Source organism: Prionailurus bengalensis, chromosome A1 (assembly GCF_016509475.1).
Source record: "Prionailurus bengalensis isolate Pbe53 chromosome A1, Fcat_Pben_1.1_paternal_pri, whole genome shotgun sequence".
NCBI lineage: Eukaryota > Metazoa > Chordata > Mammalia > Carnivora > Felidae > Prionailurus > Prionailurus bengalensis.
The window spans coordinates 112973562-113041190 of NC_057343.1; the positions used below are offsets into that span (position 1 = coordinate 112973562).

General features: G+C 50.2%; 2 protein-coding genes and 1 long non-coding RNA gene across 9 annotated transcripts; 2 read left to right on the forward strand and 1 right to left on the reverse strand.

The window, feature by feature from the left end:
* Positions 1–3192: 3192 nt before the first annotated feature.
* LOC122487616 lies at positions 3193–3995 on the reverse strand. The gene is made up of 2 exons (XR_006298422.1): positions 3794–3995; positions 3193–3603 (listed from the first exon to the last, which is right to left on the reverse strand). It is a non-coding gene; the product is annotated as an uncharacterized LOC122487616 (long non-coding RNA).
* A 77-nt stretch (positions 3996–4072) lies between these two features.
* On the forward strand, positions 4073–8514 carry LOC122487608. The gene is made up of 3 exons (XM_043588312.1): positions 4073–4387; positions 6530–6985; positions 7617–8514. Exons 1-3 carry the CDS (start codon positions 4346–4348, stop codon positions 7896–7898), a joined length of 780 nt encoding a protein of 259 aa, XP_043444247.1. The 5' UTR covers positions 4073–4345; the 3' UTR covers positions 7899–8514.
* Positions 8515–17057: 8543 nt separating this feature from the next.
* SLC25A48 (solute carrier family 25 member 48) lies at positions 17058–59784 on the forward strand. Of its 7 annotated transcripts, none has more exons than XM_043588350.1 (8): positions 17058–17375; positions 23131–23174; positions 27729–27800; positions 30472–30730; positions 46105–46362; positions 48770–48903; positions 56126–56255; positions 57179–59784. In XM_043588350.1, the coding sequence occupies exons 1-7, from the start codon at positions 17330–17332 to the stop codon at positions 56246–56248; spliced, it is 936 nt and encodes a 311-aa protein (XP_043444285.1). In that variant the 5' UTR covers positions 17058–17329; the 3' UTR covers positions 56249–56255; positions 57179–59784. The 7 variants fall into 7 exon arrangements, 4 of the variants coding, with proteins under 4 accessions (XP_043444285.1, XP_043444295.1, XP_043444276.1 ...); XM_043588360.1 differs by having other exon boundaries at positions 57183–59784; XM_043588341.1 differs by having other exon boundaries at positions 59347–59784.
* The last annotated feature ends 7845 nt before the right edge of the window (positions 59785–67629 follow it).

A 67629-nucleotide genomic window follows, 5' to 3' on the forward strand; every position in this document is an offset into this window, starting at 1 on the left:
TGCCAATGCCAAGGTGGCCCATGCATTGTAATATCAAACCAAGAGTTCAAAGAAGCTATTATAACTGTGCTCCATTAGGTCAAGAAAAACACATTTGGAATGAATAAAAGGATAGAAGTTCTCAGCGTAGACACAGGACCTATAAAAAGGAACCAGATGGAAATGTTAGGACTGAAAAATACAAAATCGGAATTTAAAAATTTACTGATTTCAATAGCAGCTTGGTGATAATGAGAGGGCGAAAAAAACCTATAAACTTCAAGATAGATGAATAGAAATTATGCAATCTGAAGAACAGAGAGAAAAGAAAATTAGAAAAAAATGAGCAGAGCACCAGGGACCTGTGGGAAAATATATTTAAATTTTTAAAGTTTAATTTGATAGAGAAGACATCAAGGATGTGTCACGGAGAAGAAAGGGGCAATGCTGAGGGACTGGGCACAGACAGGTCAGGAAGGGTAGGCAGATCTAGGTCTGAATCCACAATGGGAGGTCCTGGAGCCACTCCAGGGAGGGGAGAGCCCAAAGATCTTATACCCAGTCTGCCCTGTGACTTAAGGTGGGACACTGGCTTGGAGAGGGGCAGATGGTTCTTAGGGTCACAAACATCAGGAAGAGGCAAGAGCCATAAAAGGAATAGTTAGAAGGCCCAGGAAGAACTCCCAGCTCAAGAGATTCTCCAACAACCCCCACTGCCATTGCAGCTTGGTTCCTGTGCCCAGCCCCCACCCCATCCAAACAACAAGGTTCTAGACCAGCCCCCACATGAGTCCATGTTCCTCAGGGTGGAAGCCCAGAAACAGGGGCTAGGTGGTCCCTCAGAGGTGTCACTGGAGTCCCAGCAGGACAGGAAAAATCAACTGCAAAAAAATATTGGAAGAAATAAGCCTTCCAAGATTTGGTGAAAGATGTAAACTGATATATTCTGGAGGCTCTGCAAACCCCCAAAGGATAAGGTCATTGGAAACCATGCCTAGACACATTATAAATGGCTGAAAATGAAAGCTAAATACCATCAAAATAGCTGGAAAAACATGACACGCTACATATTGTGGAATAAGGATTGTGATACATCCATACAATGAAACAGCACTCTGTAAGAAAAAAGGAACAAACTATTGGTACATGCAAAAACATAAAGGAATCTCGCAAATATTATGCTGTGTAAGACAAGTCAAAGTAGGGGCATCTGGGTGGTTCATTCATTCGAGCGTCCAGCTCTCAGTTTTGGCTCAGGTGATGATCCCAGGATCGTGGATCGAGCCCCACATCAGGTTCTGTGCTGAGTGTGGAGCCTGCTTAAAATTCTCTCTCTCTCCTCCCCTGTCCCCCTCTCCCCCATGTCCTCTCTCTCTTTCTCTCAAATTAAGAAAAAAGTTAAAGTAGCTGGTGTATGATTCCATTTATGTAAATTTCTAGAAAATACAGAATAATCTATAGTGACAGAGAGCAGATCAAATGGTTGCCTGGACATGGGAGGGACAGATTACAAAAGTGCATCAGGAAATTTGGGGGACTGATAAAAATACTTGGTATCCTGATTGTGGTGATGGTTTCCCAGGTGCGTACAAATGTGAAAACTGGGCAAATTGCATACTTTGCATATATGTGGGTTGTTGTACTTTATAACAATAAAGTTGTTAAAATATGCAAAAGATTCAAACACTTAACAGATGAAGGTATATGAACTGACGATATGCACATGAAAAGATGCTCAACATCACGAGTCGTTATCGTAAACTAAAACCATAGTGCTGTCCTCGTACATACCCACCAGAATGGCAGAACTTTTAAAGTGATGGAGAGAAACTCCATCTTTCACACACTGCCCCTGGGAATGTAAAAGGGCGCAACCTGGCTTGGGAATCAGTGCGTCAGCTTCGTAAACACGTGCTTACCGTGTGATCAAGCTATTCACATCGTGAGTGCTTACCGAAGAGAAACGAAAACTTTGCCCCCACCGTCTCGTACACTACCATGCCCAGCAGCCTAATTGCTAATGGAAACAACCCAACGGTCCACCAACGAATCGACAAACACACTGTGGTATAGAAAGGTGCAAACAGAATGCCGCCAACGTGGGTGAATCTTAAAAACAAAATGCTGAAAACTAGGAAGCTGCACACAAAACTACGTACTGTGTGATTCCATTTATTCTAGAACACACAAAATGAATCTCTGGCATCAAAACGCAAATCAGTTGTTGCTTGGGGCTGGAAGACCGGGGAGGGGGATACTACGTGAAGAGAGGCATTTCTGTATATTAATTTTGGGGTTGCTACATGGATTTTTAGGTTGGGAATGATATGCTTTATAATGTATATAAACTAGACCTCAATAAAGCTGATTTTTTAAAATATGGCTGTATAAGGGGGTGCCTAAGCAGCTCAGTGGGTAGAGCATGTGACTCTTGATCTCAGAGTCATGAGTTCAAGCCCCGCATCGGGCACAGAGCCTACTTTTTTTTTTTTTTTAATGTTTATTTTTGAGAGAGGCAGAGACAGAGAGACAGAGACAGAGCGTGAACAGGGGAGGGGCAGAGAGACAGGGAGACACAGAATCAGAAGCAGGCTCCAGGCTCCAAGCACAGAGCCTGACGTGGGGCTCGAACTCACAACCTGCAAGATAGAGACCTGGGCTGAAGTCGGATGCTCAACCGACTGAGCCACCCAGGCACCCCGGAGCCTACTTATTAATAAATAAGTAAATAGGGGTGCCTGGGTGGCTCAGTCGGTTAAGCATCTGACTTCAGCTTAGGTCACGATCTTGCAGTTCATGGGTTTGAGCCCTGCATTGGGCTCTGTGCTGACAGCTCAGAGCCTGGAGCCTGCTTCAGATTCTGTGTCTCCCTCTCCTGTGTCTGCCCCTCCCCCGGTTACACTCTGTCTCTCTCTCTCTCTCAAAAACAAACAAACAAACAAACAAACATAAATAAATAAATAAATGTATAATGTATGGAATTGGTACCAAAAGAGACAAAGAGGGACAGAGCAATAAACAAATTAGAGAAACTGACTGGAGTTTAAAATAGTTATGAATTTCAAATGTGGTTACTCTGGCTTTTCAAATCAGGTTGGTGGAGAGATCCATTATTCATCAATGGTATTGAATCAACACATATAACTCATAAAATAAAATTAGAGCCTTATCTGTTACCACTTACAAAACATACATTCCACGTGGATTAAAGAGTTAATTCCATAAAACAAGAAAAGCAAGCTTTAATGGCCCTGGGGTAGGGGTGGGGGGTCCAGGGCCTGGCCACGAGGAGCCCTGCTGGGTCACACTGTGCTTGGAATCCAGCAATGGAGAAGCTTGAGGTCCTGGAGATACCAGGGCCTTGTGGCCCTCGCTGGGGTTCTCCAGCCTCCAGCCCTAAGGCTAAAGACTACCTCTGAAGGCCGTCCTAGCAGAGGCTCAGCTCCCCAGTCTCTAACACGGCACAACAGTGGTACTATTTCCAACTTGAAGGTCTGTAGAGAGGGCTGCATGTGGGGAAACGCCCAGTGCAGCAGCTGATTCTTGGGAGGTGTGACAACAAAGGCTGGTCTCTTCCCTCTGTGCGGGACCATCAGGCCTGGGACAGAGCTGGGAAGGGTGGCTCTGTGGGGGAAAGTGGGCATTAGGCTTTGTGTCTCACTCTGTGCTCTCAAGTGACTGGGAAAGGCCCACAGAGGAGAGGGGGCTAAAATCAAGTGGCAAGAGTAGAAACCCAAGGGGACTGAAGCACTCAGGTACGGAGCGGTCTAGACAGCCTGAGACAACAGCATGAATCCTTGGGGTGCCCCCTCACCTTCCTGGGGAGGCTGCTGAGGCGCTGAGGCACTGAATCTCTGGGCACAAGTCCTTGAGTGAGCTCACTGGATCTGTCATGGAGAGCTGTTCTGATTCCAGAAGATGCCTGCCCTCCCTTTGTATCCTGCAAGTCCCAGGGGGGAGATCTGGATTAAGCTGAATTAAGAGGCAGGTGATGATCACAGGTGTTGGGTGCTTGGGCAGGGGTCTCCATGGTAACGGTGCCATCTGGCTTTCTTGCCTGGCAGCAGGCCTTGTGACTTCATGGTGGAACCTTCTCTGACAGGCAGAGGGGGATTTGCCAGGGGGAAGAGCAGGTCAGGAGGAGGGGATCTGCCAAGGGCAGCTTTGTCTTTTCCATCAGAGTCTGAAGATTAACCTTGATCATGGCACAATGTGGGGCTACCACTGACTCCAGAACGGATGCCGAGACAGTGGCTGAGGGACAGCATAAGCCCCTCTGGAGAGTAGGTGGGGACATACCTGGCCTCCTTGAATCCAGAACCCACTGGTGAAGTGGAGCCAGGGCCCAGGCGGGCAAGACTCGGACATGGGAGAGCCTCTGGGCCAACACCTCTGGATGGCAGGAAGGGTAAGGTCTAGGGAGACCCAGCCCCTGCAGGGAGACTCTCCCCATAAACTGCTCATGAGGCTCTGCAAGCCTTCATTCTTGTGTCGACTCCCTTCACTCACACAATCAGCCATCCAACCCACCTGTATGTGTGAGTGTCCTGGGGCTGCTGAAACAAGTCACCATAAACTGGGTGGCTTAACACAACACCAGTGTATTCTGTCACAGTTCTGAAGGCAGGCTCCTTCTTGGGGGCTCAAGGAGAAGGTGCTCCTTGCCTCTCCTAGTTCCTGGTGGCTCCTGGCGATCCGTGGCATCTCTTGGCTTGGGCAGCATCCCTCCCGTCTCTGCCACCACTGTTGTATGATGCTCCCCTTGTGTCTGTGTCCAAATTTCCCTCATAAGGGACACCAGTCATTGGATATAGGGCCATCCTGATCCAGTATGACCTCATTTTACCTTGACTGCATCTACAAAGACTCTCTTTCCAAATAAGATCCCTTTCCCAGGTACCAGGAGTTAGGACCTCAACATATCTTATGGGGGACACAGTTGAGACCACAATACCATGTAGGTCATTGTGAAAAGAGCACAGGCTTCAGAGCAGGGTAGGCTTGGCCTCCAACCCTGACAGGGCCTCCACACCATCTTGTTCCCTAGGCCCAGCAAAGTTGGGAGGGGGCTCCCGTGGTCTACCTGCAGAGGGGCCGTGGTGTGTCTGGGGAGGAGGAGGAGGTCTGGTCCCTGCTTTTCAGGAGCTCACTGTCTGTGGGGCCATGGACCGTCACCAAGGGTTAGGACTCTCAAAAGGGACAGTGGTGGTCAAGCTGCACACAAGGAGTTAGGACAGGCATGACCACACATGTGGCTGGGGTGGGGAACTCAAGGCCCAGAGACCCCAGCAAGGATCAAGAAGGCCAGGGCCAGACCATAAGTCCTTCCTATGGGACTCAGAATCCACGGGGTACCCCTGCATGCCACATGTACCCATGGGCTCTGGGTCTGACCCTGATGGGCAAAGGTGGAGAATGGGTTGTTTTTTCACTGACGGGTGCTCTGGGCTTCTGTGTCCCACTCTGGGCCTGGGAAGTAATTCCTTATTTCCCTTCCCAGCCTCCCCACAAGACCTGCCTTCCCCTTCCTATTGACACGGAGTCTGGCAAGGACTTTGCTCCCGGACAAGCCCAGTTTAATATTCTCTTTCTTCCTCCTTCTCTCCCACCTTTCTTTCCTTTATTGCAATATCTGTTATCTGCCATATGCCAAGGCTGTTCTAGGCCTTGAGGATACAGAAGACAGATGGGCCTAGCCTCAGTGGAATTTATAACTGGTGAGATGAGAGATATTAATCAAGTCACCATGCAGATGAATGTTTCACAGCAGAGGTGTGGGTGCTCCGAATGAGGGGCATCAGGGTGGTGGAAGTCAGCAACAGAGTGAAGCAGCTAAACCGGGGAAGGATGGCAGCCTGGAGCCACAAGCTGAAGTTGTCAACCAGGAAAAAGGAGAAGGAAGAGATTCCAGGCAGAAGCATTAGCATGAGCGAAGGGCCTGTGGCAGGAGGCTGCTTGGCGAGTTGAGAAGGACTGAGAGGTCTGTGTGGATGGACTGGACAGTGCAGGGAATATGAGATGGCCTGAGAGTCAGCAAATTAGCCCCGTCATTTGTTGGAAAAGTATCAATATTGCATGCCCACAATGAGACGAGACCACCACACCCCAGAATAGGCAGGCTCAGACCAAGAACGTTCCAGCGTGGGAGATGTGAGGCTGGAGTGATTGGGAGTCAGTGCAGGGATTGGGGGAGGCAGGGGCTGGGAAAGCTCCTTTGAACTGAGAGGGGAAGGGCAGATCTGGGCATAGGTTCTAAAGCAGGGCCAAGCTTTGTGTGACCAAGGAAGGGCAAGGAGGCCTGTGTATACAGAGTGGAACCAGCTGTGCGTGGGGGAAGGATGCAGGTGCTGGCAGGGCCAGGCCCTCCAAGGCTCTTGGGTAACCTGACTGTGGCTGGCAGCTGCCGCTGGGTTCTCCTGGAGGGGAGCACACTCAGGTTTATGCTTTGGAAAGACCCTTCTGGCCTCCAGTGTCAGCAGGAATGGGAGAGCGGGCTAGGGGGCGGGGACTTTGGGCTGCGGTAACAGGTGGAACACCATTCTCTTTCCAGTCATCCCAGAAGAGCTGTGAGCCTGAGCCCAGCGTCTCGGCTTCCCAGAGCCTCCTGGAGGCAGCTGGCCCAGAGCCCGTGTCCCAGCACCCACAGGCCAGCTGTTCAAGGGGCAGTGAGCCCCTCAGCAGCCTTGACCTCTCCCATGGGTCTCCGGTGGCCTTAGAGTACCTGCCCTTCTTTCGCACCTATGGGACTCTCCTGGCTGTGGGGGAGCTGGTCCCACAGCCTGAGGCTTGCAGGGACCAAGAAGGAGACCAGACTGTCAGAGATCCAGCATTCCATGAGGACTCAGAACCGCCCAGCGGCTTCTTCCCTTTCTACCGCTCCAAGGAGGAGTGTTTTCCCAGGCTGGCCCTTCCTGGCAGGTCGTGCTGGGGCTCCCGAGACCCATGCACCAGGAAGGAGGGGCTGGCCGGCTGCGTCTGCAGGATGACCGTCAGCTGCGCGTGCTCTGTGAGTGGGCGTGGCCCCGGGGAATGTGTTTAAGCCCCTTGAGCTTCAAAGTCCTTACAAAGGGAGGCAATAGTGGAGCTACTGGGGGAGCCATTGTGAGAATTACGTACAGTAACGTGGTCATTACACCAGGCTTAGCCGGTGTTCCCCGACAGAAGCACCTGTGTAGTCCTTATGACTCGCTCGGCACCCCAGCCAATGCTCCAAGTACATCATCTCACCTGTCCTATTAATAATCCGATGAGAGACGGCTGATTGCTGCTCCCACATGACAGAAGGGAGAAAAATGAGTCTCAGGGCAGTTAAGCGACTTGGTAGCAAGAGCAAACCTGGGCTCCGACCCCAAGCCGGTGCCCTGTCACGTCACTACCAGTCACAGAGCTGGGGGCCGTGCCGTGACCACAGAGACGGAGCAGGCGGGATGAGTGGATTGTGATCCCAGATGCACTCCTTCCGGCCGGGAGGCCCCGGGGGGCTGAATGATATTGCTCACTGTTCTCCAGTCTGCAGAGTAGTCATGCACCCTGCCTCCTTCCCTACCGCTCCTGGGGTGTTGCAGGCACAAGGCCAGCGCTGGATTTCTAGCCAAACTTGGGAGCCTGGCTGACCGTCTTGTCTCCTTCCCACACAGGCTGCCTCGGCAAGCCCAGACCACCTCCCTGGGTCCTCTCGTTCGCCACCCTGCTGCCCCATCCTGCTGGTCCCAGAGGGGCACTGCCATGACAGCGGGCTGACTGCCCCTTCCTCCAGTGATGCTGCCTTCAGGGACGATGCCCTTGGTGCCTCGGGATTCGTGCCTTACTACAGAACCCTCGAGGAGGAGCTGCACGCCAGCCCTGGGCCTCTAGTCTCTCCGCTGGGGAGCCAGGAGCCCACAGGGATGCTGCCCAGGCCTGGTGCAGCGACTTTGTGAAGGAGTGTGAGTTATTAGCAGCTGGAGCCGCTGAAGATTGGGCCCCAGCACCTGCTCATCCGCAAGAGGTGAACGTGGCTGGGGGTGAGGGTTCCAGAACTGGCCTGGGACCACAACTCTGCCTTACCTCCCCCTCTGCCTGGGTGCCTAGGAACCACGGAGCTGGCAGGAGGAGCCCAAACACTGGCAGGCCCGTCCATCCCCTCTCAGTCTACTTGGGTGGGCCAACAAGAAGATCCTGTGCCCTGCCAGGGTGCACCTTCACACCAGTGTCCGACTGAGCATGCCTGAGGCAGGAGCAGTCCTTCTCCTCGAGGACTGGAGGGGAGATGCTCAGCCTGTGCCCCCCCAGCCACAGCCTCAGGAAGTGACCCCACAGCCCTGGGTGCTCCCTTGGCCCTCCTAGCTGGAAAAACTGCCCGAGGCCAAGGGGACAGCAGCAGCCCCCAAAGGCGCTCCACCAAGGAGATGTCTGCCCGGCCTAGCACTCAGACTGTCCCACGGTCCTCCTCTGCGGTAGCCTGTTCCAAGCTCAGAGGAAGGGAGCAGGACCAGGGTCCTCTGAACAACTGAGGGATGCAGACCAGAGACTAAATAAATCACTTCACTACAAGGATTGGAGCTGGTGTGCTAACGTGGTGCTTTGGAGTAATGCGTGCAGCTTACATTAAGTGAGCATCTGCTATGTGCTAGGCACCTTACAGAGACCGTCTCTGTATCCTCATGGGGGTAGACCCTTGCATCAGCTCCATTCTCCAGATGAAGAAACAGGCTCAGAGAGGTAAGTTGCCTGCCTGGGCTCACACAGCTCACAGACAGCAGAGCTGGGGTTCATAGCCAGGGCTGTGTGGGCTCAGGGCCTGAGTACTTAAAACCCTTCCCCACACACCCCTCCTCAGTGGGTCTTGATGCAGCAAGGAAAGAGCCAGCTGCCAGCCATCGAGCACCGTGGAGGCCACCCCACATCGCCTTTCCTCCTTCCCCCTTTCCTTCCCTGGCTCCCCATGCTTTGCAGCCGCAGGTAGGGGAGAGCAGCATATGACACATCTGCTGAGGCCCTGCCCTCCCTGGCCTCTCTGGATACCATTTCCTGGTGCCCCAGCCTGACCCCAGACTCCAGGCTCACCCCACACCATGGCAGATGGCTCTGAGGCTGCAGCACGTGGTTATGACGACAGCATGCGCTCACCCACCCCACCCGCTCCTGGGACTGTGCACCGTGGTACCCACGTTCACAGCCACTCTGTCCCGGTGCACTGGTTCCATGGCCCCCCTCCTCCCTCCCCTCCCCGGTGACCTGATGGCTGCCCCTCACCTGCTCCCTAGTCCTCCTGAGGACGGTGAAGTTGAAAGGCCATGGGAGAGGAATCATTGGTCATGTTTCAGTTATGTCCAAGAATTTCTTTTTTAAAATGCACTTTTAAGTATTTCTTGAGGCATTCCTATGACTTCCCTTTGGGCTGGGTTGGCAATATGGTGAAGAAATATATGTGCCCTTGCTGCAGGACTCCTTGGCTTTGTTCTTGGAGGGGGTGACTGGTCTTTCCCCTCTTAGATTCCCCATGGCTGGGTCCAACCAGCTGGCATCCCTGGGCTGTCACCGCCCTCAGGGATAGAGATTGGGTGGGGAAGCGTCTGGCTGCGTGTTAGAAACTGGGGCCACTCTCTCCCCGAACAGCCCAAGCTGGGTCGGCCACATGGCTCCCTCTTCCCATACAAGTGGCCTCCCAAGCATCAGCAGGGCCCAGAGCCCTGCAGGTTCTAATCGCAACCGTCCTGAGGGGAGATGCACAAACCTGACTGGCTAGCAGGCTGAAGAGAACCTCCAGTGTTTAAGACTGAGAGTTTTCTTGAGGGAGCTATTTGCAGGAAGGATCTGGGGCAGGAGAGATCCTGAGTGAGGGAATGAGCTTATCTGGAAGATCAGTCTGCTTCTGGTCGGTCCAGCTGGTGTCAGCTGCGAGTTGTTCTGTGCTGACACAGACCAGGCATGAGTACACGTCAGGATGCAGAGGCCTAACAACGGTAAGAGCTAACTTTCATTGTTGGCCCTGTGCTGGCCATGGGGCTGAGCACTTCACGTGCATTGATTTTCAGTTAAGAATGATTTCATGTAGGGAGGCCTGGGTGGCTCGGTCAGTTAAGCATCTCTTGATGGCGACTCAGGTCATGATCTCACGGTTCCTGAGTTCGAGGCTCCCAATGGGCTCTACACTGACAGTTCGGAGTAGGCTTGGGATTCTCTCTCTCTCTGCCCCTCCTCCACTTGCACTCTCTCTCTCTCTCAAAATAAATACACTTAAAAAAAAAAAAAGAATGATTTCATTTAGGTACAAGTAGCACCCCCATTTCACAAATGAGAATGTCTAGGCACAGGTTGCTTAAACGGCTGACTGAAGACTACAGAGCCAGAAAGCAGTAGAGGCAGGCTTTGAACGTATCTAATGTAGACCCCATGGTCTTGACCATTATGCTTAGATATAATACACGTTAATAAATGGTGGGCTTACATTAGCTTATAGTAGACCTCTAGTTCTGTATAATAATAAGTCATCTCAAAATGTAGTGGTTTAAAATAACAACATACGTGCATTTTCTGACTGTTGTGAGGGTCAGGAATCGGGGAGCAGCTTGACTGGGCCGTTGTGGCCTGCGATTTCTCGTGAAGTTGTGGTCAGGGTCTTGGGCAGGGCTTGGTCATCTGAGGGCTTGATGGGCTGAAGGCTCTGCCTGCTCACTGCCTCAGCTGCCAGGTTGGTGCTGGTTGTTTGGGGAGAGCCTCACAGCATGGTGACTGGCTTCCCCAGTGACCCTAGAGACTGAGACAAAAGCTGTCATGACAGTTACAACTTAGCCTCAAGAGTCACTCTTCTCACCGTTGTCATACTCTGTTGGTCACGCAGATTAGCTGCAATTCAGTGTGGAAAGAGACCTCACGATGGTAAGTCTGGGGGGCCCTGTTGGAGACTGGCTGCCATAATGGTCTAAAACAAGATAGCCAAATTCTGGTGATTCACGGGGAGAGAGAGCTCATTCACCGCGGCTGGTGCACAGGAGGAGAAGGGGCGGCTTGGCAGGCAGGAGCCCTGCGGTGGAGAGGTAGCCGGCTGACGTCACAGGACGCCGGCTACAGCAGAACCACGCAGGCTTGGGGGCAGTGGGTGACTTCCCTTCTGCCCCCGCCCCAAGTGGGCTTGTACCTCGTTTAAGTACGGTTCTCCTGAGCCTTCTCCCTGGCCAGAGCTTTTGTCACTTTCCAAATCTCTATTTTGGAGAAAATCTAATCCATATGGTTTGGGGGGATTTTGCTCTTTTAAATTTTTCCTTTGTACTTTGTACAAAGTTGAGAGTTCTTTGGAGTCCTTTAAAATCTCTCCTCCCTCAACAACAGGAAGTGTGCTCTTTGCCATGTACACAGGGACCCTGGAGCACAGAACAGTGGGATTTGGGTGGGTTCAGAGCTGGGGGGTTTGTCATACCCTGTGTCTTTCCTGAAGGTGACTCACAGCAAGTGGGAAGACCTGTACTGTCCCTGGAGGTGGAAAGTAGCTCTAATTCCTGCCTGCCCCTCCCCCCAGTCCCCGGTCCTGGCCCCCGTTCTCACACAGAGGGTGTTCAGGTCACACGTGCTGGGGTAACAGTGAACTGCCCAGGCAGCTGCGGGGAAGGAGACCACAGCTCGAGCTGGTTTGCAAGGAGCTAAAGCCTGCCTCGGCGTGGGCCCGGGGAGTTTGTCTCAGTGAGATGCAGGCAGATGGCTGCAGGACGGGTCCTATGTCCACTTGCGGGGCAGCATGAAGACTGAGGACTGCCCACAGTCACTTTGCTGGCCAAGGTCCTCTGCCATCAGGCTCCGAGCCTCAGCCTCCCCTCCCACAGCAAGGAGCATCTTCCAGGCATCCTGCTTTCCCCACTTGACATTGTCCAGCCTCTTCCTTCTGGCCACCTGTCCTTCTCTACTACCTTCATGGGTCAAAACCCAGCTCATCTCTTTAGGACCGGCCCAAATGTCACCTCCTTCCCGAGGCTTCTGAGTCTGCCCTCAAGACTTTCCCCTGTCCCTACTGGCCTGTTTTCTTTTCAGGTGAGGCAGGGTATGGGGTTTTCTGGCCGCCCCTCAGGGTCCTGCAGCTGATGCTTGAAGAACACATTATGGGGGAGACCTGCCCATGGCAGAGCAGGTAGACATCTTCAACACAAACTTGTCTCTGCTATCAGCGTCTCGCGCCCTCTGCACCCCCAGCAGGCTGGCCCACGGTAGGTGCTCCACAGGGGCTTTGGGATGTGATCTCAACTGCTGTACTGGATCCTCCCCCCCCCTCCCATGTCCCTTTCCTCCTACAGAAACTCCTCCAGTCTAGATCTACTGGTCCCTTGACCTGCCTGGCCTCCACTTCTCCTCAGCACCAGCCCACGTGCGTCCATCAGTTGAGAAGAAAAGGTCAAGGAGAGCCAAGCTTTCCTTCCTCTCAGATGAGCACAGAGCCAGCAAGGCCCATGGGAGTCTGTCAGGAAGGAATGGATGGAGGGTACCCCAGGGTACTCCCCTTGATGACCATGGCATCTGCTCCAGAAGCCCTGAGAATATGAGTGTCATTGGCAAATGTTAATACCAGCTTATTGATGGTGGGGAAAGTGAAGCACAGAGGTTAGGACATTTATACAGAGGGGCCAGGGCAGGGATGAGAGCAAGGGCTTTGGGGAAAGTCACCTCCACTTTCTGAGTCTTGGCCAAGAGGCAGCACCTTGGTTAAGAGCTGGTCCTGGAGTCCTACAGCAAGTGCATAATCCTCCATTCACTGCCTGTGTGGCTTTGGGGAAATTGCTTAACCTCTCTGAGCCGTACTCTTCTCACCTATAAAATGGGGAATTTCTTCCCAGAATACAGTGAGATGGTATAGGTGGAGCATATAGTACTGGGCCAGCTTAGAGCCCTGGTTTAAAAAAAAAAAAAAGACCGTGGTATATTTGAGGTCTTGATGAATCAAGGCAGGTGAAGAGATTGGGGCTGTCACCTGTCTTTCCTGAGGCATTCTCCCTCCAAGTACAGTCAACTCCAAAAATCCTCTGCTGGGTCCTCACCAGTCCCCTCTGACACCCTCAGACTCCTCTGAGTCTCCCAGGTCTGCACCTTTTTCAGTGCCCAAGTGCATACTCCGCCAGCCCAGGGCAGAGGAAACCTGACCAGAAAACTCTCCCCACTGGGGCAGCCAAGCGGTTTTTCCCCTCCCTCCTGGGAGTCCCAAGTGCTGTACAGCAGCGCCCTCTGCTGGCACATCTTGACAAGACACGCATAGCTGGTGGTGCTGTGGCCCAGAAATTTCAGACCTTTTGGACACCACCTAAGAGGGAACTCATCTGCACTCTCTCTCCAAAAGACAGAGGGGGAAATTGAGGCCTGGACTTGCCCAAGGGCAGCGGCAGCCCCAGAAGCAGAGCCCAGGCCGCCCAGCCTCCCAGTGGCTGCTTGGCCCCACTTCACAGCCCTACACCTCTTTTCTTGACTGGGAGTCACATTGAATAGACGCTGGGCCAAATACAGTCTGAACATGCTCTGAATAGACTTTCTCAAAGAACTGTCAATGAGAAGCTCAAATAGCAGCTAGAAAATCACCGTATGCTCCTTCCCTTCCCGTCAGAATCAGGAAGGGACCCGAGAGCTCCCATTATCTGAGGCCAATGCAGGACTGCTGCAGCAGGTGCAGCTGGAGGGTAGACGGGACGGGGCAGAGGGCCTCTGTCACCATGATCCAGGCAGAGATGTCAGAAAGGGCTGCACGTCAGAGCCATGGAGGAGATGGCTGTTGGGATGGGGCCCAGGGAGAGAAAGGAATCGCAGACGGCATCCAGGATCCGGCCTGGGTGACTGGCTGGGTGGGGAAACGGAGTAAGGCATGCTTGGGGAGTTAAAGAGGTCATCAGGGACGTGTCACATGGGAAATGCTGTGGGGTCACCCAAGTGGAGGTGTTGAGTAAAGATAGGGAGGCTCAGAAGTGAGGTCTGAGTGGGAGATGAGTGTGGGTTTCCTGGCCTCCCCCCTCTCCCCTCCCCCCCTCATGGAAGCACCGGGGAGGAAGCACCAAGGAGTGAGAGCAGGGCAGCAGAGAAGGGGAGAACAGCTGAGGGGTGGGGGGATGGGCTTCCAGGAGGCGAGAGAGCAGGAGACAGGGGCACGGCCACAGGTCATCAGACTGACTGGAGCAGCCGGCTCAGGACTGTGCTTCTCCGCTGGGCTCGGCTCAGCAGGTGGGGAGCGAGGGCTTGGCTGAGGGAGAGTTGAGGAGCTGGAGCCGTGGGGCTGGATGGACTTAAGGGCAGCTGGGAGACTCGAGGCCTGGGGGCCTTCCCTGAGCCCTGCCTGCCACACAGGTCCCTCCCCCGTGCTCCCACAGCCACCTCCGTGTGGCAGCTCAGACAAAGTGTCTCCTCTCTGACAGCTCCCAAGAACAGAGGCTGGCACACAGTGGGTCCTCAGGCAAGTCCTTACCTGAAAGGGCAGATGAGAGGTGGGAAGTGGTGGCTGTCAATCGTTAGCAGCCCATCCCGTGTGCACCCCCCCCCACCCCCGCACTGCAGCGGGAAATACTCCTGGGGGCTACCTTCCAGGAAGGAGTTGAGGGAGCAAGGAAGTGAGGGGTGTTTTTCTTGCCCTGGCAACCCCGGAAGCTGATCTGTCTGTGCCTTAGTTTCTGTACCTGCTCTCTCCCGAGGGCAGAAGACACGTGTGCGTGGCGACATGGCAAATGCTCCAAAGCAGGGAAGCCAGGTGTAAGTGGCAGGCCGGATCCCACAGCCTGGTGGTCTGGGATTCTCCAGGCCTGGCCCTTGACTGCCGCTGGACCTGGGTCCTCCCCCTGCCTGGCGGTCGGTGTGCCTCATGGCCAGACCTGTGACATACATTTGGGAATGGAACATGGACTGTGGTTCCTTCTGGAAAGGAGTCTACTCCTTCCCTCCTGCCGCATTCATGAACGGTGCAAAGCAGCGGATTTCGGGACTCAGGCGGCTGTCCCAGAGCTGCCGGAGCCACTGCCTGCCAGTTCGTGCTGACACGGGACTGAGGAATGACAGTCCGCTCTAGCACCCCGTAGGTGGTCCTCCAAGAGAGTGGGTCTTTCGACCTGTTGACTTGCTCAATAGTGATGGTAAAAAAAGGGCCATTCTTTGGAGACCTTTCATTTATTCTACTGTCCCGGCACACATCCCAGGCCCGGTAGGTAGGCCAGTGCTGATGGTGAGCCCCGACTCCTCAGCAGCCTCTTGGCCCTTAGGATCAAGCCTCAGTGGTCAGACTTTGTCTTGCTTGGGAAGAAGGAGGCCTGGGTGACATGATGTGGATGTGCTGGTGGGAGAAGAGCAGGCCCAGCAGAGCCCCCTTCTTCTAGACCATCCCCTCACCATTTTGGGTGCCAAGGTTGGGTTCCTGCCGGGCATTAGCATCGAATCATCTTCCTTCTTGGAAGGGGATCAGGAACTCCCAGTGCACCAAAAGAGGCCTCTCCACACAGCCAGGCCAAGCTGGGTCCCTGCTGGGTTCAGGGCCTCGCTGCAGAGAGGATACCTGAGGAAGAGAGGACTACCCCTCTGCCTTCCTGGGAGCCCAGGGTGGAAAGTGTAGGCTGAACCCGGGGCTGGAGGGAGCTGGGCCCCTGGAGAGCTGGAAATTAGACATGACCCTGAATCCCCAGGTCTTGCTTGGGCCCAGGATGCTGAGTGGGACCAGGCTGCGTGACAATAAGCATCACCCCCTGGGGCTGGGAGGGGGAAGAGAAAGCCCCCTGGGGCTGGGAGGGGGAAGAGAAAGCCCGCAGCTGATTGGAATCTGTACTGTCAAGATTGTGTCAGGTGAACAGAGGGGTCTACCAGAGAAACAATCAGCAGGAGACATATATATTAGGTAAGCGTGGGGTCTAGCTGGGAAAATCTGAAATCTGGAGCACAGGCCGGAAGGCTGGGAATGCTTAGGAGCCGACATTGCATTCTACAGGTGAAATTTCCTTTTCCTCACGGATGCCTCCATTTTGTTCTTTAAAAACAAAACGAAACAAAACAAAAAGCAAACAAAAACATTGGGGGCACCTGGGTGGCTCAGTTGGTTAAAAGTCTGACTCTGGCTCTGGTCAGGATCTCATGGTTCGTCAGTTCGAGCCCTGCATCAGGCTTTCTATCCCCTCTCTATCCCTCCCCCACCAGGATTCTCTCTCTCTCAAAAATAAATAAACATTTTTTTAAAAAGATTGTATTTGTAAGTAATCTCTACACCCAACTCACAACCCTGAGATCAAGAGTTGTATGCTGTTCCAACTGAGCCAGCCAGGCACCCCTCCATTTGGCTTGTAAGGCTTTTCAACAGTTTGGGTGGATGCCACCCAGATGATCAAGGATAAACTCCCTGACTTAAAATCAGCTGGTTTTAGGTATTAACCATACCTACAAAAACACCTTCGCGGTCCATTAATGTTTGACTGAATCACAGGGTGCTGTTGCCCACCCAGCCAAGTTGATACAAAGCTGACCCTCACTGGGGGGGATAGTAATGCCTGGTCACAGCTGCTATGAGGGGGAAGCAGGACCACGCATAAAGCACCCCCCTCCTTCCACGCACAGACCCTGGCCTGAAGACATCCTCATAGCTAATGTTTATTTAGAGCTGACTTGGAGCCTAGCCTGGGGCTAAGTGCTTTCCACACACTATTTGTTACTCATGGATAGATAGGGTTCTGCAACCTGGGGCTAGCCAGAGAGGTGTGGAGGGTGTGTCGAGAAAGAGTCCCTAACCTCTAAAACAGGCAAAATCGTGTGTCCTGTGTCTAGTGAAACTGTCTCTGGCTTCCAATCAGATCATCACAACTAAGAACTTGTGGCCGAGCTGAAAGCTGCTCATTCCGTTAGAATTCTTTCGGTGCTCTTTTGGAAAGAGGATGTGTCCTCACAGGTAAACAATCCTATCACAGGTCTTGGTGTTTGTAATCAAATACTTCCCGACCTTGGATAAGGCCTTTCTACCTCTTGTAAGGAGTCCGGCCAAACTGTCCTGGACACCACTTGCAGTGTCTCGGAGGAGGAGTGAGCGAGGCGGGGGCGGGCATCTGGGCCTCGAGGCGCCGAGGATCTGTGGTGGCAAGGAGTGGGCGCGGGAGAAGGGCGGGCTAAGGGAACGCCCCGCGCGGGCCCCAGCGTCCCGGACGGGCGAGGTGCGGCGCCTTTAAGGTCCGCTGGGGGCGTGCTAGCAGCGGCCACGGGCCCTTGGAGAGGTGAGCGCTGGCGCCCCGCGGGTCCTGTGCTCGGAGACGGGACTCGAAGTAGGACCTACGGCGCGCCCGAGTCTCCCACCTCCTCCCCCGAGCGCGGGCCGGCGGGTGGTACGCCCCGCGGACTCTCACTGGGCACCCACCCGGCTGCGGGAGCGCGAGGCGCCGCTACTGTGGCCATGGGCAGCTTCCAGCTGGAGGACTTCGCGGCGGGCTGGATCGGAGGTGAGCCCGGCCCTGGATGGGAGGGAGCCCCCCCACCCCCACCCCCACCCCCACCCCCACCCCGGAGGTGAGTGTGCTTGTGGGAGACGCCCGGGCCAGGGAGAAGGAGAGAGAGCCGGCCGAGCTCACACACGGTGCTGGGGTCTGGGGGCTCCGCACCGGTGCGCCTCCGCTTGGCGCGCAGTGTGCGCGCCGCCGGCTGCCCGAGCGCCTCTCCGCCGCTGGCCTCGCTGTGCTCGCGGTGCCTCGCCTGTTGCCGGGGCTGACCCCCGCCAGCCTCGCAGCTACTCTCCGAGCTGCGGCTTTGCCTCGAAGTGGGGACCCGCCCAAGCGGCTCCGGTAACGATTAAACCGGCCGTCGAAGCCGACAGCCAATGGAGAGTCCGGGCGCGCACACACCCTTCGGAGACTCGGTGTGTGCCTGAGGTTGGGGTCCTGACTGCAAGAGCTTGTGGGCGAGGGTGGCGATTGCTCCCGGCGCGGGAGGGCGCCTGGCTTCGCGATCCGGCGGCTCCCAGGAGGAGCGCTGGCTGAAGCGTGCCGGCGGTCTGGGAGCCCAGCCCCTGGCGGCAGGTGCCCGTTGCCAGATAGGAGGAACCCTTCCCGTTTTCAGCCTTTGTCGGCTGTCCGGTCTCTCCTCCCAGCACTCTTGGACGAGGTCGTCCCTTTGAGCGGCTGCTGGAGCCGCTGTTTGCTGGACCTGGGATGGGCTTGCGTGGGCGAGAGTTGCATTGATTTCCTTACTTCTCTGATCTTCTCTTTCCAGTAGATTTAGTTCTCCTCTTTTCTCAGCTACTGACCAGGTTTGGGGAGGGTTTGAGAAGGACTTCCCTTTTTGTTAAGTATTAGCTTTCTTCTGGCCCCATCTAAGAGGATCATCAGAAAAGGGGTGCTGGCAAATGCAGCCGCTGCCCAAAGACAGAATCCAAAACAAAACTAAAAACCTGAGGGACTGAGGCAGAGGCTATAATTAGCATGTTTGTGCCCCACCAAGAGTTTTGGAAATGGAGAAGACCAGGAGATTTGTAGGAAAATGAAAATGAAACGAGAGCCACAGACCAGATAGTATTCCCGCCCCCCCCCTTCTGTCCCTTTCTGGTGGCCCCTCCCACCTCTGTCCACCCACAGGTGGCTGCAGGGCCCCTGCTTCTTTCTCCCTGTCATGAGCAGAGATCTTTCCTTCTACCAAAAGCAGGTTTTTTTGTACAGGCTGTCTTGAGTCAGACTGAGACCACCGTGTCCTAACTTTACCATGGGGGGGTGAGGGGGGGTCGGGAGGCTGTACCCAGAGGCTCATTGGCCATATCCAGGCCCTCTTCTTCTTCTTTTTTTTTTTTTAATGTTTTTAATGTTTATTTCAAAAGAGACAGAGCGAGTGAGGGGCAGAGTGAGAGGGAGACAGAATCCCAAGCAGGCTCTGCAAGCCAGATGCCCAGCTAGAACTCCTGAACCTCTGAGACTATGAGCCAAAACTGAGTCAGATGCTTAACCTACAGCTTAACCAACTGATGGTTGGCCACCCCTTTGGCCAACCATCACCCACCCTGAGGGAGAGTCTTCCCTGCTTAAGGCTGTCCACTGAAGTAGCCAGACCAACTTCAGGAGGGCTGCCCCTGGGCTGGGTTTGAGAAATGCCCTAGAGGGTGAAGCTGTCAGAGTAGCTCCAGGTCTGTGATGACTCAGGGGCCTTCCCCAAGTCACGCAGTAAGCAGTGGATGGTCCTTTATTCTGCGATGATCCTTACTTTCTTGATGTCAACATTTTTTGTGTTTTGCTCTCGGGGCTTTCTCGCTTCTGTGAAGTGAGGAGAGTGTAATAACTGAATACTTAGTAGGTAGCAGAGGCTGTTTAAGTGCCACATGTATTTTTTAATATTTATTTATTTTGAGAGAGAGTGTGTGTGTGTGAGCTGGGGAGGGGCGGAGAGAGAAGGAGAGGGAGAATCCAACCACACTCCATACCCAGTGTGGAGCCCAACGTCGGGCTCAGTCTCATGATTGCAAGATCACGTCCTGACTGAGCTAAAGTCAAGAGTCGGTTGCTCAGTGCAGGGGCCCTCACATGTGTTTTTTAAAGTTGTTATTTATTTATTTATTTATTTATTTATTTATTTATTTATTTATTTAGGGGGAGAGAGAGCAATTGCTAGTGGGGGAGGGGCAGAAAGAGGCAAGAGAGAGAATCCCAAGCAGGCTCTGCACTGTCAGCTCTGAGCCGCATGAGGGGCTCGAACTCACAAACTGTGAGATCATGACCGAAGTGAAATCAAGAGTCGCTCAACCGACTGAGCCACCCAGGTACTCCCCACATACATGTATTTTTAAAACAACTTCACTGTGGGGCACCTGGGTGACTCAGTCAGTTAAGTGACTCTTGATTTCGGCTCAGGTCACGATCCCAGGGTCATGGGGTTGAGCCCCTCATGGAGCCCATGTCGAGCCCCACATTCAGCTCCATGCTGAGTATGGAGCCTGTTTGAGATATTCTTTGTTTCTCCCTCTCTCCCCCTCTCCCCCTCTCCCCATCTCTCCCTCTTTCCCTCCCCCTCCCCCTCCCTCCCCCTCTCCTCTGCCCTTCACCCACATGCATGCTATCAACATAAATAAATAAATAGTAAACAAATATTAAAACAACTTTCTTGAGGTTATTTTACATATCCTAATATATACTCATTTCAAGTATGTAATTCAGTAATTTTTAGCGACTTTACCAGTGGTGCAGCCATTTACCATAAATTTGTTTTAGCCCATTTTCTTCCCTGTGAGATCCTTCATGCCCGTTTACAGTTAAATTCCATCCCCTCCCTCTGGGCAGCTGTGAATTTCCTTTCTGGCTGCATAAGTTAGCCTTTTCTTGGCATTTTATATAAATTGAATCATACAATGTGCGGTCTTCTGGCTATTTATATATTTCTTTATAACCCCAGTGACGTTTTACATCCTCATTGTACAGATCCTCATTTCACAGACGAGGAAATGGGAACAAAGGGGCATCCAGTGACTTGTCCAAGGCCATGTGTCTGGCATGAGCAGAGAGTCTGATGCCAGGCCGTCTTAACCCCTGTACTCATCTGTACCTATTTTCTTTCTTAATGAACTTGCATAATAAAATCTCACCATCGTATCCTTTACATTTTGTTTGAAGTTTCACTGGTCTGTGAGGTCCTCGGGTCTGGAAACCACTGGCCTGATTGTGTTGTTTCTTATCTTGCATTTCCTGCTTTCAGGTGGGTGGGCTAATGAATGAGCAGGGAGACACAGGTCCAAGATGGGCTCTGGGTCTGCTTCCCTGGGCCAAGAGACACCTGTAGTGAAGGCTGCACTCACTAGGGAGGAAACAACTGGAGTCTGGGACCAGAGGTCCTTTCTTCCCCTGCTGGGAGGGGTTCCTGTAGAGTGAACTTCCTGCTGTCACCTTTCTGCCTCTGCCCACTTCTATGGGAAGGAGGGGCTGAGAGGGATCTGGAGGTTCTAGACCAAGGGTACACCTGTTCTGGTGTTAGCTGCTTCCTCTGCCCCTCTACCCATCTAGTATTCCAGCACTGTTTTACCTGATGAAATCACGGCTGCTAGTAGAGAAACTTCCTCATCTTGGTGACAGGGAATTTGTCATAGAGGATTGGTTCCCATTTCAACCTCGCAGTCACCAGCTTCTATAAGGGCGTCTTCATCTGTGTGGCCTCGGAGCAGCCTTGCTTCCCTCTGAAACTGCAAGCCTTGTGATTATGTGTGTCAATTGGCATTTTTCTGTGAGAAGAGAAATCCAGAGTATCCTTTAAAGGAGAGGCCTTCTTTAAAACAAAACAAAACTGGATAGTGGCAGCATCTCTCTCTCTCTTTTTTTTAATTTTTTAATGTTTATTTTTGAGAAAGAGACAGACAGAGCATGAGCGGGGGGAGGGGCAGAGAGAGAAGGAGACACAGGATCTGAAGCAGGCTCCAGGCTCCAAGCTGTCAGCACAGAGCCCAACGCGGGGCTCGAACTTAAGAACTGTGAGATCATGACCTGGGCCAAAATCAGACGTTTAACCGATTGAGCCACCCAGGTGCCCCCGCATCTCTCTTTCAACAGCCTATAAGAGCCAGGACTCTGCTGGTACTTTACAATCATTACCTCTCTTCATTCTTACAATGGAACTGTGAGGCACGTGCTGATGGCTACTCCCACCTACATGTGCTAAAAGTGAGGCATCGAAAAGATGAAGTAACCTTTCAGGTAACCGAAAAGTTTCTGGGTTTTCTCCTCACACCCTCCCCTTTTTATTTGAGGTGACATTCACATAACGTAGAATTAACCATTTAAAGGTGCCCGATTCAGTGGCATTTCGTATGGTCACAGTGTTGTACAACAGCCCCCTCTGGTCTAGTTCCAGATGTTCCTCACGCCCAAGGAAGTCACTGGACCCAACAAGTCATTCCTATTTCCCCTCTCTCCAGGCCCTGACAACCACTTGTCCGCTTTCTGTCTCTCTGGATTTGCCTATTCGGGATAATTCACGTAAACGGAGTCAGATGATACGTGACCTTCTGTGTCTGGCCTCCTGCACTCAGCATCACATCTTCAGCATTCACCCACGTGATGGCGAGCACTGGCCCTACATTCCTATTTATGTCTAACAACATTCATTTTATGGATTTACCGCATTTTATTGGCCCACTCACCCCCTGATGGGCATTTGGGCTGTTTCCGCCATTTGGTCATCATGAATAGTGCTGCTATGCTCACATATGTTCATGGACATGTCTCAGTGCCTGTTGTAGTTCTTTTAGGTATCTATTTAGGAGTGGAATTGCTGGGCCATGTGATAATTCTTTAAGTTCTTGAGGAAACGACACGCTGTTTCCACAGTGGCTGCACCATTTTGCATCTCCACCAGCAACGTACAAGAATTCCAGTCCTCCATATCCTCACCAACCCTTCTTATTTTCCTTAAAAAAAGAAAAAAATTAGGGCCATCCTAGCAGGTGACAAGGGGGACTGCCTCTCACTGTGATGTTGATTTGCGTTTCCCTAATGACTCGTGATGTTAGGCATCTTTTCATTTACATGTTGGCCGTTTGTATATTTTGTATTTTCTTTGGAGAAATGCCTATTCAAATCCTTTGCCCTTAAAAAAAAATCCTTTCTTTTTTTTTTTTTTTTTTTTTTAGTTGTAAGTAGTCTTTATAAATTCTGGATACTAGAGCCTTATCACATATATGATTTGCAGATATTTCTTCCCAGTCCGTAGGTTGTCTTCACTTTCTTGATAGTGTCCTTTGCTGCACAAAAGTTTTTAATTCTTATGATACCCACCTCATTTTTTCTTTTGTTATTTGTGTTTTTAGTGTCCTGTCTGAGAATCTGTTGCCCATCTAAGGTCGTGAAGATTTCCTCCTGCATTTTGTAAATGATTTTTATAGTTTTAGTACTTCCATTTAGGTCTTTGGTCTATTTTGAATTCATTTTTTGTGTATGGTATGAGGTAGGGGTCTAACTTCATTTTTTGGCATGCGGGTATCCAGTTTTCCCAGCACCCTCACTGCCCTTTTTTGGGATGCTCGTTTCTCAAGGCAGAGCCCAGGTTTCACTTCCTTTTCTCTGCCTTCCTCAGTGCCTTTGCCAGTGCCCGGCACATTCCGGGTGGGGGAGGCAACTGGGCATTGAGTGAATGAGTGAATGTGAGTGCCTGAGCCCCTGTCTTATCCCAAGAGGCAGCCCGCGCACGTGAGAAGCCCAGGGGCTGAGTGACCAGGTCCTTTTCTTTGATCTACAGGTGCAGCCAGCGTCATTGTCGGTCACCCTCTGGACACGGTCAAGGTACTTCAACCACGTTTGCCATTACCTCTTGGAAGGGGGCCTGGAGTGAGTCTGCCTCCAGGAGTGCATCTGCTGTTTCTGATCCCAAGACAGTCTCCAGCCCAGGGCAGATTGTGTGTGCCAGCCCAGGGGGGGTGGGGCGCCAGGAAGACTGGTTTGGATCATCCTTCTCCTCTCATTACTTGGCAGTGATTTTGTTTTTGTGAATGTTCCATTTCTGCCTTGAGGTTCTCATGGGCTGTGGGGGAGGGGGCCAAGGCAATGGTGAGTATCCCCTTAGTCTCTGTGGAACTAAGAAACTGGGAAACGCTTCAGATGTGAAGCGGCCTCGGAGTCCAAAATTTAAGGTTGGGTTTTAGGTGATTAGAAAAGATGTTCTAGGCATGGAAAGCAGTGCGGGCAGAGGTGGAGATGGGGACACTGCCTGGGGGCCATGCTTGGGAAAAGCGTGGCCAGTGTTGCTGATGCATCAGGTTTCTGAAAAGCACCTATAGGATCAGAGTCCAGGAAAGGTGGGCCAGCGCTTAATCTTTGGAAGCCTTCAGTATCAGGTTAGGACTGTGGATCTGGGCTGGGGTTGGCAGCTGTTGTAAGGTGATGTAGTGCATGGAGTGTGAGGACTCAGTGGGGCCATCTGACATTGGGATCGTCCATGTTCCTTGTTCTACAGATATGGAAACTAGCCTGAAAGGGGAGGGGGCTTGCCTTAGGTCAGACAACAGCTTAAAGCATTGAAGAGTGAGGTGAGTGCCCCCCGTCCTTGCCACCTGTCCCCAGGACTCAGAGCCTTACCCTAAGAGCATGGTCACGAATAGTGCCTTCTCACCCCTGGCTTGAACATTCACATCTAAAGCTCTGGCTGGATCGTGCACAAAGAGGAGCTGTTCAGGCCCTTCCCAGCCGGCTGCTGCAGTCCCTTTTCTCCCCGTCTTCCTCCTTTTGGGACAGTGCGCCCCTCTTAGGTCAGAGCCCCGGACTGCTCTCTTCTTGACGGGGCGTCAGCCCATTTGTCTTGAATAATTGAAGCTATTTCCTAGCTCCTTGTCTCCCCCTATGGCCCTGTCTTTTGCTCATACATCAAACACCTACTAGACACTTGTTTTTGCAGGCAGTATGGGGATAGCAAGGCATCAGTAGGAGACAAAACATGTCCAATCCCTGCCCCGGTAGGCCTTCCGGCTACATTCCTGGCACAGGCAACCATTGTGTCTCCCGGGGAGAGTGTCCTTCCCTTACCCTCAGTGTGACCAGGGGCTGGTGGAGCTTTTGGAGGCATGCCCTCCCCACACAGGCAAGTCTGGCCACCTGAAAAGGTGGAACTGTCCTCCTCTCCACTTTGCCCCCTTCCTGATACATCAAATCCAGTCTCTGCCCAGCCTGAGAACCTCTTCACTCAGCACACCAGCCTGGTGATGCCAGCTTGCATGGCTGGTCTTGCATCCCATCCGGGGATGTGGCCCGGGGCCCTCGTAACTGCTCAGAACAAGGAGCCTTCCTTCCTTTCTTCTGGCTGATGTTTTCTCTGAAGTTTCTGAGAAAGGTCCAGGCAAGAGGCTCAGAGTCTGAATCACCTGGAGGACAGTCTCTGCCTCCCCACCTATTCTCCCGTGCCCAGGGTGCAGCTCTTACCCTCCCCACGCCTTGCTTTTCTCATCTGAAAAATGGGCAAAGAGCATCTCCCGGCAGGGCTGTCGTGAAGATTGTCGCTGTGGCACCGAGGCTAGAGTAATGAGTGAGACTTTCGCATCCTGATGAACACCCCTGCTGGGATGTTGGGAGTGCGTTGTGACTTGTCTGAGGTCCCAGGGCTTGCCCTTGGAAGATCCCAGCTAAAAGGACCTGGTCAGGCTCCTTCCCCTGCCCTTGGCTACCTCACCCAAGTATGAGAGTCAGCCCGTGGCTGCTTGCTGGCCGTGGAGCTGGGATCCGGATTCTCACCTGGCTCTCGGCACAGCTGGGGCATTTGGGGTGTATGCCTGATGCAGTGTGACTTACCAGGGTTTGCTAATCAGGGCTCAGCTGCCTTTAGACCAGCTAGTGAACTATGGGAGAGCAAGTAGGCATTGTTGCAAGCCGCTACGTTTGTCATAATTCGTTACAGCGGCAACAGGAAGCGAATAGAGGAAGACAGCTTTGTCCATCTGTGAAAGGGGATAGTATCCATGCTGCCTAGTGTTTGTGGGGTTCCGCGAGAGAAGTTCTGTAGGATGCCCCATGTTTCCCCAGGAGTGCAGTTGTCCTACACTGAATACAGGCACCTGTTATGACGGTGCACTGTGCTGCTGGCCACAGGGGCGGCCTCCTCAGGCACTCAGCGTGGCGGGGAGACCATCGCTCCATGGTTTTGAAACTATTCTGTGATCTGGGTTTGACTCTTGAGTTGAGTTTCCTCATGTACGGTTTGCTTGAGTGATTCGAGCCCGTGAGTTTTTCAGTGGAACTTGATTCTTCTTGGGGACTCAACCTTTTTGTGGATTCGGTACCCAGAGGCATCCCTGTCAGCGCTGGGGCCAGTGGGAGAGGGCATTCGGCCTCTTTATGCCAGTCTTAAATGGGGACGAGAAAGAGGCCCGTGCCCACCTCCCCTTGCCTACGTTCTCATCCTGGTTGGGGATACCCCACCCCCAGGTAGACCTCTGTGGGTCTGCTTAATGGGAAGACCATGAATGCCCTGTTCTCATCTTGCTACACCTTCCGGGGTGTCTTCACCTCCACCTGACTTAATATTGCATTTCCTTCAACCAGCCCACACTCTTGACCCTGGGTCTCTTTTTCTCCATGGCACCTGTCATCATCTGGCATATATATTTGATTGGGAATTACCTTTTATTGGCTGTTTTTTTCCATCCCCACTTGGGTATAAGTTCCAGGAGGCCAGTAAGTTTGTTTTCTCTACCGCTGAATTTCCTGAGAGTAAATCAGTGACTGTTATAAAACAGGCGTTCAATAGTACTGGTTGAGTGAGTCAATCAGTACATTTCTCTGATTATGAAAGCAATCTTTATGAAACATAGGATACCATTTACGTATCATACCTGTAAGAGCGCTACAGATTGCCTGTGGCCAGCTGGGTTTCTAACACTGTTGTGATGAATGTCGAGCTCTTAGCCGTGCTGTTAGCCATGGTTATTAGCTCAGAGAGGGGGTGCGGAGGGAGAATGTTGGAATTTTTTTATTAAGAAAATGTATTCCCACATGAGCTGTGTACTGAAAATCGTTTTTAAATTATGTAAGCTAAAAATAATGAAAGTAACTCCTGTCTATCGTAGGAAAGTTGGAAAATGAAATGCAGTTCAGTGCAGAAAAACATCACCCATGATTTTCCCCTCAGAGGCTGTCACTTTTATGATGTGTGTTCTGCCTAAGTTTCTGCTACTTGTCTACAGACTGAGCTCAGGCTGTTAGTGTAGACTGTTAGTCTGCCTGTGGACCCTGTGGATTCTAGGGGGCAGGGTCCAGATCATTCCTTCTGTGGTTCTCAGGGCTCCTTCTTACCAGTTTCAAGGGGGGTGCCCTGGCCCTTTTGTGGGCTTCCTCAGACCTTCTGTGGCTCTCAACTCATGCCCCTGATCACCAGAGCCAGCCTCCATCATAGGACACCACATCTTCCCCTCCAGCCCCTCCTTCATCCAGTGCAAAGGGGACACGTGCTAGGGCCATGCTCAGCTTGGGGACAGGAGGGAAATACGAGACGACCCTGCCATAGAGAGGGAGCCCAAATAAGCCATAATTAAACAGAGAAAGGACACCATTGCAACATTTAAGTTCAGACCGAAAAGATGAGCAGGAGCTGGAGGAAGAGCCTTCTGGGGGGAAGGAAGGGCTGATAGAAATTTCAGGCAGGGAGGGGAAGGGGGAAAGTGACATTCTAAGGACTTGCGGATGTGCCACGTGGTGAGCACAGACGGCAGGAGCATGGAGAAAATGACATGCAGGGGTGAGAGGCAGGCAGTCCCAGGCCTCCTGGACGCTGGCAGAGAGGGTGGGGTTTACTCTAGGTTTGCTGGGAAGCCACCGGTGAACTTTGAATGGCAGTGGTGCGATTCACTGTGGTTGGAAGGGAACAGCGTGACTGCTGTGCAGATGCAGGCGAAGGGGTGAGAGGGAAGACCAGCCCATCCTCCAGCGGGGAGATGCGGGGGTTCCGGGGGGGTGAGAAGGACAAGTCGCTCTGCTAATACTGAGGACGGCAGAGTGTGGACAGCAGACGGAGCAGGGCCACGGATTAGTTTTTGTAGTCAAGAGACAGGGATCACATGTTGATCATTCAGGCATCACTTTGGAACAACAAACGGGCCTTTGTTCTTCTCTCAGACCAGGAAGACTTCTGCTATGTTCAGCAAGGTCTGAATGGGACATTGAGGGAGGCGGTGCAGGTAGAGGACAGAGCACAGGCCTGGTGGTGACAGAAACCCAGCCCTCCTCACTGGCCAGGTCACTTGGGGCAGGGTCTTCCCCTCTCCGGGCCCTGGCGCCACAAGGTCAGCGTCTCTGGGGCAGCGGGGATGTGAATGATCCCGGCCTGGGCCCTCACGTCACTGCATCTCTCCGCAGACTCGCCTGCAGGCCGGCGTCAACTACGGGGACACCATCAGCTGCATCCGCACGGTGTACAGGAGGGAGAGTGTAAGTGCCCCCCGCCCCGGGGCAGGGCCTGGAGCCGCACCCGCCAGGGACTCCCACGAATGAACGGCTCGAAGCCTGCCCAGGCCCGGGCACCGTGGCCGTGGTCCTGACGCCAGCCCATCGGGTGGGAGGCCTGATCATCGCTTTTGGCTCAGCATTGCCTCCTCCCTCCTCATCTCACACCACCACACCTCAAGTGTCGTGCGTCACCTAAACTTAACCCTGACACCTTGTGCAGTGTTACTGGAGAGAGACCCGATTTTGTGCAACCTCTCTGGAGAAATTCTAAGGAATTTGGAGTCACAGGAAGGAGAAGTCCTGTGAAAACAGGGTGACCCGTGCATTTTCAAAGCCAAACGAGAGGTCACTAAGCCATGCACTCACTGGCTTCCCTTCCTGTGGTGGGAGCCAGGCCCTTCTGATTCCAGATGTCCAGCGCTGACTTGTACCTCAGGTTTCTTGAGACCAGGAGGCCCAAGATTTTCCCTTTCCAAGGGGAAAACTGAATAATATTTTTTTAAGTTTGTTTATTTTTGAGAGAGAGAGAGGACACGCATGCATATGAGCGGGGGAGGGCCAGAGAGAGACAGAGAGAGATAGAGAGAGAGAATCCCAAGCAGCTCCCACCCTGTCAGCGCAGAGCCTGACTCAGGGCTCGAACGCACAAACCCTGAGATCATGACGTGAGCTGAAATCCAAAGTCGCACACCTAATTGACTGAGCCACCCAGGTGCCCCAGTTTTGAATAATATTTTATAGAGGGTATCAGGTACCCTTCTTGAGAATTAGCGTGTGCTTTCCGAAGACTTTCTCAGGCCCCTCTTTGGGGAGTTTAAAATACATTTTCTGATTTGTGATGAAATGACTATTTATTTATTTATTTATTTATTTTAACGTTCATTTATTTTTGAGACAGAGAGAGACAGAGTATGAACGGGGGAGGGTCAGAGAGAGGGAGATACAGAATCTGAAACAGGCTCCAGGCTCTGAGCTGTCAGCATAGAGCCCGACGTGGGGCTCGAACTCATGAACTGTGAGATCGTGACCTGAGCCAAAGTCGGATGCTTAACCGACTGAGCCACCCAGGCACTCCTGAAATGACAATTTAAAGAACCGGTCAGTTACAAGCCCCGTGGCAGCCCTGGGCTTTCCCTTGAGTCCCTGGAAACCTGGCCCCATTGCTGACCACCACCTTTTCCATGGCCTCCATCATAGGAGGTGCCCTGGGGCTCAGGAGCCTCCCATCTGCACTCAGAGATTTTCCTCAGAGGTGTGTTTTTGTTTGGGTGTTCTAACTCTCTTGATAGGCTGCTTGACAATGGACTACAAACCTCACTCTAGCTGTTCCCGGCCATGTGCAATTCGTCACTCCCCTGAAAGGTGGCCATCAATTCTCCTTTTTGGCACACATGGTCCCCATTGCCTGCCAGCCAATGTCCCAGCGCCGGGGCTTTTGTGGGAACTGTGGGCGTTCCTTGGAGACACAGCACTTTGGGGCTAAGTGATGTCCCACATTATCTGGAGGAGCTTGTTTTGGAGGGAGGATCTGATGCAGGCTGTGTGTGAACGTGTGCGTGGGAGGCGTCCTGCCTCTGACAGATAGGGTGCAAACACCTAGGTCAGGATTAGCAGGTTTGTGTTGGCCCTGGAGTTTGTACAACAGCTTCCTGGTGCTTTTTCGCTTTTGGCACGGAGCTAAAAGTATGTGCTGGCCTAACTCCTCCAAGGGCCTCTGGAATTTTCCAGATTTCATAGGAGTGTTTGTGATGTTCCTCAAGAGTGCAGGGTGGAGGGGAGCCTGGGTGGCTCAGTCGGTTAGGCGTCCGACTTAGGCTCAGGTCATGACCTCACAGTTTGTGGGTTCAAGCCCTGCACTGGGCTCTGGGCTGACAGCTCAAGTTCTGTGTCTCCCTCTCTCTCTGCCCCTCCCCAGCTCGTTCTCTGTCTCTCCCTCCCTCTCTCCCTCCTCCACTCTCTCCCTCTCTCAAAAATAAATAAACATAAAAAAAAATTTTTTTTAAAAAGAGTGCAGTGTGGAAAGGACCCTCTCCTCAGCCTGCAGCCCCCTCTCCTGTGGTTTCCGCGTATGTGCAGAAGCCTTCTGAGGACTCTGCTCCCCTTAGACCCTCCCCATAGACTTGGCACATTGAATTTTAGTCACCTGTCAGTTTGTCTGGCCCTGTCCCCCTCCCCTTTCCTGCACCCAGAGCGTAGGCTCAGTGAGGGCAGCGAGGATTTCTTATGGTGTCCCCATGTCTCCCTGGCACCTGGCAGATGTTTCAGAGAATGGTGCTTGGCAAGTCTGTGCTACCCTCTAGGGCTCCTCGCAGCCTGATATCCGTCCAGCCCAAGAACACGGCCACCCTGGTGGCAAATACGGATTCCAGGCCCAGGACACCTAGACTCGGGAAACAAAACTGCATACACGCGCTGATTTCTCCACCCAGGGCAAGAATGCCCTGGAGAGCACCCCCTCACCTGCCATGGCTCTCCTATCTCTCAGCATCCTCTTGTATTCTTGTCGATGTCATAATGATTTATTTTTCCTGTAGTCACCTCACCAGCCTGCAGGCTCCGCAGGGACTGTGCGGAGGGCAGCGTGGGGAGCTCGGCGCCTTGGCCTGCAGACGTCCCCGGGCCCTCATGCTCCACCGCCCTCGTTTTCCCACAGGTCTTCGGCTTCTTCAAGGGCATGTCCTTTCCCCTTGCCAGCATCGCGGTCTACAACTCTGCGGTGTTTGGGGTCTTCAGTAACACGCAGAGGTTCCTCAGCCAGCACCACTGCAGGGATCCCGGGGCCAGCCCGTCCGGCACCCTGTCTGACCTTCTCCTGGCCAGCATGGTGGCTGGCGTGGTCTCTGTGGGGCTGGGCACGCCCGTAGACCTCATCAAGATCCGGCTGCAGATGCAAACACAGCCATTTCAGGAAGGTAAGAGTAGGGGAGGGGTCCTGATGCCTGGGTACCTGCGACCCTTAGCTGGTTTGCCGGTCTGGGATGCAGTTGTTAATATCCTTTTCATTGAGCAGAGCATCTGCATTGTCACGTGATAGTCTATAATTATTCTTCTTATCTGTAGTATCTGTCATTCATTAGATGATTAATCGATTGTTCTGTGCCAGGCGCCTACCTAGAGCCCTGTGTATGTTCACTTAATTGGTCTTCATAACAATTGTGTAAGGCAGGTGCTATTACTGCGTCCATTTTGCAGAGGAGAAAACCAAGTCTCTCAGAGGTTGAGACACTTATACAAGGCCACACAGCTAATGATTGGTGGGTGAGGAGCAGCTACATAATTTGCAGTGTCCAGTGTGGGAGGAAAATGTGGGATTCCTTATCGAAAAATTATTAAGAATTTTCAAAGAGCATCCCAGAGCATTAAATCAGGCATGGGGACCTGAGGAACTCACAGACAGATCTCAAACCCACATGCTTGTCCACAACACCAGGGTGTGCAGCCAGGACGTCTCATACCTAGACCACCAGCTGTAGGGGGTGAGGGGTCACTCCTCTCCCCCTCCTTGACTTTGTACTTAGAGCTTCATTTCTTGGTGTGGTACACAGCAACCCTGTACCACATGCTGAGTCTGTTACTTCCTCTCTGCTGAGAAAGGAGTTTCTGTGTCTTTTCCTGGGAGTGGTTTTGATAAAGGAGGATGGAAAGAACGGGAAGGCACTTGGTGTGCAGAGTAGAAAGTGCCAGCTTGCACGGAAGGACAAGCTGGAGGCCTTAGGTTTCAATCCCTCCACGTACGGTTCTTGACTCTGACTGCACTCTGTCTCGTCAGGTTAAGATACGCCCCTGCCTGGGCCACCGTCTCCTTTCTGTATAATGGAAGGGCTGGATCTGTGGTGCTTCCTGACACCTCAGATGTCTGGTCTGGGCTGACAGCTCTCATGGATAAGACTCCTCTCCCTGGCAGCCTTTTGAATGACCTGTATGTGACGTCTCTGACCTCAGAGGCTGGGGCTCAGCTGGGCTCCACAGTCAAAGCCCTGTAATATACTGGGGAGCATTCCAGCCAGCCCAGCAGCTCTTCTGCCTTGATTCAGCCCACACATCTTGTCCAGCCCAGGATGTATTCGGGACAAGGCTGTACATTCCCTGAGCACGATGCTGGTATCCCCACTGGGGCGTGTGGAGGGCCTGGGACCAGCGGCCCTAGCCAGTTGCATCATGCCTCAAGGATGCTCAGTACCCCCCAGGCCCATGGTCACTGTCATCATGTGGGTGACACAGGGCAACAAACAGATTGGCTCATCCGGAGGGTTACAGCACACCCCTGTTGGGACCTCTAAGAGACCCGCGGGGCAAGGGGATCCCACCTCCACCTGTTTGACATACTGAGTCATGTCTTGGTACAACTTAGTTGAGTCGAAGGGTTGCACCTCACAGAAATGTCTGAAGCTTGCTGATCTGGTCCTGTCCCAGAGGCAAAAGCAAAGATGTAGAGGAATGAACATCATGAACAGACTGAGAACAGGGAGTCCTGGCCCACAGCCTGGTGTTTTCTCTGTCCTATTTCAGGAAAGCTTTATGTCCATCTCAGGCAGAGAGGAACTCTCTCCTTAAGTCTTAAAACTCTTTGGGTCCGGATGTTGGAAGATTTACCATTGATGAGTCTTCCACTCCTGGGGGCAGACCTGTGTCCTTCACAACCTGGGCACTTTGACCCCGGAAAGGGAGGAAAAAGGGCTAGGCGTGCGTGTGCCTACTGGGGGAGGCGAGGCACAGCCAGCCCAGACACCGGGGGAGGTGTTTCTCAAGAAATGCCTTCCTTAGGAAAGCCTGGGACATTTGGAGGCAAATTAAGTGATTCCATCCTCTGTCCTGCCCTCTCCCACCCCCAACCTGCCCCACAGAGGGTGCTAGAATGGTGGCTATAACCTGGCAGGCCAAGGCCTGAACCACAGGGGATCTTGAGGCCAGGCTAAAAGCCTCTGGCACTTGGAGGAAGGATGGGAGACAGTCCAGGAAGGGCCAGACCCAAGGAGGGTCCCAAAGCTGGGTGCAACCAGCCAGTTTTAGGGAGCTGGGCAGCTGCAACAGCTCACTGGATGCCTGACTGTGTGTGTGCCATTCAACTCACACCCCAGCTCGACACTGTAAGGTCTGTATAGCTGTTAGCCCTGTTCATTTACCCAGCACACTAGGTACGCACGTGCTCTGGGCCAGCACAGCACTGAGGGTCACCTGTGCTTGTTCACCAGCAACGAAGAGAGCCTGACGTATAGCCCTCCCAGGCTATAGCCCTCCCAGGCTATAGCCCTCTCTTTAGCCAATCCCTCGAGGCAGCAACAGAAAATGAACGTGTGTTTATTCTGTCCTTTTCAATGTGCCACGAAACTGGCCTTTTGTGGACTCAGGGGAGGCTCTTAATAAGAGGACAGGGGAATTTCCTGCAGGCAAATATTTCTCAGCTCTGCAGTTCTAAGTCTTAGCACTTGGGCCCCCCGGGGCTTAGCTGGCAGGTGTGAGGACAAAGGCGGTTTACCTGAGCAAGTGCAGGGAGGGTGGAAACGAGGACTGCAGCATCTGCCTGAGCTGTGCTCCCCAAGCCTCTCGTCTGGGCTCAGCCAGATCACAGCAGTGGGGGCTGAGTAGCTAGTATTTACTGAACCTGTATCCTGTGCCAGGCACCATGTGAAGAGCTCAGTGTGAGTCTCATCTTCCTAGCAACCCCGTTCCTAGACCTTTACAAAGCGGAGCCCGAGGCATGTCCTGAGGTTCCTCCCCTGGGGGGAAGTGGAGTGACTCAGGGCCCACTGGTGCTGTTTCTTTGTCTGCCCGGATGTAGAAGCAGCTTTGATAACACTCCTCCGGCCTGGGCACAAAGTTACCACAAATCTAGCATCGGTCTTGAGGGAGAAAGTGGGCTGGGAGCATGTCTCCAAAAGGACATTGTTTAAAGTAATAGGCCCCGCTCCTGGAATCCAAGGGATGGGTGTGAATTCTGTGTCTGCCTGGTCTGTTGTTCGCCCCCAGTCCAGCTGCCTGGGGCGGGAGAGCGGGGGTGGGGGCTGGGGGGAGGTCTTTGGTAGCTATCATGCTGCGGGGTATGGAGCAGGAGAGGCTGGCACTGGGCCACCAGGCCATACTTTGCGCCAGGAGCCTCTCAAGGAAAGCGGAAGGACGCGGCTTTCTTTTCCTTGTCCCTCAGAAACCCTCTAGGCCAGAGATGGAAGGCTCAAAGACTCACTGAGACCTGGGAGGTACCATAAGTGAGCAGAGGTGCCTGGAAAATGTACCCACTTCCGTTTTACTTGACACCCACAGCCCTCCTAACCCACATCTCATTTTTCCTCTTTTGACTGAAACGTGGACACAGAACACGTTTCACTTTCGCTATCACTCTGCCGTTGCAAAAACAGCAGCTCAGGCACGAGTCAGCTTTGGTGCCAGGGAAGGCAGCAGGGAGTGGCGGGGACTGTGGCAAGGGTGGCTCACATCCTGTCTGAGGGGTCAGCTATGACCCCATCCCAGGTCCCAGTTGCCGCATGGCCTGGATTGGAAATTGTCAGACAAACTAATTAAGAACAAAACCAGACACAGACACAACGCCGTGAAGCCCGAAGCACTGTGTGGACTGGATCAGCGTGTGGCTCGTCCTGACTTACCGGCTTGTGGTCTCGGTTCTGGGTCAGGCCCGCTCCGTGTGGTGACTGTGCTGAGCTGGGCGTTTGCAGGCAGCCTTGGGCAGGGCTTGTGGGATTGTCCACGGTTTGTGGCTTTACCCCAGAATTGTCCAAACCACTTCCTGGGTAGAGATGATGGGCCATGAGAGACTGTGCCCATATACTGAAGCTGGGTGCCGGGGGTCTCTGGCATCTTTGCTTTGGGACATGTGACAGGTAGAATGGAGGCCACGTCAAGGTCAGAGTTCAGCTCAGCTGAAGGCTTGCAAATATAGCACCAGGGAGCTCATCCTGATTATCTACCAGTGGTGACCCGTGGTTGAAAAGGTACAAAAGACATGAAGCTCCTGGGTGGCTCAGTCAGTTAAGTGTCTGTCTCTTGTCTTGGGCTCAGGTCCTGATCTCACAGTTTGTGGGTTCGAGCCCCACATCAGGCTCTGTGTTGACAGTGCAGAGCCTGCTTGGGATTCTCTCTCAATCTGTCTCTCTCCCTCCCTCCCTCCCTCCCTCCCCTTTTCCCTCTCTCCCTCTCCCTCCCTCCTTCCCTCCCTCCCCTCCCCTCTCTGGCTCTCCCTGACTTGTAGTTTCTCTTTCAAAATAAATGAATAAACTTTTTAAAAAAAGTGTAAATAAGACAGAACATTAAATGTAGAGGGAGAATGTCCAAATATAATCACTGTTACTACAGTAATGTGTTTCTTTTTCTAAATAAAGTATGTATTTTAATTAAATATTTAAAGTATTTTAATTAAAATATTTTAAGAGGTTGTCCTTATATAAGTTTCATATTCTGTTTTAAGTCAATATTATAACAAATATTCTCCATGTTATGAAAATGGCATATAAAATTACTTAAAATAGAGGACTAATATTTAAAATCAATGTGCATCTCTGTGCACACAAGGCCCACAGACACACATGTATCGAGAGGGATGATACAGTGTGGCAAAAATGCAGTTTCTGGAGTTAGACTGCCTGCTTCTAATCCTACCTCCGTGAGAACCCAGGACCTCTGGGTAGCTCCCCTAACGTCACCCAGCCTCAGTTTCCTCATCGGCAAAGCAGGCATAACCATACTAGCTACTTCATAACTGGAGTAGAACGGAATGATCTATCACACGTGACTATTTTAGCACAATGCCTAGCTCGTTGAAAACATGAAATAAGTGTTAGCTGTACTATTAAACTTCTGTAACCACGTTTCCTGTGATGGACGTTTAGGTTTTTGACCGTTTGTTCTCTTTTGAAGATAGTAATGTGCTCAGGCAACGTGTCCCTAAGGAGTTGCTTTCAGTTAGGGTTGTTTCCCTAAATGTGTGGGCTCTTTGATTCATGAATGAGTCAAAAGTTCTGGTCATTTTTAAGATTCTTGGCACATACTGTGAAATTGTTGTACAGAAGCGTTTTACCAAATTACATCAGCAGTTGCCGAAGTTGAGAGGGAAGTTCTGTCTGGCTCTGACTGCCACTGCATACTAAACAGCAGTTACCCGGCACGAAAACTCTTGTAACTTAGCAGAGGTTTTCTGTTGGTGCCCCTGCCGCTTGGCCGGCAAGGAAAGGCTGGCCTGAGTTCAGCTGGATGTGGCCTGAACTGTAAGACACCTGTGAAGAAACCCTCCCTTTTAAGTCATCCTTACCCTGTGTGTGGGCATGAGCCTCCCTGGGTGCCCTACCGGGCCTGAACTGGAATTCAGGGCTGTGGTCCCAGAGGCCAGCAATCCCTCTGCCGCCTGGGCCAAGTCATATCCTGGAGGTCTATGGCCATTCACACTCACTTCTCCATCTTCGAGCTTTCAGGTCTGTGTTTTAACTCAGAGCCTGGTTAATGTGCTTATCACAAAGACCTCAACCCCCCAGGAGGGCAGAGTTTGGGGCCTGGAGGAGGAGGGCTCACCATTAACTCTGTGCTGACCAGCCTCTAATTTCACCAGGCCCGGTTGAAGGCAGAGAGCTGAGTGTTCTACCTGTTGGAACACAGTCTCTGGTTCTTTCATTCACAAGCCTTTCCTGAGCTCTTGCTGTGAGCCACGCAGAGTAGATAAATCAGAGGTATCAGATGCACAGCCCCTGCCTCCAGGGAGCACACAGTCTGGGGTGTAGCAAAATGAGGAGGGCCTATGGAAGGCTCTGGCACCTCGGAGTCTGGCTCTGCAGGTCAGGAAGACTCCAGAGAGCAAGTGGCCATTGATGGGGTGTTTGAATATCGGCTAGGCTTTGGAGAGGAAAATGTGGTGATGGAGAGGGGTTTCAAACAGAGGAAACCTGTAGGGACAGGGTCAGAGGCGGGAAAAAGCAGGCATGTGACAGAACGAGTGAACCGTTCTTGGTTAGGGCAGGGAGGGGAAGGTGCAGGGTGAGTTGTGAACATCTTGGATTTCTTTTTTTTTTTTTTTTTAATTTTTTAATGTTTATTTTTGAGAGAGACAGAGTGTGAGTGGGGGAGGGCCAGAGAGAGAGGGGGACACAGAATCCGAAGCGGGCTCCAGGTTCTGAGCCGTCAGCACAGAGCCTGATGTAGGGCTCGAACTCATGAACTGTGAGATCATGACCTGAGCTGAATTTGGACACTTAACCAACTGAGCCACCCAGGCGCCCCTGAACAGCTTGGATTTCTTAGCCGAGGGTGGGCTAAGGTGCCCTTCAGCAGGCAGCGAGGCGTATTGGACACCAGAATGACCACTCAGAGCTGTGTGGTAGGAAGGTGGATCCAGCCTTCAGAAGAAGGAGAGGTGAATGGGTTGTTTTGGGGGCTCTAGCCTTAGACCAGGGAACAGGGGGCCCAGGGCTTTGGGGACGGAGGGGAGTGGTCCATGGGAGGCATCTGTGATGGAGAATCAGTGGGCCAAGCAGGAGAGAGGGAAGGGTCCAAAATGACCCAGGACTTGCCATTTGGGTGACTGTCAGGGAGGAAGCCTCCCACACGGGGAATTAAGCGGCACGTGAAGTATGTTGAGGCCGCGCTTGGCGTGGAGCAGGTGACCCGTATACGCTTCTTGTCCCTGCTGCAGTTTTGGAGACTGGCAGGAGGGCAGGCTTGAGTGAGAACATGCTGAGTTTGGCTGGGTTCCTGTGTGAGGTACTGCAGCTGGAATATCAGGGTGGGAGCAATAGTCAGGGGTGTGACAGCGAAGTGACAGATGAGGTGAGCCGCGGAAAGGAAGAGGGTGGAGATGAATGGGAAAATGCCAGGAAGGAGCTCCCGCAACACCAGCAGCTGTACAGTCAGCAGTTACTGAGCCCCTACCACGTGCACCCCGCCTTTAAATCATCATACCATTCTCTGTGTCTTACAGATAGGGAAACTGAGGCTCAGGTTGTGTGACGTGTCTGTGCTCCCTCAGCTGTTACATGGTGTCTCGGGGCATTGCTCCCGGCTGTCCACCTCCATGGTCCCTGGAGGCAGAGTCCTGGGAGGCCCCTGTCACCAATGTCGGGTAAAGGGAATCAAGAGGGGAGAATTGCTGACGAGGACGTGACACTGGGGACAGAGACACGGAAAAAGGAAGGAAAAAGCCTTTCGTTTCCAGGTTGTGAGAGAAGAACAAAGCAGATGATGCAGGGCCAGAGGAAGGAGGTTGAGGGAGCCCTCATTGGAAGGCCTGACTCTACCATGTTCAAGATCATATGAACAGAACGAAGGGGAGAGTGTGGCCAGGATTTGAGGAGAAGAAGGTCCTGATTTCCGAACATGCCTAGGTGAGATAAATAGGGCTGGAGTAGTGACAGCAGGGAGGGCCACGTGAGGGCTAGATCTGGGCAGGCAAGATCATCAACCATGCACCAGCATACAAAGCCTGTTTGGGCTCCAGGATCTGCATGATGACAAGATGGGGTAGAACCATTTGTCTGATTTTTCTGAGTCTTCAGAGATGTCCGGCTGGGAAAGTCGCCAACTGTGTCTGGGAGGCCCTGACTACCTCGGTTTGTCTCTTTGGCAACGGAGTTTTATTGCCACCATAAAGATGTGTGGCTGCCAAGAAAAACACTCTTCTTCAGGAAGGTTGGCCTTGGGGAGGAGCAGCCTTCTGATAGAGCAGATCTTTCAAGACTTTCCCATTGCAGGGCAGGAATTATTGATACTAAACTCCCTCACTCTTGGTCCATTTAACTCCTGAAGAAGAGGGCCTATGTGGGAGGACAGGCACCCTTGGAGCATGTCAAAGGACTGGAGACAAGCCAGGACCGTACTGCCCGAGCCTTCTTCTTATGTAGGCTGTGAGCTGCCAGTGGTACGTGAGGGCTGGTGCAGTAACAGCCCTGAAGTGAAAGGAGGAAATGTGTGCAGAGGCCAGGCCTTTAGCCATGTAGTTCAAGAGGAGTCCTTGAATTCTGGATGGTTTGGCTGAATCTTTTCCAAAGTGTGGTCCCACACCGCTAGCAGAGATGAATGAAGGTGCGTACAACGTAACACATGCCACTGTGCAGGTGATATACCTGGGTGACATATCCATTTGGTCTCTAAATCAATTGACGAGGGCAAATATTGTTCTGATTTCAGACTTGACGTTAGCATTGGTAGTTTTTGGCCCTGCGTGGGCATCCGCAATCTCCCACAGTAGGTTTGGCTGCAGGCCACTGCTGCCCGAGGTTGGTACTACCAGCACTTCCAGAATCTGGAGTCGTATCAGGATAGGGGTGCTAAAAATAGGAGTGACTATCCGCCTCAAGTAAAGTTCATTTGTCAACATGCTCACTCAATTTTCGCAAAAGCCAAAAGAAATTGACAGGCTATTTATCCTTCCCCTTTTGTAGATGATGAGGAAACTCAGGGCCAGTGTGGTTGAGTCTTTTCCACCAGATCGTACAGTAGATAGCAACTGAGCAACAAAGCAAACCCCAGCTGCTTCTAATCCAGGGTTCTTTCTACTAAACCATCTGCCTGTCTTGGACTCTTCAGACTGTAAGGAAACTGCTGGACTCATTGGAAACAGGAAGTGGGCGAGAGCTTCCCGGTTGGTAACATTCCGAAGAAGTGCCCTGAGGGGTTTGCCCAGCCTGCGTAAACCCACATCATAGAAGTTACACCCGGCTTGTCTGCTGGAGGATGTATATACACCGTACGGCATGCTTCCATGACATTTTGGAATAGCGCAGTGGCCGGGACCATGATTTGGGAGTTTCTTCCGGTATCTACAGCCTCAGGGACAAGGACCAGACAGGACCAGGACTGGATGAATGCCAAGCTAGGGAGGGAAACTTTGGGAGGCCTAAGTCCTGAGAGCTGCCTGGTCAGATGCTCAAGTGTTGACTGAGTGGATATTGAGGCACAAAGCAGACACCGTGTCAGGTGCAGGGTCACGGTGCTCTAGGACAGGCCGTAGCGTGGGATTCCTGTCATCAGGAAACTCCTTGCTTGGTTAGGGTACAACAACATGTTCAGAAAACAGCAGCATCTAGAACAGAACTTTTAATAGGGGGTAGCGCCTTTGCAGGCACTGGGTGGGGTGATCCCAGCTTTTCGTAAGAATACCTTTAAAATACAGGGGCGCCTGGGTGGCTCAGTCCGTTAAGCGTCCGACTTCAGCTCAGGTCACGATCTCGCGGTCCGTGAATTCGAGCCCCGCGTCGGGCTCTGGGCTGATGGCTCGGAGCCTGGAGCCTGCTTCCGATTCTGTGTCTCCCTCTCTCTCTGCCTGTCCCCCGTTCATGCTCTGTCTGCCTCTGTCTCAAAAATAAATAAACGTTAAAAAAATTTTATAAAAAAAAAATAAAATACATTAAATGGGGTCCAACCCATAGAAGAGCAGCTGTACTTTAAGTGTCCATGGATAAAGCAAGCACCTATGGCAAGAAGTTACTATGGATAATTAGTATATTTAGGTACATTTTTGTCATGTCCCCCACAATAACGCCTACACATAGGAGAAAAATGGTCATACATGTATGTGAGATATTTTAGGAATTATGTGAATCTATAATGCTAACCGATTTGCGGGTCCCTTGAAATAAGTCCATGCTCCCAACTTGCTAGTCTGCTAGCCTAGAAGTGTTTGAACACAGAAAACTTGGTAAACCTGCATGTCACTGACTGGGACCAGCAGGACCTTGTCCGTGGATGGCTTATTTGTTAAGGATTTTCTGTAGAAAATGACCTGCTGAGAAATAATGTTGTGTTCCCATCCCATCTCTAACTATGCACCCACAGGAAAGGTCTGGTGGCTCTGTCCCTTCCAGAGAATGGCCAGGCCTTTGTGTTCCTTGTGGCTGGTCCTCTTACCGCTGTGGATCAGTGACCCGCCATTGTGTTTCAGCTGACTGTCCTGTTTCCACAGTCATGGCCCATTGAAGAACTTAAACAGCACTATTTGAGAAGGGAAAGAGATGAAACTATGTGGTGTTTGTGTCTCAGAAGGGCCCAGCAGTATTCTGTGGCTGTATTTGGGCTTCTGAGAAGAGGGGCAACAGTGACAAATCTGTGGGGACCCCAGCCTGCGTCTGGGTTGCTTCAGCCCCTCTGAAGTGGGAGAACTCCCAAGAGGTGGCTGCGTGGGTACCTGTTAGGATTGGCCCAACATGCAAACCCCCACCCCATGCAGAAGCATCTGCCTTCAGAGGAACCTCCTGGCCCTGGCAGGGACCAGTAAGCAAGACACCTGACCCTGGTGTGGAGCAGTGGAGCCAGACGGCCTCACTGTGTGGCCTAAGGAGTAATGTTAGGGACCCAGCTAGACAAGGTGAGGGAGCCTGGAGGAGAAGCGATGTTTTTAGGACTGTATAGGCTCTCCTCTGCTCCTGGATGAAGATGACGAGCATGGTAAGGGTCTATTTCATTGACTCTGAGCATCCTGCCTGTCTTGGTATAGGGGGCTTGCGTTTGTCCTCACTGAATTTGGGAAAACAAAATCACGGATGCCCTGAGTGTTTCGGGTATTTAATCCACACCTATCATAGTAAAAGGTAATAGGGTCTTGATTTAGGAAAAAAAAGTATCAAGAAAAAATGGTCTAGATAGCAAAGCCTCATGATAAGAAATCAAAATTTGATTTATAATTTATCCTCATTTTAGAACAAAAAACTCTAATTAGAGAAACAAAACATTTTTTGTCCTAGAAGGAAATATGTCTAATGTGAATCCCTTCACATGCACCTGTACACCCCCAAGCCAAGCCCTGAAGGTTCAGGAACAGCAGTCTCAGAGCTGGTGGTTCAGTGTGAACAGAGTACTGACCCCAGCATCTCACCTCCTTTCTCCAGTTCCTTCCACAAACAACATGCAAGTCCACGGATTTCAGTTGTGCACATTTCCCAGCGCTGCTTGCCGGCAACCTCCCAAGTCCGCTTTTAAAGGTCACCCAAGTTTGTTCTAAATAGAGTTAACTGTGAACTCTGATTCAGCGCTTTTCTGAGGTCTGCCAAGCCACGCCTCCCCAGGACCTGTCTTCCAAGCCCCGCCCCCTGGACTCCGCCTCCTAAGCCGCGCCTCCCTGGACCAGCCCGTCAAGCCACGCCTTCCCAGGTCCTGTCTCTCAACTTCCTGCCTCCCTGGATCACGCCTCCAAAGCCCCGCCTCTCTTAGGCCGTGCTTCCCGGGGCCCAGCCTCAGAGCATCTTTTGGCTGGAGCAGCTGATGGGAAGTGCCGCTGTTTTCTGCTTTGTGGTCCCGTATGAATCATCATGCCCCTGTTGCTAATGCACATGGGCCCTAACAACCATCGTCCAGTTGAAAGATTTGCTTCTCACTGAGTGACACGTCATTGATGCCACAGAGTTCTTTTACCTTGTAAAGCAAGCAGGAGAGGGTAGGTAGGCTTGGAATCTTCACTGGGACCAAAACAGTTTGTTTCAAGTGTAAGGCGTCATTTTTTCAGTAAGGTGTGGTGACCCAGGTGCATGCAATTTTCACAGCTCATTAACTGTGCACCTATAAGCAACATCTTTTATTGAATGTAAATTATACCTGAATTAAAAAGGAAACTAATAAAAACCAGGATACGACGAGGCCAGAGAAGACGACCAGGGGCTCCTGAGAGTCATTAGTCCTCATGGGAGAAGAGGTGAAAACAGGGAGGAAGTGCAGTGGAAGAATGCATCATCTCAATGAGATAACAAGGAAACCTCAAACAAACCCCAAATGAGGAAAGGTCTATTCATCAGAAGTGAGGCAGCGTACTCTTAAAAAATGCCTGTGTCATTAAAAGCAAAGAAAAGCTGTAGAAATGATCCAAGTTAAGGAATCTGGGGGCGCCTGACTGGCTCAGTAGGTGGAATGTGTAGACTCTTGAGTTTGGGGTTGTGGGTTGAAGCCCCACATTGGGTGTAGAGTTTACTAAAAACAAAAATAATAAAGGAAGCTTAAGAGTCATGACAACTAAATGCGGTGCCTGGTTAGACAAGATCCTGCCCTTGGGAGAGAAGGAATGCCATACAGGTCAATATGAGCTCAAGTGATAACTTGAGTATAGACACTATATTAGGTAAAGGTATTGTGAATATAGATTATGACTCTGATTACTGTAGCAGGTAGGACAATATTCCTATTCTTAGAAAACACATACTGAAGCATTTAGGAGTAAAAGGCCATTTTGTATCTAACCCTGAAATGGCTCAGAGAATAATATTATGTATGTATGTGTGAAAAAAATATATACACGTATGTACAAAAGAATTTCCTCATTGCTTACCTTGGGGAAAAGAGTGAAAAAAGTACAAGTTTGGGTCTTGTTGACAATGCCGGTTCAAAGTTCATAAGGTATTTTTCCAACATTGGCACCTCTAAACAAGGAAGATTTTTATCCAACATCTCCTATCAGTAACTCCTGGAAGCCACATCATACCCGTAGCTGATTCATGAAACCTTTCATTCCGGGTCAGGTCACTGTTACCTGGAGAAGAACACAGCCCAGGCAAAGTTTATGCATTGGGACAGGGGCATCTGTTCAGTGATAAGGGAGGGGAGGAGAGAGGAGGGAGAGGGAGGGGGAGAGAGAGAGAGAGAGAGAGAGAGAGAGAGAGAGAGAGAGAGAGAGAGAGAGAGAAGGGAGGGCAGAGGAGGATAGGGGAGAGAGAGAGCACACAAACCATACATTTTACAAATGAGGTAAGATGTTAACAATAGGTAAATCTGGATAAAGGATATAGAAAGGTGTTCTTTGTACAGTTTTTCTTTTTTGCACTTTTTTTTTACAAATTTGAAATTATTTCCAGATAAGTGTATGTGTGTGTGTGTGTGTGTGTGTGTGTGTGTGTGTGTGTGCTTTACCATTGGTGATGAGGGAGCTGGAAAGAGTTCCAAGGCCTTTGCAGCATCAACTGGTGTCCAGAAGGCATTGGCTGCTGGTTCAGATTCGTGTCAGTATTGCAGGTAATGGTAGTCACCATGGCAATTATATTGCTTTCATAGTCATAAATGGATATTTCTCAAGCAATAAAAGCTAGGTGGCTTATGTTACAAACCTGGGAGAATATATGAGAGAATTTCCTTATCGCTTATTCTAGGAAGAAAAGGAAAAATGTTCAGGTGTTTTGTTGACAAGGCATGCTGGAGGTTGGGCAAGTATTTTTTTTAAACAGCTATACCTCTAAACAAGCAGAATATTATCAGGACACGCTCCTTCAATCAGTAACTTCTGAAAGCCACATCATACCTTCAGTTGATTCATGAAAACCTTGACTCCTGGGTCAGGTCACTGTTATTTGGACATAAGCATGACACAGGTACAGTTTATATGTTGGGACATTTACATCTGTTCTGTTTCATACCAAAATTTCCCAGGATGACCCTAGCAGCATTATAGTGGATTTGGGAAAGGAAGGGGTGTCCAGTGACCTCTCAGTGGGCTTCCAAAGACCATAGTGTCTGACCTTGCTCTGAGCTCAGTGGACCCTTTGCCCCCAAAAGTGGCCATGACCCCTGCTCACTCCCTGGAGGATCTGCTATGAAAGTGGATGGGACTCTGCCTCCTGCCCACACTGTAGTTGGCCAAGCACACATGACAGTGATTATGACTCTCTTCCCCCCCACACAAAAAGAAAATGTGGGATTCATCTGTTCAGGCACACTTCCCAGGCAGATAGGAAGTTCCCCCTGTACCCCACCTCCTTCTGGGAGGGGTAAAAGGACAGGTTGCACCTGATTCTCAAATCTGCAGTTTGGACTCTGGAATCATGAAGCTGAGTATTTTCTCTCAACCGTTCATCTGATAAAGATGGGACTGTTTGGGGAGCTTAGAAATTCACCTGTGTAATGAACGTTGCTGCCTCTTTGTCCGCGTGTGTAAAACCAAACTGAGGTGCCACATTCAGGGAACTAAACCCAGGTGGCAAAATAGGTGTGTGTCACAGGCAGGCTTTCATTCTGTGTCCTTCCTGGTCATGCCATGTGAGTTCTTCAAGAAGAGAGTGTTGAGAATAAGAGTCCACTTTTTCTGCAGCGGGTCTGGGAGTCCTCTCTGGTCCTGAAGCAAAGCTGAGCCAAAGGGTCCGTGGAAGGGGAGATGAGCAAGAGATGGAGACGGGAGAGCCAGCTGGAAGGGTTATATGGAAGAGATGGAGTCGCTGCTTGCTGGCTGCATACAGCCCTAGAAGAAGCTAGGGACACCATACCCCATAATCTGCCAGTAGACACCCCAGAGGTAGACAAGGAGATAGTGGCCCTGTGCCCCTGGACTTTGAGGAGCCAATGGCATCAGGGCTGCCCTCCAGCTGTTGCAGGGCACGGCCTGACCAGGGCTGGAGTTACAGAATGTTTGGCCCTCCAGCCCCTGTATCCTGCCCCCCTACTTATGCCAGTCACCTCAGTCTCAGTAATAATCTGTTGATAACTTATTCCACTGCTACAATGTACCTGAGCACTTTATAGGTGTTGCCTTATTTATATTCACCTGTTATCTTTTTTCCTTTAAAATATTTTTCAGCTTTATTGGGATATAATTAACATTGATATAAATAACACTGCGTAGGTTTAATATACATGTGTATTTGTTGAGTGGTTAGCTAACATGTTCATCCGTGTCATATAGTTACCGTTTGTGTTTGTGAATCGAGAACTCTTAAGATTTACTCTCTTGGCAACTTTGTGTACAATAAATATTGGCCTGTTCTCTTTTTAAAGATAAGGAACCAAAGGCTGACAAAAGGTAGCTTACCAAGGTTGAAAGGTTTTTAAGTAGTGGGTTCAGGATTTGGAACCAGAATAGTCTGGGTCCAAAATCTCTTATGCTCTTTTACCACACTGTGCACAAGTACACACACCCACACCCACAGACAACACACACACACACACACACACACACACACACACAAAAGCACACACACATAAACACACACACACACACACACACACACACACACAGAGTATATGGGACTTTGCAACCTCTTTCTTAAGAGGGAGCTTGGTACAGCTTGTCATATTTGATCCTAGACAGTCTGCAGTCCCTGCTGCTTACAAAGACATAGTGATGGTTGACCAGAAACCTCTGGACGTCCTATGGCAGCTGGTACTTTATCACCTGGCAGGCATTGTCTCCAATCTGGCTACACATGTTGGCACGGGCTTTCTGCTGGGACTTGAGAATCTTGGTTTGAGCTGCCAAGGTCAGCAGTTTTGGTAAAAACCAACAGGCCATGTGAGTGGAAACAGTCAGTGGGCTGGGCTGGGTCTGGTGCCGGAGAATGGCCAGTCCCTTGACCTCAGGTCGCTTGCCATCTTCTCCTCCCTGTCTTTGCAGCCAACCTTGGTTTAAGACCCAGGACGATGACTCTTGGGAAGCCACCAGTCTACCAGGGGCCTGTGGATTGCATTGCAACCATCGTGAGGACCGAGGGCCTGGCAGGGATGTACCGGGGTGTTGGCGCCATGCTGCTGAGGGATGTCCCGGGCTATTGCCTCTACTTCATCCCCTATGTGTTCCTGAATGACTGGATCACACCCGAGGCCTGCACAGGCCCCAGCCTCTGTGCTGTGTGGCTGGCAGGCGGCATGGCAGGTAAGGACAGCCGTACTGACCCCTGCACTTGTGCTGATCCCCTGTATTGGGAAGGCTGGGGAGCCCATCATGCCCTTCTCTGCCCCAGGGAAGGGCATGGTTCACCTAGCTACTCATCCAGTGAGTATTTGGTAAGCACCTGCTATATGCCAGACCTAGCCAAACAAAGGAAGGGCTGGGAATAGAGAATGGTCTCCCTCTTTTCCGCATCTCCTTCCCTCTGGACCTATGAGAACAGCAAGTCCCTATTTGGGATCGTTGAACCTTTGGTCAGAAGATATATTCTCCCCTTTCATTCTGGGTCAGGTCTCCTTGAGCTCTGAAAAGCAAATCTGTTATCATGGTTCACCTTTTTTCAATGTCGGCACATAGCAAACCTTTCTAATGTGAGCATTTCATTAGCTCTGTGAGGGAGGAATCAGTCTCCCCATTTGTCAGATGAGAAAACCGAGGTTCAGAGAGACTAGGTGACCCACCCAAGGGCACACAGCTAGTGCATGCAGACAGTACAACAGGGACTCTGTAGTCAGTGAGTTCCCAGTTCAAATCCACACTTACTCAGCTTGTGACCATGGACTGGTTTCTTCACCCCCCTTCTCAGAACTCATACGGCATCCCCATTTCCTTTAGGGTAAAAGTCAATGTTCCTGGAGTGGTTTTCAGTCCCTGTATGATCCAGCTGTCTCTTGCCCGTCTGCACTCAGCTCCTGCTCTTGCCCCTGTACGTGCTCTGCTTCAGCCACGCTGGTCTCCTTGCTACGGCATGACCATGCCTGGCTCCTCCCCACCACGAGGCCTTTGCACCTGCTGTTCCTGCTGCCTGGATTTAGCCATATGTAGGTCATCAGGGACTGTGACAAGACCCATGTTGGTGAAGGGTGTGAACACCCAATTGAAGAGAGATTGGGAGAGAAGGGGATGGAAGAAACAGGACAGTCCAAGTACACACGACACCTCTGAGGGGCTTGGTGGTGCTGTGAGGGGGACGGGGACGAGAGGTATGCAGCTAGAGCCAGAGCAGGGTGTGGAAGCCAACAGGGGGTTGCTTCTTAAGAAGGCTGAAAACGTGGCATGTGTGATGCTGTGGGGAAAGGTCTGGAAAGAAGAAAATCGTCGTTGCTCCTCCACTTCCTGCTTCTCCTCCCCCTCCTCCTCATTAGCTATGCTCAAAACTCCGCAAACACATAACAAAGCCTGTGTCTTAGCCACCAAACACCAGTGTCCAGCCCGCTGCCCCCATGTGTCTGTGGCCTGGCCAGAGCTAGCTCCTAGTAAGGGCTTAGTAAGCACTTGCCGACGGAGGACAAACAAGGCCCCATCCGCTCTAATTTCTGGTGAGAGCAGGTATGAGGGGCCTGGTAGGCAGACCTCACTTTGTAATACCCTTGCCCATGGGCTAAGGAGCCAGGGAATATGCCAGGGCAGCACCTGGACAGACTCCAGGAGAATCAGCTTTGTTATTCTGGCAGGAGTCAAGAGGAAGGGGAGGTCCGGAGGGTTCCCAGAGGGTCACGGGCAGGAGGCCATGGAGGTTGGAGGCTGGGATGGGCAGAGGGCCCAGGGCAGGCTAGGGCTGCTTTTGGGAGCTCCTGGGCAGCAATTACAAAACCTTGCAAACAGCTGCCTTGGACTTTGGCATCAGTTTGTTTTTCTCTTCCTGTCCAAAAATGTGCCAATTTCTGTGTTTATACAATAACCTGGCATTGTTTTCCTAGAGTCCTTTCAAGTCACAAAGGTGCTCAAACTGGGGCACCTGAGCTTCTCCACCAATGATGAGCCAGGCTTGTGTGGTCCCAAGGCCTCTATGTCACACCTCTGGAAAAGTCACAAGATTTCTAAAGACCTGCCCCTGCTCTTTTCCATCTCTGGGCTGGTCCCTCCCTGGCAAGCAGCCTACCTGCAAGTGTTTGTTTAGCTTCTCTGTATGCAGAGTCGCTTCTGTCTCTGGGGAGCTGCAAGCCTTCAGCCTCAGGCGTCGCTCTGGGCTCTCACCCTTGGTGTCCTGGAAGGGCGCTGCAGAGTATTGGTGGGGCCTGTTCCTGCTTCTCCAGTAAAAGCTGCTAATAAAGGCATCCACTTAGGAAGCTCTGGCTGTGGGCCTGGCACTGTGCTAGACGTTCACGTGCGTCCGTTTATTTGTCCTCACAGTAACCCCATGAAGATGGGTGCTGGTGCCCCACTTTACAGATGGCAGACCCAAGGCCTGGAGGAAGAGACTTCTGTAAAGTCCCACACACAGCAAGTGATGAGTGAGGTTCAGAGAAACCTTTGCAGCTCCTGACTGAACTCTTTCCACTTCCCCCAGCAGCTTGTTAAGCCTGTTAGTGGTGGAAATGGGCAGGGAGCCACGTCCCCTTCAGATCCCAACCAGCCAGTCCCTGACACTTGTTTGTCTCTCTCTTTACAGGAGCAATTTCTTGGGGGACAGCGACTCCTATGGATGTCGTGAAAAGTCGACTCCAAGCTGATGGGGTTTATTTAAACAAATACAAAGGTGTCCTGGATTGTATCTCCCAGAGTTACCAGAAGGAAGGTCTTAAAGTAAGCCCCACAGTAGTCATACGGGGTCAGTGTCAGTCCCTGGAAGGTGGGCCAGACGTTTGGGGGGTATATGAGGTTACAGAGAGGGGAATCAGGAAACTAAAGTGCTCACAGTTACCATATCAAGCACGACTTGAGATTCTTGTCTCATTTAGTCCTTGCCCCAGGCTGGTGGAGGAGACAGAGGTTCAGAGAGGACTAGTAACCTACCTGAGGTCACACAGCTGGTGCATGGCAGAGCCAGGGCCTAGACCCACATCTGTGTGTCACCAAAGCTTCTCTTTCATAGGGATAGGCTGAGAGCTGCTTCCTCACTCACTGCTCAGTGCCTCACTCTCCTGCAAGCTGGGGGCCCCAGAGCTACCTGAGTCATCACATCTCCCAGTGTCTGGTCACTTGGTCTGTCTTCTCTCTCATCCCACTTGAGTCCTTACACCATCACCTCTGGTCTCAACTATGAGGCAGCCTCCAAGATGGCCCTGTCTGCCTTCTCTTTCCTCTTCCCTGCACCCAAAGGGCTCATTTAAATCCATGCCTCTTCCAGTCAGCAGACTCGAGTTTAAAGGCAGCCTGGCAGCCTGAGCTGGGGGGAACATCCAGGCAAGTTGCTTCACTGCTCAGCCTCTGTTTTTCCAAGGATAATCATCCCTACTGTGAACAAGGGGGATATTTGTCAGTGAAATACAAAACGTGCCTAGCTTCGTGCATAACACAGTATATTTAAAAAGAGCTACTTGTCATTGGCTTTAGTATTAGTTTAATTAGTGCAAATGTCACTACTGAGCATTGGGTCTTTGCTTATATGTGTCGCATCCCCAAATATATGCATATGTATATATGTATATATGTATGTGTATGTATGTGGATGGATAGATAATTTTTTTTTTTGCTTCAGTGGAGTACTGGAACTTCTCTGGAAACCTGGACTTCCACAAAGCCTCTTTTGTCTGCACATACATCTACATGTACATGTATATGTATGCATACACAGACACACACACACACACACACACATATATACACACACATATACTCACATATATATACATATATGTATATATATATGTATATATGTATACGTATATGTATATATATGTGTATGTATATATATATGTATATTTGGCTTCAGTGGAGTGCTGGAACTTCTCTGGAAACCTGGACTTCCACAAAGGCTCTCGTCAGTAGGTGACTAACCAAGGCAGTGTTCTCCAGGTGCTCCCAGACAGCAACTGAGGGGGCTGGAGCCAGGTCATACATAGGCTGCTGCAGGTTCCACTGGCAGTACTGAGGTCTGTCTGCCTAGTACCTGATACACAGAGGGACAGGACTCTGGGGTACTTGACATGTGATCCTGGATCCCATGACTCCCTCAGAGGCACCTGTCTTTGTGGATGGATGTCCAGTTTTTGTTGTTGAGGTGGGGTCAACACAGGGACGTCTTGTACTGCCATGATACTGACATTACTCTATGTATTTACTTTTATTGAGGTCTTTATATCTTCATACAGCTTCAAGTTACTCTCTAGTGCCATTTCATTTCACTCTCCAGGACACCTTTGAACATTTCTTGCAGGGTAGGTCTTGTGATAATGAACTCCTTCAGCTTTTGTTTATCTGAGAATGTCGTAATTTCTCCCTCAGTCTTGAAGGATAGTTTTGCTGGATATAGGATTCTTGATTGACTGTTTTTTCTTCTTTTAACACTGGATATGTTGACCTACTGCCTTCTTGTCTTTCAAGTTTCTAATTAATAATCTGCTGGTAAACTTATTGAGGATTCTTTGTATGTCATGAGTTCCTTCTATCTACCTGTTTTTAAAAGTTTGATTATAATGTGTCTTGGCTTGGATCTCCTTAAGTTTATTTTGCTTGTAGTTGGTTAAGCTTCTTTGATGTTTATGTTCATGTCTTTCATCAAATTTAAGAAGTTTTTAGGAAGTAATTTAGGAAGTTTTTGGCCTTTATTAAGCAAGTTTTTAGCCTTTATTACTCCAAATATTCTCTGCCCCTGTCTCCTTTTGCTTTCTGGGATGTCCACAATGCATGTATTGGTTTGTTTGATAGTTTCCCACAGATCCCTTAGGCTGTTTTCACTGTTCTTCAATCTTGTTTCTATTTCTCAAACTCAATAATTTCCGTTGTCTTATTTTTAAGTTTGCTAATTCTTTTTTCTGCCTGCTCAAATATACCTTTGAATCTTTATTGTGAATTTTTCATTCCAGTTATTTTATTTTCAGCTGCAGAATTTTTGTGGTTTTTTTTCTGGGTTTTCTATTTCATATTGATGTTTTTGTTTTTGTTCATATATTATTTTCTTGGTTCTCTCCACATTTTCGTGTAGTCTTCAAGCATCTTTAAGACCCTTGCTCTAAAGTCTTTGTCATGTAAATCTGCTGTCAGGTCTTTTTCAGGGACAATGTCTCTTGACTTATTTTTTCTTCTTCTTTAAATGGACCATACTTTCCTATTTCCTTTGAGGCCTTGTTATTTTTTATTGGAAACCTGACATTTGAGTCTAATAATGGGTTAACTCTGGAAATCAGATTTGGTGTCTTTTGTTATTATTTTTGTTGATTGTTACATTTTTGTAATTGTTTTAGGCCGTCTCTATGCCAAAGATCAGCCTGAAATGTAAACTCGAGGTCTTTTCAGGTCTTTTCTGAGCCTTTCTTTGGGTATGCACGGTTACTTTCTAATTTTCCCCATACATGCAGTTCCTTTTTAATGTCATAGTCTTTAATGTCTATCTCCCAAAGAGGAAAAAGAGAAAAACCAAGGGGGGAAGGGTCATCAGCCAGAGGAGGAAGGGTTTGCATCAGTGAAACAATAATGACTACCTCCCTGTTTACACCTCTGTGATCAGAAACAGCAGTCAGTGATCAAAACATAGATCTCTAATATTTGGAGAACAGGGTTCTTATTGCCCACTCTGGCTTCCAAAAGCTATGTGTGCAGGTTGCTCCTCCAGCATACATCCAGCTGCCTGCCACAGGTCTGGGGGGTGAGGGAGGGGTAGCTGCTACCTTGCTAAGAGCTAAAATTGTCTGCACTTAACCATATTTACTGTGCAAACCTTCTCCTGGAAGTTGTAAGGATTCGCCAAACTGTAGAATTTCAAAAAAGTTACATCAGACAGATTCCATCAGTGCAAATTTTATCTAGGTAAGGAAACAGTTGGCTGGCATTTCCTATTCTGCCACCTTCCTAGAATCCTCACCTCACTTGTCTTTTGTATTATTTTAGTAGAAGCACAGTTTGTGATTCAGTCAACTACAGAGGGACACATAAGAGACATTCGCATAGGATGCTTCTTTATTTGAGATACTTTGTCTGCTATTATTAATGTTTCAAAAATTCAAGTTAATGTATCAAAATATTAATGTTATAATTCTATAAAGTCTATAGAGGCTAAATATATTGCTGATATTATTTCCTCCAAAAATTACTGTGCTCTGTTAAAAACAAAGTCTGGGAAGGCAACTGAGGTCAGATTATAGATTTCTTAATCTCAGTAGCATTTGGTTCAGTTTATATTCAGAGACAGGTTTTAAACAGAGGCAGCCGTATTTAGCTTGATTAACCACTCATTGACTGAAATTAATTTTTTTAATTTTTATTAGTTCATTTTTAAAATGAATAATATATTAACATAGGAAGCTTCAAAAGGTAAAAGATGATATACTGTCTAAATGTCCCTCCTTGGTCTTCAGTCTTCTCTCAAAGATAATCACTGTTATGAGTTTCTTACAATATATTCCAAAAATAGTCACAGCCAGTGTGAGAATATATGTGGCTAGGTATATTTATATATGTTTGTATTATGTGTTTGCATATAAACAGAAATCGTAACATGAAGAAAACATGCCACACAGTCCTGGACAGTTGGGTTGTCTCACAATCAGATTTCTGGCAGCAAGAGGAATGACTTTTCCTGGGGCCTCAGGGGTGTCCCCAGTGACAGATGGCTGTAGCACTGGCTCTATGGGCCACCCACTCCCAAATAGTTTTTACTGCCACTCACTGAGGCATGGTAAGCCAGCCTGTTCCCATTTTACCATGGAAGAAGAACTCAGTGAAAATAAAGAATTAGAATGGAGTAAAATAATGATGACGGTACCCATATCTGGTAGTTCTTTGTAACTCACTTAATGACTACCAGTAAAGCATTCCCTTTTTGATAGAGGGAATTAGAAGTCTAGGACTTAGGGGGCATTCCCAAATCAAAAAAGAAAGCTCTGGAACTTTTGGGTCTACTCTGCCTGCTGTGATGATCGTCATGGGCCACATGGGCCGTTGCTCACACTTGGAGAGCTACCATCCGAAATAAGGAGGCCAGAGGAGTGACTTGGCATCTTTGAGCTGCACAGAGAGGGCTGTTGTTGAGGGGGTTTGTGATAGTAGATTGAGAGAGGTGGAGGAGGAATATTTAGGCAGTCTCTATGCCTCCCTAAGGAGAGGTGGAGAGGAATATTTGTAGGAAGAGAAGTTTCCTGAGGCACCAGAGTTGATTGCCCTTTGGTTCTGCCATCCGGGGACTGGAACCCTCCCTCCACTCTAGGAATCCCTCACTACTGCTACCACCACCAGCCCTCTTTCAGCTTGGAACTGTTTCCTTTTCACAACAAGGAATTTGTTCATTCATTTGTGTGTCCATCCATCCATTCATCCATCCACTGATTCATTTAGTGAGACTTATAACAGACCCTCTGGGTCAAGAAAAGCATTTGACGCTGGGAGTTCCAAGGTGTAGATGATGAGGGTTCCAAGGTGTGGATGCTGAGCGTTCTTAGGTATAGATTCTGGGGGTTCCAAGGTGTAGATTGGGGCTCCAAGGTGTGGATGCTGAGGGTTCCAAAGTATAGATGCTGGGGGTTCCGAGGTGTAGATGCTGGAGTATAGATGATAAGTTCTGAGGCAAACCACACCGTAGGCCCTCTCTCACTGCCCTGACTGGGATTATTAATGGGGGTACAGACAAATTATGGGTGGTTAGGGACAGTGTGAGAAGTGTTGTGACAGCAGAGATGCTGAGTGCACAGAAGACAACGGGCCACAGTCCAGCTTGGGGTGCCCATGGGAAGACTGCTAGAGGTATAGCCAGGTTTGGGGAACATTCCAGCAGAGGGAGCAGAAGATACCCAGTGGTGGGAAAGACCTGGCTCCTTAGAGGAATGGCAGGCTGTTAACCTACCCAGAATGTCAGGTATAAGAGGCAGCCCAGATAAAGTGCAGGGCCAGAGCAAAGGGGTCTTGTCAGGCCAGAAAAGGGTGTAGACTTGACACTGGGCAGTGTGGAACTATTGAGGCTTCATGAGGACTCAGTCTGGTGGTTTTGTATTCAGAAAGCTTGGGATAAAAGCCACCAGGTGTGTGCTTTGCCATCTTCGGGCCTTACAGCAGAGCAAACCATGGCTGCTGGAGGGAGGTCATGTCCATATGTCTGAAGAGTCCCATGGTTCCTTCAGGGCCCAGCACTGTGGGAGAGGAGATCCACATTCCAAGCTGGGCCCTGCCTGGCTCAGCCTCACAGAACAGAGTCAAGCCCAGGCCCACAGGGGAGTGTCTGTTGCACCCAGCATGGAATTTTCCTCTCGGAGCTCGAGCCAGTTCCTTGCTGTTATTCAGTCACTGTGGGTGAGCTTGGGGAATTCCAGAAAGGTTAGGCGTCAAAGAGCAGCCCTGATGTTAAAGGGTCCTCCTTGCCTTATGCCTGCATCACTCCAGGGTTTGGCTGAGCCACTTGCTTACCTGTGGGGGTCCTTGTCCATCACCTCCCTTCTCTGTGAGGGTCAAAGCTTCCCCCAAGTTCACAGAAGCCATTCTCTTCCCTTCACAATCAAGCTACATCTTGCAGGCTGCCATGGAAGGCCAAGGTGCAGGTGCCTCTCCTGCAGAAAGACATCCTGACATCCTGACCAATGACAGAGGCCTGTACCTACCCTGAAACCACAATGCCTGACAGCTGAGAAAACTGGGGAAATATAAAAGGGCTGGATTTCTCCTTCCATAAAATTACAGTATCAGTTCTATTTATTACACTTGGTAAATATACAGGGGTCAGATAACAGGTTTATATCATAGGCTTGACAGTTCTTGGGTCCTTTACATTTGAGTAGGGCTTCCTTTAGATGTGTTGTCTAGGGAAGACATTTAAGGACCACTCCTCCCCACCGCACCCCTCACCAAATCCCTTAGCTGTTCTCATCACATTCTAGATTATATTGTAATTATTCCCAAATGGGGCCTATCTCCCCGCCCCCAGGAGGTTTTAAACTGGGCAAGGGCTGGAACTACATCACACTGATCAGATCTACTCAATGGGAAGATTCAGGGAGGAAGTGAAGTATCTTATCATATGCCCTAGGGATGGAATACAAATACCCTGTTCTTGTATAAAAGGCTGAGTTAAGCAGCTCATCAGTACAGGCCAGGCCAGGACTCCTCCGCACTTGTACTAATGATCTAAGGTTGAGTGCCACCCTGTGTAAAGATGGCTACTGATGATGATGATGATGATGATGATGATGATGGAGATAGTCAACAGGTCCATGGCAGGTACTGTACAAGCGCTTTAAGAGCTTCTTCTCTTTTATTCCCTCAACAGCCATATCAAGTCAATAGTATTACCCCCATTTTATAGCTGGGAAGTTGAGTTCTAGAGACTTTGCTACTTGCCCAAGCAAGAGCTATTAAATGGCAAAGCTGTGTCTCAACTTCATGCCTAGTGTCTGAAAAGTATGGCCTGAGTTCTTCCCCACTCTGCCCCTTGAGGGACATCCTGTCAAAATGGTTGGTCCTGACTGGGTGCTCTGTCTACCATTGCAGAGTGAGTGGAGTGCAGAGCTCGGATTTCCAGGTTCCAGAGAATTGTGTGTGTGTGTGTGTGTGTGTGTGTGTGTGTGTGTGCGCGTGCACATATGTGGGGGTACATACATGAGAAATAGCAGCAATTAAACAAGTGTATGTGGGTGTTCATGGTCAGCAGCTTGCCCACAGTATTTAGTTGTATGTGTACCAGGCCTGGGAGGAGAAACCCCATCACAGGTGACATGGGTTGAGACAGGAGCATGACTAGGGGGCATCCGGGGTGGTTTTGGCTTGTAAGGGCCCTTTGGGCTCTGTGGGGTCCAGCCTGGGACAAGTGGGCAACATCCCCAGCCTCTCTCTTCACCTGCAGAGGGTCCAGGTCAGTCCCCTGTGATAACGTTACCTTCTGCCAAAGGTGTTTTTCAGAGGCATCACTGTGAACGCTGTGCGCGGCTTCCCCATGAGCGCTGCCATGTTCCTCGGGTATGAGTTCTCGCTGCAGGCAATCCGCGGGGACCACGCCGTGACTAGCCCCTGAGCTCCAGGTCAGTGTGCTTCCTTCCCAGCCCGTTGTACCTCCTGGGAGCTTGACACTGTCTTCTTTGCCATGAACACGTTGTGACTTTCTGAAACATCCCTGCCATTTGTTTCCTCTCTGATCCGTGTGAGTTCTGGGGCTACAGTGGCCAACCTTCTTGTCATCAAAAAGCCCTTCTGAAATGCTCGCCTGTGACTGGTGGTGAGCTGGGTGCTCGTGAACTGAGATGGGCACAGAATTTCCCTGTTTATAGTAAGCTCGCCCATCTGTTTTCCCATCCAGCAGCTTCAACAACCCTTGAAGGGAAGTGTGTTTCACTTTATTATACAAATTCAGTGGCCCAGGCCCAGAAGTGAGGCCTTAAGTTAGAGTGTCCACCCCCTGCCACAGGGCACCATCTCTCCATCTTCCTACTGGACTCAGATCTTGAGTCTGAGAGCCAGCGACGGGCTCCCACAGCCCTGGAGGACAGCCTCTGTCCTTGTTCCCTGCCTCCCCCCTCTTTCTTTCTCCCGCTCTCATTGCAGAAAGATCACTACAGCCCAAGGGATCTAAAAAAAGAAACCTGACCAAGTGACTCCCTTAGTCACATGCCCTCTGTGGCTCCCCATTGCCCTTTAGGTAAAGCGTTAGTCCTTAACCCGTCATCACCAGCACCCTAAATTAATTTTCTCACTCTTGCCTCTGGATCTTTGCACATGCTGTCCCTGCCTGACCCCCTTTTGTCACACCCTTCCTCTTGACCTTGGCTTTACTAACTCCTCTCTGTCATCTGGGCTTTGGTCAAGAAATCTCTTCCTCCAGGAAGCCTGCCCCGATGCCTCCGCTAAGATGAGTTGTGCCTGCTGTAGGCGCTCCCTAACAGCCCCTTCTCAGCCCCTACCACATCCCCGTGCATCATACCTGCTGATGACTCTCCTCACTCCTCAGCCAGCGTGCAGTCCTGGGAGAGCTGCCACCATGTCTCCACCTCTGTGTCACTGGTGCCTCACGCGGAGCCCGACACCCAGATGGCCCCTCAGAAACATCACTGAGAAGACGGGCAATCAAGTGCCAGCGTCCCCTCAGCTCCTCCCCTTCTTTTCCTCCCCGTTTCTCCTTCTCTGGCTCCACATGGGTGTCCTGCAGAGCTGAGAAGACAAGGTAGAACGAGTCACTGAATTTTCTAGTCAACAAGAAACCATTTTGCTTCAGCCTTGGCGACTACGAATTCTCTCAAGAAGGATGGCTTTTGCCAGAAAGGTCTCGCAGTCCTCTCTGCTGCCTTCCCTGGGCCAGCAGAGGCCTGCTAGCATTCGTGGACGGGCCCAGACCCTAGACCCAGGGGAAGGGTGTGATGGATCAGGCCGATGAGACTGAGCCCGGGACAAGGCTTAGAATGCCGGCTTCATCAGATGATTTAGCTTTTCACTAAAGCACCCACATTCACAGCTCTCCCGGCTTTTGGCTCTCTCTTACAAAAGGAAAAGAGTAGTAACACATTTTGCATAATTAAACGTCTTGAGTGGGTTTTGTCCAGGGCGAGGAAGAAGAACGACCTGGTTCTTAAAGCTTTGCTCAGATATCAGCTGCTCTCCACCTTGAACAGGTGAAAATAGCTTTCAAAAAAAAAAAAAGTCCTATGATAAAATCCGTGCCTCTTTATTGCAGAAAAAAATAGAAAATACAAACACAAGAAAATAACCTATTTTCTGCAATACTTTGTAACTCATCCTTCCCATTTAATAGTTCAAGACCATTTTTTCCATGTCATTAAATATTCAGCAGCAAGGTGGTTTTTGTGCCAAGACCTGGCAGATCCCAGAGTGGCTGGACGCTTGCCCGAGCTGTCACACCCGGCAACTTGTGACCGCCCTGGTGGTTGGCTACTTCTGGAGGAAGGAAGAAGTTTCTAGCAAGCCAAATTCTGATCATCCTGGATTTAGCCTTTCAGAGCAGCGACCACCCCAGTTGGAAGCCGCCCTTTCCGGAAGTACTCTCACGGTACAAGAGGCACAGATGTGTGTAAGCCTTGCCTCTGCTGGAGTGAGACAGGAGGCTGTGGCCCCCCGGGTGGAAGAAGGGGTTTCCCAACGACTTTTCTGGAGCCTCATCTTGAACAAGCCTTCAGTTTGTTTCAACTTCCTGCTCTAACCTAACAGCCCCAAGGTCCTTTATCAAGCCCTGGATTTGAATTTGCCGAGTAGCTCTGAGATCATGGGCAGGTCCTCTAGGCAGCAGCAGTAGCATCTACTCTTTGAAGACTTGGAAACCACTGCCTCCCTTGTGGTCTAGACGGGGGGCAGAGTGAGAGGTGGTGTATGTTAGAGAACCGCAGAGCCCTACGGTCCCTAATCGGTGGCAGGAGGGTGCCCATCTTGAGTCCCTGGGTGCAGGTGGTAGGATGGCATGGAATGGTTTCCATTGTGTAGACTCCATCGGAGCAGCGTCCAAACCACAGTACCTACGGCCTCCTTCCAACAAGCAGGGGCAGGGGCAGAGCTCTCCCTCAGCCCCCACCAACTCCCATGGAGGAGGAACACTTCACTTTCATTTATCCTCTCCCCCAATTCACACACACGAGTGAACCAAGGACCATGGCAAATCCAGTAAGTGGGGCATGAGGTCATTGGGATGCGGCTAGTTTGACCTGTTCTCAGGGAGTACCAGACTCAGACAACATGAGAAAGATGACCCTGGGTGGTAGAAGTGGGGTCCCAACCCTGGTCAGAAAGTCAGCTCTTAGGTTTGTTGGAAGCCCATGAGTCCAGCTGGGCCATCCCCACTGTCCCACCAGGATCTCCTATCCCAGAAGCTTCCTGGAACAATGCTGGTCTGCCTCCTGACTTGACATTCTTGCTCCACACCTCATGGATCTACCTTTAAATCCTGGAAAGTCCATTTCCCAGGAAATAAGATACATTCTTCCTATAATACCTTTTTTTGAGCATTTATAGATGACCTCAGACAAGCTCCTAGCCCTTCACATCTGCCCTCATGGTGATGCCCTGCCAACTCTTGCTTCATATACACAGTTTTCCCAATGGATTGTTGACCCTTAGATCCTGCTTGATAACTTGGGTTTGATGAAAGCCTTATTTTTCATTCTGTTCCCCTAGGGCCAGTGTCACCTGGCCAGAGCTGGTGTCATCTGACCAGAGCCTCTTTTTGCTACAAGTGGGTGCTGGAGGCATGGCATCTCTAGACTCCTCAGTAGTGAACTTAAGAGAAAGAAGGCCTCTCTTCCACCCGTGCTGTGGGTCAGGTGGGCCCTCAGCCATCGGCGCCGACCTCAGAATCCCTTCTTTCCTGAGGACTCTGCTCTTTACCTCCCAGCTGTGGCCACTCACCTGCTGCCTGGGAAGGAACTGTTGGACCATTGGACCACTGACTGACCACCAGTTCTTTCAGATCTCCACTGGCCCCAATACAAAGCAGGATAAGATCGGCCCTGTCCCCATGCCTGCTGTTACACTCACTGGGAGCTCATGGAGGAGCTCAACTGTCTGCATGTTTCCAAATAAAAACACTGAAGACCTCTTCAGGTCATTACCGAATCAGATGCTTCTGCCTGGCTTCCACAGGATACTGGCCACTCTCGTTCTTCCCTCTGTTTAGATCTCTATAGATGGTGCTGGCCCAAAGAACCCGCTCCACACAAGTGCGAGGAGAAACCAAGGATGGCTGTCATGTTTCTTTATGCCCTGCTGCCTCCGGTGGGCACGGAGGGCACCTGACTCCGGTGGCACTTGCTGACGGGGCGCCTCAGAGTGGTGTTAGTGAGCGTGCTGGGATGGGCGTTCTCTGGGCCTTATTTCCACACGGAGAACAAAACAAAACAAAGTACTTTGTCCACAGCTTGGTTTCCAGAATGGTTTCATTATTCTAAATGTTCTCTCTCATTAGAACCATGTTGGAAGTCCATTGCTCTTTTACTGTCCTGTGGCCTGTGTCCATGACCCCTCTCTCGCTTTTGTGCCTACGACAGGCATCCCTAATCAGTGGTAGAGGCTTTTCCTGATGAGCCGAATGCTACTTCAGAATCCTCAGCTTAGGACCCTGGGCAGCCATCACCAGTCAGTCAGAACTGGCGCACAGATTAATCTATTTGCCATTCTTAGCTTACATCCCAGTGGGGAAAACATCCTTAGATTATTTTTCTTTCCCCTTTGAAAGTGTCTTCCTTGATTTCTCTGTTCCCTCCCACTGCTGTACAAAAAAAACCAGTCCCCCAATGGTTCTCTTGGCTGATAAACTGCAGAATCACCACTTGGTGGCAGCAGAGGTCAAGAAAAGCCTCCACAGATTGCAGCTTCTGGTAGCTTGTGACCAGGGTCCTCAGTGGTGAGAGCATCTGAACTCCATGACACTTCTCTTCTGGTTTTCTGGATCTCACCATCTCCCTTGTTGTGGTCCTTCTTCTTCTCTGTGGTGGAACGAACCTCGGACTAGGGAGAAATATACTTTAGGTTCCAGGTCCAGTCTGTCATTGGCTACCTTCCTTCGTGATCTTGGCAAACTTTTGGCCGCTCGGGGCCTCAGTTATCTCATCTGTAAAGTGGGAGAATTAACAATAGGTCCCCATTATTTGCCTTCCAGGGCTTTAGTAAGAATCAAATGCAAACAGGGTTTTGTAAACTGTAAAATAAAACACACACACACACACACACACACACACACACACACTAACAGGAGTTAAAGAAGGCAGAGGAGGGGAATGCTTGTGTGATTTTTCTGGTTTCTGGTTTTGACTTGCCTTCTTGTCTGTGAGTCTGGGTTGTTTGCAACACAGGGTAGCTGCAGTGGTGTTCCTTGGGCCTCGTTTCTACAGCTCAAACTCTAAATGCTACAGATGCCTGGCCTCTAGGCCTTTAGACTTCCCCATGGACATCCAATGCCCATGCATAGGTCAGGATGGATATAGACACTGCTGTGGTTCTTCTGATGCCTGGGATGTCTGATTAATCACTGATGCAAGCCCTCCAACCTGCTGACTTCCAGTGCCCCTTGCTGCCAGGCTCCCATCAAAGGGGTTTCCAGGAAGCATTTGGTCCAGCAGAGGAGTCCAGCCCATGAGTTCCCGGAGGTAGAAAAACCATCCAGAAAATTGCTGCTTCTCTCCTCTGGCTAAGAGTGGGGAGGGGCCAGCACGCTTTGGGGTCAGTCACTCCTGCCAGTCATAGGACCCATCCCCAGCTCCTGTGCCTCCTGCCTCCCAGCAGTGCAGACCAGGTCGGTCTCTCCCTCCACATCCATATATTCTGAAGACGTCCCTATAGGTTACGTTTGTGTTGAGTCCGGGACCTGCGCTCACTGCCTGCCTCACCGCCGTTAACTGAATGATTCCCCCACACCCTTGTGTGTACAACACATAAACGGAGCTTTTAAAATTTTTCTTTAAGTTTAGTTTTTCCAGGCCTCCGTTCTATCATGAAGTAATTTTGCCATTTTCACAGACAACTCAGAAGCTCCCAAGTTGAGGGCAGTCAGTTCAGGGTTTTCTCCTTCTCCTCCCTCTCCTTGGGATGACTTTAGGTTTGGCAGCTTGGGGTACAGAGAGAGGCTCCTGGCTCTTGGGAGACGCTCCGTCTTATGCTGGTCTAGTCCAGCGTATCTTCTTCCTGTCTAGTCCCAAGTGTGGCCTTCTGTCCACGGTGGCTTCTGTGGAAGCCTCTTTATTCCTCTCTGGTCCTGCCCCCATGGTCCTTGCATGCCACATCTACCAAGCCTCGGGCCTCTGTCCTGTGGAAAGTCTTGGCTTCTCCAACAGAACTCGGGGGCCTGTGTTAGACCCACCTTTGGGGCTGTCTGTGCCACACCATTTGCTAGATGGCAGGTGGCATTCTCTTTTCAGTGTGCTATCTTCCAGGACAAGAAATCCAGAGCCCTCCACTCTCAGGTCCTCACCCCTCCCCGGAGTCCTGCCACCACCGTTCCATGGCTCCGCTGTGGGCACAGTACTCACCAGTGTCTGCTGTCGTCCTCTCCTCTCCAGTGTCTGTGTAATACTTGTTTGTGATAAAAAATGCTCCACAAATAGAATAGAAAGGAATTTCCTCAACCTGGTGCAGGGTATCTATGAAAAATCCACAGCCAACGTCACACTCAGTGGTAAAAGGCTAGATGCTTTCCCACCAAGATCAGGAACAAGACAAGGATGTCTGCTCTTGCCACTTTTATTCAACATTGTATGGTGGTTCTATCCAGGATCATTAAGCATGAAGTGAAATAAAAGGCACCAAAGTTGGAAAAGGAGAACTAAACCACCTCCTGTGCAGATGATAGGATTTTGTACATAGAAAACCGTAAGGAATCCATTGAAAAAATATTAAAACCAATAACCATGTTCAGCAAGATTTTAGGATACAAGATCAATGACAGAAGTCAGTGGTATTTCTATGCCCTAACAATAAACATTCCAACAATGAAATTAAGAAAACAATTCCATTTGTAATACCACCTGAAAGATGAAATAACTAGGCATATTTTAGCAGAAGAAGTGTAAGATTTACACACTGAAAACTACAAAACCTTGCTGAAAAAATTTTAAAGATCTAGGTAAATGGGAAAGTATTCGATGTCATGGGCCAGAAGACTAAATATTGTTAAGATATTAAGACTCCCCTAATTGTTCTGCAGGTGTAGTTTAACCCCTCCCAAAATCTCACCTGGCTTTTTTTGGGGGGGAAAAGGGGTACATAATAAAGCTAATCCTAAAATTCATATGGAAATGCAGAGGACTGAGAATAGCTGAAATGAACTTGACAATAAGATTGGAAGACCAACACTTCCCTAAGACTACAGTAATCAAGAGAGTGTAGTTCTGGCATTATGATAGATGTGTGCATCAATGGGATACAAGTGAGAGTCCGGAAAGAAACCCTTAGATTTATGATCAATTGATTTTTCCCAAGGGTGCCAAGACAATTCAATGGAGAAAAGAATAGTCTTTTCAGTGAGTGGTATTGGGACAACTGTACATCCACATACAAAAAAAAAAATTTAATTGGACCCTTACTGCACACAATATATGAAAATTAACTCAAGATGGGTCACAGACCTAGATGTGAGAGTTAAAGCTATAAAACTCATGGAAGGAAATATAGTAATAAATCTTTATGACCTTGCATTTAGCAAAGGTTTCTTAGAATACCAAAAGCGTAAGTGACAAAATCAAATATAGACAAATTGGGCTACAATTAAAAACGTTTGTTGCTACAAATGATACCATCATTAAAATAAAACAACCACCCACAAAATGGGAGAAAATATTGCAGATCTTAATTCAGATAAGGGACTTATTTCCAAAACATATAAACAACTCTTAAATTTAACAATAAAAAGCAAGTAACCCAATATAAACATGGGCCAAGTATTTAAATAGACATTTCTCCCAAGAAGATATACAAGTGGCCAGGGAACATATGAAAAGATGTGTCTGTAGTTATTAGGGAAATGTAAATCAAAGCCATAAGATATCACCTTATAGATGCAGGGAAGGCTATCGTTGAAAAGATAGAAAATAGCCAGTATTGACAAGAATGTGGAGAAATTGGAACCGTCACACCCTGCTGCTGGAAATGTCAAATGGTGCAGCCACTTTGGAAAACAGTTTGGTAGTTTTACCATATTACCAGTCAGAATTACCATATAACCTAACAGTTCCACTCCTAGGTGCCCACAAGAAATGAAAACATATGGAGTCACCAAAGCCTTTACATGAATATTCATAGCAGCATTATACATAATGGCCAAAAAGTGGAATCAACCCAAACGTCTGTCAACTAACGAGTGGATCAATAAAATGCAGTGTATCCACACAACAGAGTATTATTTAGCAATAAGGAAATGAAGTATTAATATATGCTATGACATGAGTGAAAACATCATACGAAGTGAAAGGAGCCAGTTAGAGAAGAACACATATGATTCCATTTATAGGAAAAATCCAGAAGAGGCAAATTCACAGAGAAGAAAGATTATTAGTTGATTAGGCCGGAAGAAGGGAGAATGGAGAATGGCCGCTAATGAGTGCAGGGTTTTTTTGGGGGGTTGATGAAAGTGTGCTGGAATTAGACAGCGGTGATGGTCACACAGCCCTGTAACTACACTACAAACCGCTGAAATGTACACTTTAAGTGGGTGAGTGGCCTTACGTTTCTGCCGAGGGCTCCCTTTGCAGAGGAAGAGAGGCCTTGGTCTGGGGTAGGTGAGGAAAGCAGGCTAGGAATGGAATGGAACAGTTGAGCCTTCTTCACAGTATCTTCCTGCTTCAAATTGGTTGGATGTGCAAATAAAGAGACGGATGGATGGGGATTGGTCAAGACCAGTAACGTCTGGGCTTAGTTTGGTCAGCATCAGTGTGCCCTGGACTAGAATATTCTGGAAACAACTCTGCCTGGGCCCGGCCAACCTGGACAAGGCTACTGGCACTGTGGAGAGCTTCCATGCTCCTGTCGGTTAGATGTAAATATGGCCCTAGAGTTCAGTTACCTGAGTGGGAACCTTGGCTTCACTTCTTTTGAGCAGCATGCCTTGGACGAGTTATACTAACCTCTCTGGTCCTCAGTTTCCCCATCTGTGCACTAGGAAAAATTATATACAATAATCCTATATCTACCTCACGAGGTTCTTTCAAAGATCCAACTAGATATTCCCCAAAACATGCCTAGCCGAGTGCTTGGTACATTCAATACATATTCGTTCTTCTTTCTCCAAGGTGCTTTTTAGATAAATCTCAACTCTCCTGACACAGGCAGGAGAGTAATTATTGTGCACTTCATCACAGGCCCTGAGAACTCTGGGTTGAGCTTGTCTGCAGGGGTGTATCCTGTGGGTTATATGACTTTTGCAGAACAGCTGAGGGAAACCACCAAGCTACACTGGTGACTAATCTGGGACACTGGGCTGCCGCTCATCTCTCTGCCCGTCTTCTCCGGCAGCCGATTGTTCTGAAACCATCTCCAACCACCAGCGTCTGTCTGTCCTTGCTATGATCCCTGTGTGGGGCAAGCACTGGTGACGTGGCAGCTCTCAGTGCTGCAGGCTGTAAACCACAGCGTGTGACTTGTGTCTGAGGCCATTCAGAAAACGCAGGTGGAGGAGACGAGAGAAGGCCCTGTGGCCAAGGCCCATGTCCCGGCCATCCAGGGAGCTACAGGAGCCTCTGTCCCTCCTGGAGATGCCCCGACTGGCTCCAGATAAGCCCTTGGGAAAGAGTGCCCCCTATACGTGGGGCCAGAGCTACGGAAATATCACAATTCTGAAATCCAAACGGCTCTGAAAGCCCAAGATTTGTTGAGAGGCATTTGGCTGCCAAACCTGATGGCTTTGAGTACTCCTGTGTGTTGTTTTGTTTGTTTGTTTGTTTTGCAGAATATTAATGTATTTAATTACAGAATCCTGCCCCAGGTCCTGGGTGTTAGGTAACATATGGCTCACGAGCTATGGGTTCCCCATCTAGAAGGCCAGTTTAATTTCTGAAAACGATCTGGTCCTCAGGTGTTGGGATAAGGGCATGTGGTCCCATATTATTATGAATCTATTTTACCCTCAGACTGTAATCAGAGGAAACACACCTGCTATACACAGAATAAGAAAAGAACAGAGAGGAGAGAGCCTTGGGTTTGGGATGAGACAGCTGGGGCAGGGGTCCTGCTCCAGTTCTCACCAGCTGCAGGACCCTGGGAATGTCTTTAACCGCTCTGAGCCTCGATTTCCTTGCTTATATAACAGAAATAATAATCCCTACCTCCTGTGGTTATTAGGGGATTAAATGAGATAATGCATGCTTAGCACATACAGAGTAAGGGCTTAGTAATTGATTACAGGCTTAATATTAATAGATAATGATATATGTATTACCTGGGTGGACTCTTTTCCTCAGTGCCATGTGCACAGGCGTCCACAGACCAGCTAGGGAGCCAGGCCAGACAACCGCACCTGGACGCTGTGCTCAGTGTATGGGAGCAGGATCCCAGTTTTGGGAACCCTGTACAGGAAGGGGGGTGAGGCGCTGAGGACACTTAGTGCCCAGAACTTCCGGTCTTAGAGAGGAAATTATGTGGAGGATATTGGAATACGCTACTAAAAAACAGTAATAACGGTTGGGTGCTTGGGTGGCTCAGTCTGTTAAGAGTCTGACTCTTGGTTTTGGCTGAGGTCATGATCTCACAGTTGGTGAGTTCGAGCCCCACATTGGGCTCTGCACTGTCAGTGAGGAGCCTGCTTGGGATTCTGTCTCTCCCTCTTTCTCTGCCCCTCCCCCACTGGTTCTCTCTCTCTCTCTCTCTCTCAATAAACAAACAAACTTAAAAAAAAAAAGTAATAATGGAACATGAAGTCTCATACCCACTCTTATGGGAGATGATCAGAAATCCTCTTCGGCAGAATCTGTGCCCCAGTGCTGCCTACCCCCCCCCCCCCCCCCCACACACACACACACCAGTGCTACATGATGCTGCTCACTTATCTGGGGAAGCAGAGGGGTCAACAAGATGTGATGACTATTTGTCTCAGGGTCTGTGTCCCCTATAACATGTTGGCAGCCTTCAGCACTGAGGACAAAGGCTAAACCAGTGGTCTCCTTCTGAGAGCCTCTTGACCGCGAAAATCTGACTTTTGGCCCTTTCATATGCATGCCACTATAAAGAAATCACTGAGAAACTTTTCTTTCTGTGCAAAGTAAAATAATTATAATTGGATGTCTACAAATAATTATGATTGTGTACGCACCATTTCTGCAGCCCAGAAGATAGCAGAATGGCTCAGCTGACCTTGGACGCTCCTCGCTAAAACCGCCGCATCTGCCCCAGGCAGGAGGGGCTCAGCCGCAGGTGCAGGACCCAATTTGTGGCACTCCATCGCTAAAAGGTTTGCACAACTCTGGGGACCGGGGCTACTTAGAGTATCAGAGAATCTCACCTTTGGCCAAGGGCTGTTTAAAATGCAGATCACATCTGATATTGCTTGACATTGTGACTGATGAAAGGCCTAGCAGAGCTCTTTGAGGAACCTTTGATGCTCTGAACTTCCCATATTATTGTGGTCAGAGGTACTCAAGGATGGTTTAGCTCAATGGGGGAGGGGGGGACGATTCTAATTTTGACCGTACCTGGAAAAATACTCCCCACGGGAGATTCTTCCCCAATCCTCTCACCCGTCAGGTAGCGGGGGAGAGGGCGATTGTGATTGTCAGACCATCCCAATCCAAGACCTAACCCGGCCTCCCCCACAACGCATCACACACAGCTGGCAGGTGGCTCCCTCCCCAGGGGCCAGATCATGTGAACCCCAAGCTTGGAGGCTGCCTGGAGCTCTGTGGAGGGACCGCTCCTTTCTGAGCACCTGTAGCGTGTTTCTGGAGACCATCTCTTCTCCAGGTGAGCACTTTCCTGACCTAC

Coding starts and splice junctions, on each gene's coding strand:
- LOC122487608 (XM_043588312.1), top strand. CDS start 4,346: ATGGGAGAGCCTCTGGGCCAACACCTCTGGATGGCAGGAAGG. Junction 4,388..6,529: donor ACCTCTGGATGGCAGGAAGG/GTAAGGTCTAGG, acceptor TTCTCTTTCCAG/TCATCCCAGAAGAGCTGTGA. Junction 6,986..7,616: donor CCGTCAGCTGCGCGTGCTCT/GTGAGTGGGCGT, acceptor CTTCCCACACAG/GCTGCCTCGGCAAGCCCAGA.
- SLC25A48 (XM_043588331.1), top strand. CDS start 17,330: ATGGGCAGCTTCCAGCTGGAGGACTTCGCGGCGGGCTGGATCGGAG. Junction 27,801..30,471: donor CGGTGTACAGGAGGGAGAGT/GTAAGTGCCCCC, acceptor GTTTTCCCACAG/GTCTTCGGCTTCTTCAAGGG. Junction 30,731..46,104: donor AACACAGCCATTTCAGGAAG/GTAAGAGTAGGG, acceptor CTGTCTTTGCAG/CCAACCTTGGTTTAAGACCC.